Here is a 72,089-nt window from a genome sequence, read left to right on the forward strand (position 1 = left end):
TGCAGGCTGGCTCTGTGCCCTTTCGAAAAGGCGCCCGCAGCCCCCAGTGCCGGGCGGCTGCAGGCTGGCTCTGTGCCCTTTCGAAAAGGCGCCCGCAGCCCCCAGTGCCGGGCGGCTGCAGGCTGGCTCTGTGCCCTTTCGAAAAGGCGCCCGCAGCCCCCAGTGCCGGGCGGCTGCAGGCTGGCTCTGTGCCCTTTCGAAAAGGCGCCCGCAGCCCCCAGTGCCGGGCGGCTGCAGGCTGGCTCTGTGCCCTTTCGAAAAGGCGCCCGCAGCCCCCAGTGCCGGGCGGCTGCAGGCTGGCTCTGTGCCCTTTCGAAAAGGCGCCCGCAGCCCCCAGTGCCGGGCGGCTGCAGGCTGGCTCTGTGCCCTTTCGAAAAGGCGCCCGCAGCCCCCAGTGCCGGGCGGCTGCAGGCTGGCTCTGTGCCCTTTCGAAAAGGCGCCCGCAGCCCCCAGTGCCGGGCGGCTGCAGGCTGGCTCTGTGCCCTTTCGAAAAGGCGCCCGCAGCCCCCAGTGCCGGGCGGCTGCAGGCTGGCTCTGTGCCCTTTCGAAAAGGCGCCCGCAGCCCCCAGTGCCGGGCGGCTGCAGGCTGGCTCTGTGCCCTTTCGAAAAGGCGCCCGCAGCCCCCAGTGCCGGGCGGCTGCAGGCTGGCTCTGTGCCCTTTCGAAAAGGCGCCCGCAGCCCCCAGTGCCGGGCGGCTGCAGGCTGGCTCTGTGCCCTTTCGAAAAGGCGCCCGCAGCCCCCAGTGCCGGGCGGCTGCAGGCTGGCTCTTGACTTTCGAGAAGGCGCCCGCAGCCCCCCGGCCGGGCAGCTGCAGGCTGGCTCTGCCCTTTGGAAAGGCGCCCACAGCCCCCAGTGCCGGGCGGCTGCAGGCTGGCTCTGCCCTTTCGAAAAGGCGCCCGCAGCCCCCCGGCCGGGCTGCTTCAGGCTGGCTCTGCCTTTTCGAAAGCCTTTTAAAAAGGCGCCCGCAGCACCCCGGCCAGGCTGCTGCAGGCTGGCTCTGCCTTTTCGAAAGCCTTTTAAAAAGGCTCCCGCAGCACCCCGGCCGGGCTGCTGCAGGCTGGCTCTGCCCTTTCGAAAAGGCGCCCGCAGCACCCCGGCCGGGCGCTGCAGGCTGGCTCTTCCCTTTCGAAAAGGCGCCCGCAGCCCCCTGGCCGGGCGGCTGCAGGCTGGCTCTGTGCCCTTTCGAAAAGGCGCCCGCAGCCCCCAGTGCCGGGCGGCTGCAGGCTGGCTCTGCCCTTTCGAAAAGGCACCCGCAGCACCCCGGCCGGGCTGCTGCAGGCTGGCTCTGCCTTTTCGAAAAGGCACCAGCAGCACCCCGGCCGGGCTGCTGCAGGCTGGCTCTGCCTTTTCGAAAAGGCGCCGGGCTGCTGCAGGCTCGCTCTGCCTTTTGGCACCCGCAGCCCGCAGCACCCCGGCCGGGCTGCTGCAGGCTGGCTCTGCCTTTTAAAAAGGCACCCGCAGCACCCCGGACGGGCTGCTGCAGGCTGGCTCTGCCTTTTGGCACCCGCAGCACCCCACCGGCTGCTGCAGGCTACCTGCCTTTTGGCACCCGCAGTACCCCACCGGCTGCTGCAGGCTACCTGCCTTTTGGCACCCGCAGTACCCCACCGGCTGCTTTTGGCACCCGCACCCCCCTTACCTTCAGGCTATGCAGGCTGCCTGCCTTTTGGCACCCGCAGCACCCACCGGCTGCTGCAGGCTACCTGCCTTTTGGCACCCGCAGTACCCCACCGGCTGCTTTTGGCACCCGCACCCCCCTTACCTTCAGGCTAAGAGCTACTTACCTGGAACCATCCTCGCCAGGCTGTCCTGCTGAACTGACACAAGATGCATCTGGTTTAGAATTTAAACATTCTGGGCCCATTATGAGGTCATGTAGTGTTTATGATGTCATAAGGCCTGTGACATCATTATGAGGTAATGTGTTTATGATGTCATAAGCCCTGTGACATCATGTGACTTGTGATGTCATCATACATTCTACTGCTGTTTTTTTTTTTCTCTACGAGTTGCTAACATAATATATATAAGGCCAGTAAAGGCTTTTTTAACCTACCATATGGTTCACTGCCTGGCCCTAATAGCTCACAATCTAATGTACAGTACATGTCCTGATCCTGAGAGCTCACAATCTAATATACAGTACATGTCCTGATCCTGAGAGCTCACAATCTAATATACAGTACATGTCCCGATCCTGAGAGCTCACAATCTAATATACGGTACATTTCCTGATCCTGAGAGCTTAGTATCTAATATACAGTACATGTGCCAATCCTGAGAGCCTACAATCTAAAACACTGTACGTGTCCTGATGCTAAGAGCGTACAATCTAATATACAGTACGTGTCTGCAGGCTACAGTCTACCTGCCCTGGCACCCACAGCACCCCGGTTGCAGGCTACCTACCTTGGCACCCACAGCACCCCGGTTGCAGGCTACCTGCCTTGGCACCCACAGCAGCCCGGTTGCAGGCTACCTGCCTTGGCACCCACAGCACCTCGGCTGCAGGCTACCTGCCTTGGCACCCACAGCACCACAGCTGCAGGCTACTTGCCCTGGCACCCACAGCACCCCGGCGGCAGGCTACTTGCCCTGGCACCCACAGCACCCCGGCTGCAGGCTACCTGCCCTGGCACCCACAGCACCTAGGCTGCAGGCCACCTGCCCTGGCACCCACAGCACCCCGGCTGAAGGCTACCTGCCCTGGCACCCACAGCACTCCGGGTGCAGGCTACGTGCACTGGCACCCACAGCACCTAGGCTGCAGGCCACCTGCCCTGGCACCCACAGCACTCCGGGTGCAGGCTACCTCCCTGTCTACTGTACCCTGTCTGTCTACTATAGCTTTATAGGAAACCCCTGTGAGTCCGGATTCACACAGGGCGCATTTTGTTCTTTTTGGAGAGACAGAACACATGGCGCCCAGATGCGCACATTCTCCATAAAATCCGGTCAAAGATCAGTTCTTTAAAATATTTCCTTTCAAAGTTTTTTTCCTGAAAATCGCAGCAAGTAACACGTCCTACAGGTGTCTGTGCTGAGATGTGGGGGAGAAAAATGGTGCAGTACTGAACTTCACCACTTGTCCCCCGGCTACACGATGTGTGAACACGGCCTCAGCGCTGAGTGAGGAGCTACTTACCTGCACCCCTCCTCGCCAGGCTGTCCTGCTGAGTTGACACAAGAAGCTTCTGCTTTAGAACTTTCACATTCTGGTCCATTATGATGTCATGTCCTGTCTAAGATGTCATAAGCCCTGTAACATCATGTGACTCGTGATGTCATCATACATTCTACTGCTGTTTTTTTTTTCTCTACGAGTTGGTAACCTAATATATATATAAGGCCAGCAAAGGCTTTTTTAACCTACCATATGGTTCACTGCCTGGCCCTAATAGCTCACAATCTAATATACAGTACATGTCCCGATCCTGAGAGCCTACAATCTAATATACAGTACATGTCCTGATCCTGAGAGCCTACAATCTAATATACAGTACATGTCCCGATCCTGAGAGCTCACAATCTAATATACAGTATGTGTCCTGATCCTGAGAGCCTACAATCTAATATACAGTACATGTCCCGATCCTGAGAGCTCACAATCTAATATACAGTATGTGTCCTGATCCTGAGAGCTCACAATCTAATATACAGTACATGTCCTGATCCTGAGAGCTCACAATCTAATATACAGTATGTGTCCTGATCCTGAGAGCCTACAATCTAATATACAGTACGTGTCTGCAGGCTACAGGCTACCTGCCCTGGCACCCACAGCACCCCAGTTGCAGGCTACCTGCCCCGGCACCCACAGCACTACGGCTGCAGGCTACCTGCCTTGGCACCCACAGCACCCATAACTTAGTTTAAGGTGCTGTTCGGAGGTGACGGGTTCCCTTTAAAGTGGTTTTCCACTTGTGAAGGAAATTTACAATACTTCCATATATAAAAGGGGTATGCGCCATTTTATGGGTATAAATCACACAGCCGTTACTTTCTTATCCTGTCCCCCATTTCTGATGTTTCCCCACCTCACTATTTTCCAAGATGGCTGCCGCATCCCTGCTGATATATAGCTTGAGACAACATCTATCCCAGTGAATCAGGCCGGTGGTAACGTTTGGTTTTGCTGGATGCGAGATGGTGCGACGGCGGCAGAGGCGGCACATCGTTACAAAAAATATGCTACAAGAAAGGGAATTACGTTTCTCTGTTTCAAACGAGGTTAATGCGGACGTGAACAAGCTCTTACTGAACAGACACGTTTCTAAAGTTTTGCGCACATCGTGGTTTAATGGCCAAAGCTTTTTGTTGGTCGATTACATTTTTTTTTCATAATTTTTTTTTTTATTATTAGTTTTTTTTTCTATTAGGGTTAAATTGTACAAAATTATTAAACTGGGTAGGTTTACGAAGACTGGTTGTAATGATGGGCCTGCTGATGTAAGATGGGTAAAGTTTAGGTGGCATGCATCTTAATAAATTTCTCGCATGTCCAGCCGTCTTGTGCTGCAAGAGGCCACACTGCTGCGCCCTGTCCATTATTCAGAAAAGTGGTAGAGGCTGCACATACGGTAGCTGCAAAAAGTAATGTTTTGTGAAAAAACCTCACGTGCACCAAAATTTGACGTTTTTGACACCAGAGTACTAGCGTCAGTAAATCACCCCAGTATGTTTAAAAATGTCTAAATATACATAAATATTTTTGGTAATTTTACTAATTCCCCTGGCAGAAGCCACGTGGCAGAGCTGTGGATTTCGGCAGAAGCTATGCACATGTATACCTGCAGATTCAGCCCTTTTAAATGGGTAAATCTGCTTCTGGAACTCCTGACATGGATCCAGCGTGAAGTCTGGGTCAGGAAGTGACATTCTTTTTTTTATTTAGCATGTGGCTTCATGCATGGAAAAGAAATCACACGTTTAGACTGAAAGTAACGGGACGTGGATCTGTTCTGTCCGCAAAATTGGACACAAACAAACATTGCACAGCCTATGGCCGTTGTCTGATTTTCACGGTTCTCTTAAAATTGAATGGAGTATTCTCAACTGTGTTTGTTGTATGCTACGTCCTTGTCTGGTGTTCCTGCCTGTTACCATCCAGGGCGAGACAGGTTTCCCTAGGTTCCAGTGTGGAGCCGTCCTTATATACATAAATATCCAACATTTACAATAGGTGATGTCACAGCTCACCTCCTACCACCTCCCTGCACAGTCACAGAGCATGCCCACAGATCTCCCCCACAGACGTCAATAGGAGATGATCACAGCTCACCTCCTGCCTGCATAAGTCACAGAGCATATGTACAACACTCTCCTATAGAAGTCTATAAATGATGTCAGAGCTCACCTCCTGGCACAGATCACAAAGCATGTCCACACAGCAAGTCTATAAGTGATGGTCACAGCTCACCTCCTCCCCGTATAGGTCACATGACACAGCTCGGACTGGGCAAAAACATGTGTATCTGGGTAAAGAACTGGCTCAGAGATAGAAAGCAGAGGATGGTAATAAACGGTTCGTACTCTGATAGGGCCACTGTTGCTAGTGGGGGGCCACAGGTTCACTATTAGTCCCCATTCTGTTCAATATATTTATCAATGACCTGATAGAGGGACTGCACAGTAACATATCAATATTTGCAGATGACACAAAATTATACAATATAATCAATGCAATGTTTGTACGGCTACAAACAGACCTAGATAAGCTGGGGGCTTGGGTGGAAAAATGGCAAATTAAGTTCAATGTGGATAAATGTAAGGTTATGCACATGGGCAGGAGAAGCGGATGTCACCAATATACACTAAATGGGGTACAGCTGGGGAAAAGGGATTTAATAATAATCTTTATATAGCACCAACATATTCCGCAGCGCTGACAATAACAGGAGGATACAGAATGACAAAAGTACAAAAACCATGGTTACATGTAGTAATCAGTTGGAGACAGTAGGGGTGAGGGTCCTGCTCCAATGAGCTTACATGTTACAAATAAGGGGGTGATACAGAAGGTAAAGGGGCTGGAGATGTGCGTGGTATGGTGGAGTGGAGAGTGTGGGGTGCTATACACAGACAATGGTCAGACTCGAGCTGTGTGGTGGCAGAATCGGTGTGACTGCAGGGGGAGCTGATGGCAGATGGTAGGGATTGCAGTCAGTAGGACAGGCAGCATATAATCAGGTGGAGTACAGAGGGGTTTGGTTTAGGGGATGCGGTACGCCTCCCTGAAGAGGTACGTTTTTACAGCACGCCTGAAGTTTTGTGTGTCAGGAATTGCCCGGATAGTTTTGGGTAGCGCGTTGCAGAGGACAGGTGCTGCTCTGGAGAAGTCTTGGAAGCGAGAATGAGAGGTTCTAATTAAAGGGGCGCTCAGTCTGATTTTATTAGCAGAGCGGAGAGCCTGGGCTGGGTAGTGGATTGAGATGAGGGAAGCAATGTATGGCAGCTCGGTGCTGTGAAGAGCTTTATGGGTGAGGATGGCAAGTTTAAATTGAATTCTATAATTGACAGGCAGCCAGTGCAGTGACCGGCACAGGGCAGAGGCGTCCGAGTAGCGGCTGGACAGAAAGATGAGCCTGGCTGCCCCTTTTAAGATGCGTGGGGGGGTGTGGAGTGTGGCATGGGGAAGGCCGATCAGCAGAGTTGCAGTAATCGAGCCAAGAGGATGAGGGCAACAGTGAGCGTTTTTAACGTGTCCATGGTGAAAAAAGGGCGTATTATTGCGATGTTCTTGAGGTGCAGCTGACATGTTTGGGTGAGAGATTGGATGTAGGGGGTGAAGGAGAGATCAGAGTCGAATATAACCCTGAGGCAGCGGGCGTGTTGGGAGTTATGGTGCCACATACTGAGATGGAGATGTCAGGATGAGGTCGGTTAGTAGAGGGCGGAAACACCAGTAAGTCAGTTTTTGAGAGGTTCAGGCTTAGGCAGAGAGGGGACATAGTGTTAGAGACAGCGGACAGACAGTCGGTGGCGCTCTGATGATGGTTTGTCCAATGGGGGCTGTGTAGATGAAGAGGAAGGGGCCAAGGACCGAGCCCTGGGACACCCCAACAGTGAGGGGAAAAGTAGAGGAGGTAGACTCAGCGAAGGAGATGAAAAATAAAATTTTTCTCACCTTTGCATCAGGTTGTGCTTGCTTTCATCTTATGTTTGTTTCATATCCTTTTTTCAGCAGGCAATCCTTTCTACCCTATGCCACTCGATCCCAGTAGCTCTTCGTTTCATAGACAGACGTAAAATAGGAGCTTGGGTTTATGAAAGTAAAAAATCCTCTGCTTCATTGAATAGTGCTCGTTACAACAAGGCTACTACTCAGCAAAGGAGACACTAAAGAGGCGGTTAGACAGGTAGGAGGAGAACCAGGAGAGAGCAGTGTCCTTTAGGCCGATGGAGCGAAGCATACTGAGAAGGAGTTTGTGGTCAACAGTGTCAAACGCTGCGGAGAGATCGAGTAGGATCAGTAGGGAGTAGTCACCATTCAATTCTATGGGAAAAGACCTGTGGGTATTAGTTGACTGTAGACTTAACTGGAGCAGTCAATGCCAGTCAGCTGCTGGGAAAGCTAATAAAGTCTTGGGGTGCATTAGAAGAGGTATAGGGGTGAGGACGAGAACATTATTCTTCCACTATATAAGGCACTTGTCAGGCCCCACATGGAATACTGTGTACAGTTCTGGTCACTGCTGCTCAGGAAAGATGTTGCAGTGCTTGAGGGGTAAGAAGGGCAACTAAATTAATAAACAGAATGACAGGACTGGAATACCCAGAGAGGCGATCAAAACTGGGATCATTCACACTGAAAAAAAAATTGGGTGGTTAAGGCCCAATGCACACGGACGGAGTTTTGCTATGGAATTCGCCGCCACACACCGCTTGCGAGTTCTGCAGCAATGTCCGTCCGTAGCATGCAACGTAAAATGATTCTTCCAAGCACACGAGCGCAAATTCCTTTTGATTTCCGCTCACGAGGAAGAATCGCAGCATACTCTATTTTTGTGTGAGACTTGCACTGACAGTTTCCATTGCAGTCAATGCAAGCAATCCTTCCCACGGGGATTTCAAAATGTCAATTTCCAAATCGCTGTGGATCCGCGTAATTGACAGGGATTATTCTGACTGCCATTATGGAGTAGGGAAGGAATTTTTCCCCCAAATGGACTAAAATTGGCTTCTGCCTTATTGCATTTTTTTTGCCTTTCTCTGGATCAACAAGGCAGGGGTGGGGGTGGAAACAGGCTGAACTAGGTGGACGTTGTCTTCTTTCAGCCGATCATACTATGTTACTACGAGTCCTGGGAGGACACACATGCTCGGTCCCTTTCCCCACAGCCAGGTCTCTGCATAGTGATTCTCCGTTCACTGCAGGGCAGCCAGTAGAAATAGTTTTCTGCCATGGCAGTAGAGATGAGAAGACTGATTTTGCAGTGAAGTAAAAAGTCAGCTGCCAGAAGGGTAAGGAGACTGATTGTGTCCAAACCACTCATCCCAAGTGGGTTCTTGCTCAGTGAAGCACGCATGTGTAGTGAATGTACAGCGAGGTGTACGTTGCTGTCAGAACCTAAGGCTTATCTTCCAAAAAAAACAAAACATTAGACTGTTGAAATTTAACTGCTTGACCCTTATCTGTCCCAACATCTGCTGTGAGGGGGACAGTCAGGAGGCCCCATACATGCTATACATCTAATGTTTATGGCCACCTTAAAGGGCCGCTCCGGTGAAAAATACATTTTTCTATTTCTGTCCCCCACACTTTTATTGCCTATCACACTCTGGCGGTCTCTAATGTATATTGCAGTCACTTGCATGCAGTGCAGCCTCCTGTCTGATACTTATCAGGCACCATTTTAATGTTGAGATTTCTTCCTGTTCATGTTCTCTATGCGCTGCTGACATTCAAAGAAAGGTGATCTACTCAATATTAAATTTAATACACCACAAGTGCAACCGACATGAATGATGTACAGAACCAACAAACTGCACAGATCTTGGAAATACATATATTTATTTTATAATACATATAATTATGACATCTTTCATTATTACAGTGCTGGATTTCCTCCTTCTGGATGCAAAGGACGTATTGGGAGGGGATGGGGTAGCAGCATTAAACCCTTCGAAGATTTCTACTAACATTAAAACATCAAAATGTGTGTGTGACGAAGCCCACAGAGTAATGCATCTCCTGCAGACACACCTAATCTACGGAGTACCTGAGCGCCTCCTATTATGCTGATCTGAAGCGTTTTGCTTTGTGCCAACACTTATTAGTGTTATAATATACAATGTCTTACATTTGCTGAGTGGCAGATAAATCAGAATGCGAAGGAGAGTGAGGAGAAAAAGTCGGAGGGGTCTGCAGATAGATGCCGTTGACCGTGCTGCTGTAATTACATTTTTCACCACTCGGGGCAGTGGTGAGTAAGTTAAAAAGCATAAGGGCTGGAGATGTTAAGAAACAATATGACTTCCATGAACATTTGTGATTGTATTACACAACGTCAGCCATAGCTGACCCTGTGTAAAATAAGGAAACCCCTTCATACTGACATACCTGAGACGGAGACAGGCAAGACGCGCTGGGGTTCCCATATAATGGTAGTGCTGATCTTACAAGCGCACTTTGCCCACATGGGGCATTTAAGGTGCAGTGCAGCCTGGCAGTCTCTGTCCTGGACCACAGCATTATATTTACAGTAATGCGAAGATACAAGTGTTGTAGAGTTATTCTCAACATCTCGCTTTCTCATCCTTCCTCTGGTCGTCTTGTTCATTTCTTAACAGTGACCCAGAAATGGTCAAGTCTCCCTGAAGAAACCAGTTCCCTGGTGGTAGGATTACCACATTCCTCAATCTGCGAGTCCTGTACAGTTATAGCAGCTGTGCTACAAGAATGCCTTACAGAAGTCCACAAAGTGCTTCCGGAAATAAGAATTACAAGTAGGGGCACAACAAAAAATGGCCTGAGTTTGAAGAGCAGGGCTGAGCAACTCGAGACACTCCAGCTTACTGCAGGGAATCCACAAAGGCATCAAACTCCTCCATGTTTTTTTCATGCATGGCCAACTTTTCCGGCAGCGAATCCTATGGAGAGGAGACAGAGGGTGAATTTAGTGCAGTAGGCAATGACCATATATTAAAGTTTGTGTTGTGCTGGTGACAGAATTCATCTACATTGATGGAAAATGCTGAAGAAAAAGTGCACAGAAATGTGTGACCCTCTAGGCAAAAGCCAAATAAATTGAGCTTTTACCTGGAGTCAATGTAAAGTAAGCCTCCACCTCTAGTCTGCTAACAAAGTGACTCCATTTGTCAAGGGAATGACTGACTTAAAAGATAGTTAAGGGAACACTTACCACAACCATAACTGCATCGGCAAACAGCGGCAAAAGCAAGCACTGTTTTCCCGCCGCAGTTTGTGGTGCGGTCTTTACAGTATCCAAACCGTACCTGTGTCAATACACCCATAAACATCACAGAATAACCTAAAGTCACTGAATCTTCAGGGTTGTCCATCTGTCCAATAAGAAAGCAGAAGCGATGGCGAATCCAGATCAAATGTGTGATTTACGTGCTTTTTTTTTTTTTTTTTAAGTAGTTAATTTTAAAGTGGATCATCCTTCTTAAGGGCAACTCCTTCCAAACAGGTTTCTCCTATTACTTCCTCACTTGCCTTCCCATCGCAAAAAAACAAACAAAAAAGAAACATTCATTCAGTAATTTGATGGCCATAATGTGGCTGCATTTCTGCATCTTTCTTATGGCAGTAAAGCGATGTGCAGTTGGCTCACTATAAGGTTCTAGGATGATCTGAGGTCCTGTTCAGATTACGTTTGGAGCCACAAATTTCCACTTCTTTCACCTGAGCCCTTTTTGTCAGACCAGTATAAGCTGGCATACGTTTTGTGATAAAGGAACAGCGTAGATCTTTTCATTTAAAATACACCCAATAGAAGACTATAGGTGATGTATCCCATTCTATGCCTATACAGTGGGATACGTCGCAGCCTTCCATCAGAGGTTTACATCAGAGACCCTCCTGACGTAGGATCTAGACACAATGTGAACTAAACTTGAACCATAGTGGGGTGTCCTGCAGGAGTAATATGGATGCCAAGATGCAAGCACATAACAGCATTCTGAATGTGACCTAAAGGCATCATGTCCACGGCACGCGCACCTGTCTGTGTCTTCATTATTCTGTACTGCAGATGTGTGCGGACGTGCCGATGCGCAGTACAGATTTTTTTTTTTTTACTCTCCTGCGGAATCCGTGGCCCATCCGCAATGCCAATTGCAGGCAGGCTGGGGGTTGGACAGCTTCCATTGACTTTGCAGGAACCCCAATAAAATGGAGCATGCTGCGATTTCCGCTCATGTGCATGAAGAATTGTTTTTCCATAGCATGCTACGGAGGGTTATTGCTGCGGAATCCAGAGGCGGACACCCGCTCCGGATTACGCAACAGAAATCCGCCCGTGGACATGAGGCCAAAAGATATGAAAATGATCTGCCAAAAGCAAGTATATATCTGACATCTGCTGATGGATTAACACACATACTGTGTTATACTTATTTGTTGTATTGAGTAGTTGCCTATACTTTTTAGTAACCTTGTTTAAAAAAAAACTAAAAGTTTTTCAAGAAAGGACACAAGTTAGACATGTGTCTGTCCACTAGAAACCCATGGTGGCTGTGTATGCGAACAGGGCTTTACTTTTGCAGCAATTTTAATCAGTTGCTGCTGAGGTCTGCCCTATAGTATGAGCAAAACCGTATATTTAATCATGATGGAAACTGTCAGAGAACCCTCCGTGTAAAACATACACCACTGAATATTTATACCTGCGGTTACAACTAATAAAGTCTAAGAAGCATAACCTTTAAAGAGAATTTCTCACCAGGTCTTCTGCCATTGACTGGACAGCAATGTCAATAGAAAGGCTGCTCAGCTGAGGCGGGTTCTGAAACTCCCGGTAGAAGGTTCCCACATCCATAGGAAGGTCATCCTTAGAAAAAGCCGGTCGCTAGAAAATGGAATAAAGTCTCACTTTTTGTTAAGGAAAAACGTTACTAAGTTTAAAAAGTATTTGCACCTTTTTAAAACTTTTGACATGTTAGAAGTTTTAATTAGCATGGGTCCGAGTGCTGAAACTCCTACTGATCACTGAGATGAAGGAGCTGTAGCACTGTGCCCCTTCGGCTGTCTTCGTTACTTGCTGGCTCGCTCTTTTCAGCAGCAGAAGGCGTCTGACGCACAGACTTCAATAGACAGGTATGCATCAGTCTTCCACTGCAGAGAGGAGCTGACAGACAGTGAGATAGCTGAAGGGGCGCAGCACTCAGGTTAGCGCTGCAGCCTCTTTGTTTCAGCAATCAATGAGGGTCCCGGACCCACACTCATTAAAGCTTGCTCCGACATGTCAGAAGTTTTTTTAAAATGCAGTTCCTCTAAGTCATATAGTTCTACTGCTCAGGATTCAGAGTAGCTTGGCTGAAATAATAGGGTACCATATATACTTGAGTATTAGCTGACCCGAATATAAGCCGAGTCAATACATTTTAATACAAAAAAACTGGGAAAACTTATTGACTCAAGTATAAGCCGAGCTATACTTTAGTATATACTGGGTAAAAAAAAAAAAAAAAAAAAAAAACACACAACAAACTCACCTCCCAGCCAGCGTCTGTGTCTGTGCGGCAAGCTGCTTGAATTCTCCCCGCTGTCAACTGTGCTCAGCTCTGTCATCGCTTTGTAAGTAAGCGTTGTGATTGGATTGAGCACCAGCCAATCACAGCTGGAACTCGATCCAATCACAGCGCTTACTTACACAGTAAGTGCGGCAAGCTGCTTTAGAATTCTCGCTGCTGTCATCTCCCTGCTCGGCTTTGAAATCCCTCGCTGTCAGCGCCGTGTAAGTAAGCACTGTGATTGGATTGAGCACCAGCCAATCACAGCCGGCACTCGATCCAATCACAGTGCTTACTTACACAGTAAGTGCGGCAAGCTGCTTTAGAATTCTCGCTGCTGTCATCTCCCTGCTCGGCTTTGAAATCCCTCGCTGTCAGCGCCGTGTAAGTAAGCACTGTGATTGGATTGAGCACCAGCCAATCACAGCCGGCACTCGATCCAATCACAGTGCTTACTTACACAGTAAGTGCGGCAAGCTGCTTTAGAATTCTCGCTGCTGTCATCTCCCTGCTCGGCTTTGAAATCCCTCGCTGTCAGCGCCGTGTAAGTAAGCACTGTGATTGGATTGAGCACCAGCCAATCACAGCCGGCACTCGATCCAATCACAGTGCTTACTTACACAGTAAGTGCGGCAAGCTGCTTTAGAATTCTCGCTGCTGTCATCTCCCTGCTCGGCTTTGAAATCCCTCGCTGTCAGCGCCGTGTAAGTAAGCACTGTGATTGGATTGAGCACCAGCCAATCACAGCCGGCACTCGATCCAATCACAGTGCTTACTTACACAGTAAGTGCGGCAAGCTGCTTTAGAATTCTCGCTGCTGTCATCTCCCTGCTCGGCTTTGAAATCCCTCGCTGTCAGCGCCGTGTAAGTAAGCACTTTGATTTGATCGAGCGCCAGCCAATAAGTGAATGTCATTCACTGATTGGCTGTGAAAGATCGAGCTCTTGCTGTGATTGTCTGGCGCTCGATCACAGCGTTGACGGCAGGGGATGACAGAGCCGAGTAGAGAGGACAGTGGGGGAGGACAGCGGGAAGAATTCAAGCAGCTTGCCGCATCACCACCGGTAACACAGGAATTCAAGCAGCTTGGCACCACCGCCGGGGACACAGATGTCGGCTGGGAGGGGAGTATAGAGGGTTTTTTTTTTTTAAACCCTTCCCTGACTCAAGTATAAGCCGAGGGGGGCTTTTTCGGCACAAAAAAAATGTGCTGAAAAACTCGGATTATACTCAAGTATATATGGTATATGAAAATAGGTTTTCCAAATTGTGCATTGTGTTTGGTATCACAGCAGCAGACCCTCATCACTAAGCTCATACAACACAGTAAATAATTCATTAAATAAATATTTTAACGGTGTAACAGGTTAAATAGAGAGGAGCAGCACTAGGCGGTGAGGTTGACAATTGTGCCTATTTAAAGGGATCGATCAGTGGTAATAAGCAACATGGGGGTGACTTATAAATACACACATTTTATACAAAATTTGTACATTTATACATCCATACCTTGTTTTAAAAAAAATAAAATAAAATTATAATATATATATATATCTCCTCTCTTTGCTCTGCTTTACATTTTATACGATTGTGATTCCACCTATGATTGATTCTTTAAATGTGTTGTTCCTATTAAATCCTTATAATGTATTGTGTGTTTTGTATAATAAAAAATATATAGTATGTAGTTCTCACTACATTCTTTTGTGCTTAATATATGGTGGAGTGATAAGGAATACTGATTCGTTTGGCATTTCTACCAAATACTGGCCTTAGTGTATAAGAATAACACAAGGTATCCATATAACAGTATTAAATATTATTGCTGTTGGTTGACGATACGCCTAAAACATGAAAAGGTGCATTTTTTTTATATATTAGGCTGCCTGTCCACGGGTGATTGTTCATTGCGTTACCCGCAGCAATAATCCGGCGTTACTATGGAAAGCGCAGCTGTAGCATCCATGAGCGGAGAATCATAGCGATTCTCCGCTCGCAGGATCTAAATCGCAGCATGCCGCGATTCTCCGCGGTGAGTCTATCTGTCAGATAGGCTCACTGCAGAGAGCTGACAGCAGCCCCCCTACTCCCTCGCAGCGGAATATTGCCGCCAATATTCCGCAACGGCCGTGGACAGGGGGCCTTTGTCATATCTCGGATCCTCTGTGTGCACCAGCTATCAATAGACATCCCTGATCGTGTGCGCTGGCAGCATTATGCCATAAATAGCATATACACACTTTGGCGACTTCCAATCCCATATTGAAATGAGCATATTTAATTGGTAGAGTGGGCAGCACTTACAAAGTCCACCATAACAAAGTCATCCTGGGGTACTTCATTGCTTGAGCAGGAGCTCTGCAAACTGCGAGCATCTGGGGTCACCTCTTCCGGAGTCTCAGGACAAACCACCTGGAATAAAAGAAAAAAATTACCGTAAACCATGTATCATAAATCAGTGGAAAATCTGTAAGTCAATCCTTATGAGCTAGAACACTCATAGCACTAAAGTACTAGGATCAGGGGTGAGGACATACCATGTGGTCGGTGTCCTCCACATCAATCAGTCTGGGTGCAAACACAGCGAATGGTATATCTGTGCTGGCATAAGTGACCTGAGAATAGATCAGAAACAATTCATGCTTTTCACAGTGTGTATATAGCAATGGGCAGTGGTTTAACTCATTCTCTCCTAGGTCGTTGTGGCAGCTATGCATTTAATGTGAACCACTGTGACAGGAGCGGTTACTACTGCACCCAGAACTTTGAAGGACACCACTGCACATGCGCTGGCGTCTCCAATGACACACACTGCTACATGCAGTACATGGCTGGTGAGTAATGGAAATCATGGCTGGCAGAAACTGTCATGAGAAGACAGACGAGTTGGCCCCATCAACGTCTCACATAGCACCAATAACCCACTTTGGGAATTTCATCCATTGACATTTTAGCAAAAAGGAGAGACTCACACATATGTACACCAAAGAGTGTGAAGGGCGCAAACGTGTGGGAGGTGACCTACAACAATTGTGTGACTGCATTACCCTTCTAGGAACCATGAATACCAATAGGACACAATCGTTATAAATAGGAGATCTTTGTCTGTAAGGCTGCCTTCACAAGTGGCGGATTTGCAACACATTCTTTACAGTAGAAATAAATCTGCACTATTTAGTGTAAATCCGCAGCAGATCTCACCCTATTGATTTGAATTAAAGCAAAAAGGTGAAATCTTGTACAGATCTGCACCAAAACCTCTATCAAATGGTGCAGATTTTGACGTGGATATTTCTGCTCTGTAAAACCCGCAGGACATTCCTTGTGTGAACGCAGCCTTATGAGGAATTATACTCACAGTACAAGACATTTGTATTACTAGCATTTTGGCTGCAAGGAGCCCATAACAGGTTGAAGTTCTGATGCTTGATGTATGGTTTTTATTTTTAATGTTTTTTACTAGTTTTTTTAAAACATTTTATTTTATAGTTTTTGTTCATTAAACTATACTTTTCTAGAATCTAAGATTCAGGAAGCTTTGAATTAGTTTTGTTTCTTGCTTTAAACAACCTTCCGGAAGAACAAAATTCTGTCTCAGAACCAGAAGGGGGCATATTACCTACAGTTGTTTTTCTCTGTTGTCCCTCCCTCCACAGATTCCAGGTCCTGTTTTCAGTCATCCAAGATGGCTGACAATCTTTAGACTACCTAATTCCCACAGTGCATTGGTAGTGTTAGACTACCAATGCACTATACCAGCTCTGTGATTGGCCAGAACGGCTATCGTGATCAACATTAGGTAGACAGAAAATTGATCCTGCCATCTTGGACAGCCGAAAAGAGGGCCCAAAACTTGCGGATTGGAGTGCTGCCAGAGAAGAACAACTGTAGGCAATAAATCCCCTGTTCCGAAATTGCAGGGTTGCTTTAAGGTTACCACTTTCTATGTGAATAACATAGTATTAAGCCAGGGCACTTGGCTTCTGGCTTTTGCCTGATAGTCTAAGAACCAAATGAGGCCATATCCTTAAGGGGTTAATAGGATCAGCACAGATATCCACTTGGACATCCTCTAAAGCTGTGTTCACTCACCTGAGGGGAAGGTTTTTCCACAAAAGCCCCAACTTTACGGGTGAAAAGAATATGGGGAGACTTATTGGGAGAGCTCCTCCCCGCAGTGCTGCTCCCAGATGGGATGTCTGCTTCCTCACTGCACAGAAAAGCAAGGATAAATGTAAAAACTAAGTCACAGTAAGATTGGAAGGTCTATGGACTCATAGGCTGAGGACTTACCTGCTGGAGGTAGTGCCAGTTACATGTGATGGTGAAGTCAAAACCGCTCTGTCATGATCTGCTTGAGTACCATGTGCAGGTTGGGCAGTAATATTGGGCAACCCACCCTCCTTTCCTGGCACCATCATCTATTAATACAAAAAAAAAATGGGTTAACGAACAATTAGGACCTTGGAGTTACACTCTTCACTATATATAAGGAAACTTGCTGCTGGAATTCATAGTTCTGGCTGCTTACTATACCCCTGACTGACTACAGACCATTCATGCCTGCTAATGGACAAGTCACCTTGGAAATTTTTAATTCCTGCAGTTGTTGGCCCGTTACATTCCGTTTAACCTGATACAGAAATTAAGGGAGATGTCAGGGAATTTTTTTCCTTCTCTCTACACTATTGATGATCTGCCACTTGGGATACATACCGATTAGCTGATCGCCGGGCTTGCTGACAGCGCTGGAAGCAAGTAGCACTGTCAACATTGCAGCAACCCGGGTTGGTACTGCATTGAATCAATTCTGTACCTGCAGTACCAACCCCGACCACTGCAATACAGACAGCGCTATCTGCTTCCAGGGCTGTTCACACTGACAGCAGCCCAGAAAACAGCAGATGAGAAGGGATCCCGAGTGGCAGACCCCCACTGTTCAACTATTGATGACTTATCCTGAGGATAGATTATCAACAGTAAAAGTCCTGAACAACCCCTTTAAGCAAATCTGCTAATACAAGTATATTCAGGAATGGCTAGGAATGCTGTTTCCTAATACAGAGTTGAGAACACAGCTCCAAGTTGTGGAAACACACTTTAAACCTTGGATTCAAGCAGGATTCTTTGCAAGGGCTCACACTTCAAAATAAGCTGGCGCATCTTTTGGCCGCCAGAATCAATACATGATCCCCATCCAAATTTTCCTCCCATTGATCTGGATGCACTAGAGCTTAGGACAGATAAACTCTCTGTGATGCCATTATTCACGTTACCAGAACCCATGAGATTCGCCACCTCCCCATAAACGTGTTTCATTAATCCTATTCTTGTGCATTAAGCCCCTCTCCTCTTCCCGAGGAGTACCTGGTATGGAAGGGTAGCGCTCACTCCAGCAGCCAAGGCCACAGGGTAGCCCAGGTCTGAGGATGCAGCTCCAAGGACAGTTGGCTGGTAAGAAAGGCGAGAGCTGTACAGCTAGAAAGCGATGAGAGAAAGGAAGAAATAAAGAGATGGAAGAAAGGAAACGCAAGATTAATAAGCAATTATCACACTCCCTTATGCTTTGCTCAATGTGAAGCTGTATGAAGAGATTGTGGGTAGGACTTGTGATCCAACTCACGTTAAAGGAATATTAACCTTATATTTAAGTGAGTTTTCCGGTAGGTTTTTTTTTGCTTTTAAGTCATGAAGTAGGAAAAGAATGTTATCAATATAATTCATTCACTATTTCTGCTGCATCACACTATCCATGGGAACATGTATACCGAATGTACTAAAAGTACCCCAAGAGCCGTGTCTGTACTCATTAGCCAATGCAGGAAAGACAATTCTGGGTCGTTTTGCACTTTGTCTACTACAACAGAGGGGCAGATATAACAGACGTGCACATTGGCCGCTGCACTTTATTCCTGGGGAAACAATATAGCTTGGATTTTTAAAACCCCACTACAGGCAGATACTACCCTGCCCTCCAGAGCAATCATCTGTGAAGGCCACAAGTCACTGAAGCAGCTGTCAACATTTCATATAGATTTCTCCCCAAGCTATGTGATGAAGAACCGTGGTGTTTTGTAGATTCAGACTAGTGATTGCTGGCGGGGTCAGACCAAAGTCTAAAAAGTGAAGTTAGAAGATGGAGAGAAGGTAAAACTGCAAGAATTATGCAGAGTTTGACAATTGTTGCCATTTACATTTCTGTATGCATGTGTGCATAAATATGCTGAGTTAGGCCGGGTTCACACGGGGCAGAAATCCTGCAGAAATCTCACAGAATGTCCACAGTGGGACCGCATGGAGATTCTGTGAGATTTCCGCAGCGGAAAGGCAGCTTCAAAACCTACATCATTCGCATGGGTATGAAGCGGCTTGACTTCCTGTATTCTGCTGTGGGAATCTCTCCTGATAGAGAGAAGAGAGCCCGCAGTGGAAACGGTGATACAATTGACATGTTGCCGCTTTCAATTTCACACAGCATGTCAGTTTCAGCACGGCTTGGCCGCAGCGGACTGCCCACAGTGTGTGGATGAGAGTTTTGCAAATCTCGTCTACTCTGCTGCTTAAGATTGCAAGCGGAAAGTCTGCATGGAAATTCCGCCCCATGTGAACCCAGCCTTACGTTCCCAACATATCTGTGCTATAATAAAGCACAAGACTGGGTCCACATTGTATGTGATATGTTGGGAAGGTGATAACTATGTCAGAATGTTGGAAGTGGTGTATGAAGCCGGCTCAATAAGCTGACCCCACTATACGGGTAGGTGCTGGCTGTGTTGTATATTGACAATACTTGCCTGCAACAATGGTTTAAACCTCTTACGGTAAATGCTGCGATCAATAGCGACCGTGACATCTAAGCCATTAGCGGGGTGGGGAAGGGGGTGTTCCTGACTGCTTGCCCTGGATTCAACATGGAGTGCCAAGTGTTTATTTTATGTGAGCCTGGGACCTAGTGTAAGCCTCCAAGCCTACACCCTTGTCAGAGGGTATATATCATATAATAGGATAGCGCTAACAGCACAATATACTTCTATACAGAAGTACTGCAGGGTATCATGTGAGCAATCAAGCAATTATATATTCAAGTTGCCTAGTAGGACTGAAGTGCAAAAAAAAAAAAGACCTTTAAAAAAAGAAAAAGTAATATATATATATACATACACACACATACATTTATATACACACACACACACATACATACATATATATACCATATATACTCTAGTATAAGCCGACTGTTTCACCACATTTTTTATGCTGAAAAAAGCCACCTCGGCTTATACTCGAGCTAGGGTCCCGTACTCAGGCCTCATTAACATGAGAAAAAAAATCTATACTCGTCTCTCCGCCGCTTCGGTCCAGTCACTGTAATAAAGTTCTTTCTTTCTTTAAATCCCCGCCTGCTGAAAGGGCTGCGTCTGACTGGCTGAGCGTTCAGCCATTCATTGAATGAATGTGATTGGTCATAGCACTCAGCGAATTACAGCTCGGCCATTCTTTGAAAGAACTTCATTACACTGACAGGACCCAAGCGGCTAGACGAGTCTGAGCGCCGGCAGCAGCCGAGAGGTAAGTATAGAATTTTTTTTTACTACAACTAGGGATGATTTTCAGGGAAGGGCTTATATTTAAAGCCCTTCCCCGAAAATCACTGCGGGGGGCGCGGGGGGGGGGGTGCCGGCTTATACTCGAATCATTAAGTTTTCCCAGTTTTTTGTGGTAAAATTAGGTTCCTCAGCTTATATTAGGGTCGGCTTATACGGTAGATTATTTATGTATATAATATAAATATCCCGAAATACGTGTTAACCACTTCCCCCCCATTTATCATATGAAAATACGAACATACATAATTGGTATCATTGCATCCTTAAAAGTTTGAACTATTAAAATGTTGTGTTTTAGACACCAGGTAGGGGAAAAAAGGCATAATAGTAGAATTGCATTTTGTGGTCCCCTCACCTACCAGACCAAAAAAAAAAGTATTCAAAAAGTTGTACAGGTGAGCAAAAAGTTATAGGTCTGAGAATATGACACACGGAAAATGTTTCAAAAATAGTAAAACGAACAAAAAAAGGTTTTATATAAAATTTGTGTTGCTGTAATCGTAATGCCCCTCAGGACAAAATCATCATTACCTTTACACCGCACAATGGACACTGTAACAACTAAAGTCTCATGCACGGATTCAGTGCGGGAAATCTCGCACGGAATCCTCCCGTTCCCGCTGCCTGCGACCGTCAGATGCTTTCTTCTTCTATACGGCGGATGTGCAGCCGGCGTTCTGGTGCACATGCGCAGTACAGATTTCCCAGCGCCATTGCATAGGCGATGATGCAGATCCGCGACACTTCTGCAATGCTGATCGCAGAAGTGCCACAGAAGAGATGGCTACCATTGACTTCAATGGAAGCAGTCCCTACGTATCCACTCTAAAAATAGGGCATGCTGCGTTTTATTTTCGGCACGCAACGGCCGCAAATAAAACTCCCTGGTGTGCGTGGAGAGAGGAATCTCCACACACATCGATGGTCACATTTAGCAGCGGATCGCCCGTGCCTGCTGACAAGCGTGGAATCCGCTGCTCAATTTGCCCCGTGTGCATGAGGCCTAAACCCAAGTATTTATGGTGCAATTGCAATATTTATTGGACCCAACTTAAAAATGTATAAAAGTTTTTCAATATAACATATATTAAAATAGTGTTATAAATAAAATAAAAAAATACCACATGCAAAAAAAAAACAAGCCCTCATAAGCAAGTTGCGGGAAAAAGAAAATGTGTGGCTTTTGGAGAGCAGGAAGCAAAACAAGAACATAAAAGATGGCCGTGTTGAGTGGGGGCTAGCAGACAAAAAGTATTAAATATGACAGAATTTCACGAGTTATTTTTAAGTTTTCACCAAATTTTGTCAGATTTTAAAAACTAAAATGTTGAATATTGGTGTCAAAAAAATGGCCCCCAACCCCCACCGCGAATAATATGAGAGGTCAATCTTTATAAGTACTGCAGTTTACTCTCTATGCATTACAGCAATACACAGGCTCACACAGTATTGGACTCACTTGGTGAGGGAAGGTCAGTCCCATCGTCAGGACCCTGTGGGAGTCTGTAACCACAGGAGTGGCTGTCTGACACTGTGCCTTACTGAGAGTGAACACACACTACACACAATAAGCCAGAGAGAGACGGACAGAAAGAGAGAGCAGACAGGTAAGATATGGCTGCAGATACCAGGCTTCACTTTACTGAACCCTTGAACTGAATCTCCACCTGTTTAACAACGTGTCAATATTAGATCCAAAAATTCTGTGTAGATTGGATTTCTTAATGTGTCGGCGCTCCATTTATTTGACACAGAGCACAAAATCACCTGCGTGTACTTAGATTACATGTGTACCTATGTGCTATGGAAAGCGCAGTTACATGTCAAGTTTGGATTGCAGAGACCCCCAATGATCGCTACAACAAACCAGCTGAAGAAGTCATCGGAGCGCTGCCACCATTCTCTAGCTGAAGATGGGCTCATAGACTTTCTATTGAGCCAGTCTTCAGCCAGCAGAGTGACAGCACTCGGATGAGGGTTTCAGCTGCTTTGTTCTAGCGATTGTTTCTCATCATGATCAAAAAGTTTGACATGTTTCTATGACATCTCAAAAGCTTTTGGAAGTTGCAGTTAGGCAGTATTCACACAGGCAAAGCATTTTTGCAGAAAAAACACACAATCTGATTTATATTAAACTTTTCGCGTGTGGAGAAAACAAAAATCGCATCTGGTTCCAATAGTAAAAAAACAGATCGCACTCAAATGTTCTGCAATTTTTTTTTCCTCCACGCTTTCATAGTGGAAAAAAGGGCAATTCTTAAAGAAGAAGAATTGCCCCAGAAAAAAAAAAACAGAAAATGCAGCGATTTTTCAAACTCAGACAATTGGTCAAAGAGAAAAGTCACTCATGTGAATTAAACCCATTGAAATACATACGGTAGTAACATAGTAGGTTAGGCTGAAGGGAGACAGTGTCCATCTAGTTCAGCCTGTTTTCACCTCCTCCTTGTTGATCCAGAGGAAGGTAAAACACTTCGAATGAGGCAGAAGCCAATTAGCGAGTCTAGGGGAAAACATTCCTTCCCAACTCCATAATGGCAGTCAGAATAATCTCTGGATCAATGAAGAAAAAAGGGTTCTTTTTCCATCTTGAAATCTGGCAGAACTTGAACAGGGAAAAAAATATTGCCTGTGTGAATACACCCTTACTCTTTAAAAATAATGTTTTGGGGCTCCAGCAGCCACCACTAAAATGAGCTGACTGCATATTGTGTTATCATTGGGTCTAGTCTGTAATACTATGCAGTCAGCTCCCTTTAGTGGTGGCTGCAGGTAGCTTTTAAATCTATGTCTGCAGAGAATATGCAGCTCTGTGTCAGAAAAACTGAGCCCCTCCTATAATCAAGATATAAAGAATATAATCTTCAGCGGTTTTTGAAAGCTTTTTCTTTAGCTCTAACAAGGGTAGTCAAGGGTTGACATTCGCTTTGAAACCAACTTTATAAATTGAAATTATACCATCACAACCATCTGAAAGGCTTCAGTTTTCTTAAGAGATGTGGTTAATGAAATCTGCTACAGTGAGTATCTGCACATGGCAGGATGATGGGTTATGCTGTAAATGCAGCGCAAACTTACCTGTGATGGAGGGGATGTAGAAAAGGATGTGGCACAGACATCCTGGGAATCCTCCACAGATGGGTATGCAGCTCCTGGCTCCTCGGGTGCCCTGTTGGGATACATTAAAACAAAGCCCATGCAAAAGAATGATCTCAGACTATTATAGAAGTGCAAATACCATACTTATTTAGTGTGTGATACACCCAGCACTGCTATAGGATGGACACACTAAAGATCTGCTTATCTGGCCGAACTGACCAGATTGGTGGCTTCAGTAGCCACAAAGACACCTATTAAGGTCTTTTACCACAAACTAAAACAAAGCACATACCCGAGGTACAAAGTCTGCACTGAAAGGGGTAATTTTTGCTTCTTATGGGAAACTTCCTTACTTTCTCCAGATGGTATCTGATCCCATTCTTGCCGGTATATAGTTATACAGCAACTAATAGGCTAAGGCTACATGGCGACTTTGGCTGCAATGCCTGTTGTGCAGGCATTGACTGCATCCAGATGTTAGTGAATTAGGTAAACGATCGTTGACCCGATGCTTTATTGCAGAGTTAATAGCTATGGTCCAGGCTGCAGTTACGGTCCTTTTACTTCACAATATTTTTTTTTATTTAAACAAATTTTTCCTTTTAACAATTATGCAAAATTTTCCCCTTGCATACAAGTTACATGAGGAGAACCTTGCGGTCATATTCACTGTGGTAAGAGTTATGTTCTGGGGGGGGGGGTTGATGTCAGATGACCTTTCATCGATTCTCTGGAATTCCGGAACTCTTGCCATATTTCTCAGGCTGTCTTGCATGGAAGGAAAGGGTAAGGGGGGCATGGGAATGGGTGAAGGGAAGGAGGAGAAATGGAAAAGGAGGGAAAACTGGGGTGGAGGGGGCACAAACTTTGGGTCTGATCGTTTTAACCCTTTACAACTGTACAAATAACAATAAACTAAGTTGACACCCTACTTATTGCTAATTCGATTTCTTGCTTCTCTCCTCTCTCACGTATATTCTCAAAGTAAGCCCAGTTATTGCTTTCAATCACGAGTCTCTAGCCAACACGTGGGTCCTCCCCACATCCTCTAGGTCACGTCATACCCCCTGGATAGGGGGGTCCCCGGACATGGATCTCTCCATATACCATGTGGACATTTTAAAGGATTCCTCTATGGAACTCTTCACTCTATTTAGTAGGAGGTCTATAAAAGCTCTCCCATACCTCAAAGAACCTTTTCCCCTGTGACTCCCTCTGAAGGGAAGTTAGGGTCGTTTTATACGGAACAACTGCAGGTCGCATAAGCACCTGACAGTCATCCCAGCGATTATTGCTACTGTGCTTCCACGCATAATTTAGGTGAAGCATGCCAGAGATGGCTTCTGACTGATTGTCATTTGATTTTTATGCCTTCATAAACTGAACAACGAACGATAACCAAATTAATTATTCACCGTTCAGTCGCTGGCAGCGTTTACACTGCACAAGTATTGTGAACTGCGGTAGACTGAACGATAATGTTCTGTGTTAAAGGGCCCTTAGACAGAGTGTCGCCCCAGTCTAATAACCTAAATCCCATAGTTCCTGCTGTTTAGATTAGAAGGCAGTCTTTTCTATGCAAGCTTTGGAGATCCACATCAAGGCTCTCATAGATGTGCAGGGAGACTGACTGCTGGTCCACACAGCAGACGCTGTGCAAATTGGGTTGTCAGCGCGTCTGTGTGTGCGATTGTGCAGTTTTGGTGTTGTCACATGGTCCACAGCGACCAAGACGAGAACTAATAATTCTGCAATAAAGCACTGGGTAAGACAATTCCCAGAACTACCTTTTACCTAACAGTTTACAACTGGGAGTAAAAACAGGAAAAGTTCTGAGTGCTTCTTTAACCTGTCATCATGTTTGAGCCCCATAAACTATGTTATGGGGCTCAGACATGAAGGAATGCGGAGTGGCATTTGACACCGGATGCCCCACTCCTGCGCTGTGTCTCTGCCAGCAACACAGCTTAACTCTTTTCTGCCCACAGTGTGCACGCTCGACTACAGATAAATGGGAGAGTGCATGCAAACAGCAGGCTGAAAAAAGTATCACTATGCACGTGCCAACTTCAGGGGGACACAGCGCAGGAATGGGGTGCCTGGCGAGCATCAAACACCACCACTCCTTCCCTCATGTTTGAGCGCCATAACGTAGTTATCGTTAACAGATAAGACATCAGGGCCATTACTAGACATCTACCTAAATAGACTGTTATAGTAATAATATATATTCTATTGTATATGTATTTTCATATGCTTCTCACATCAGCCTATGCAGAAACGTACATCTATATAATATATATATTGGTATATCTTCCTTCTTCGTAAATAACGGCATCTAAATGGTTAATGTATCGTATGCTGGAATGTACAAGATGCTTCTGTGACTTCCACACTTCTTTCCCAGGATAAAAGCTGTTGAGAGCACTCTGAGGAGGTTTCTTTTCTTAGCAATCACGTATTTTAGTAATAACACACGCCTTAAGGCGTTAACATTTGTTAGTCATTGCAAATTAAGCCAATCACGAGTTGTTATGACTTCAGGGGCATGTATTTCTATTGCTACGTCATTTCGGATAGTGATGCTATTAATAAACCAGAAGCTTACTGATGTTGACAAACATCGTGTCAGTGTCAATTACTTTGCATGCATGCACTTCTCATTGTAACCAATTTGGAACAGTACAGTGAAGTCAGAGGAATATGATTTACTGTATTTTCTTTTACAAGTCAAGTAAATAGGGGAGATCTACAGATCCTGAATTTAGAAAATGCCCATTTCCACGAACTGTGAATCTACATGTACCAGCAGAGATGGTGTCTTGACTTCCACAAGAGATGAGAAAGGTTAAAACGAGTTACAGCATATGTCCTATCAGTTGTACATTTACAAGATGTGTGTAATCTGAGTAGATTCTGAGCTGATGTCCTCTGTGACTCTAGACGGTATGTGTGCATGCTGCCTGTCTCCTCACCTGTAGTTGCAGGGATGCATGTGTGAGGTACTGGGGAAAGGTCGGTCAACAAAATGATCAATAATAATCCCCATGATGGGCTGGGTCCTTTCATACTGCCTGAAATGCAACAAACACATTGATGTTATTGAGCTGCTGGGCCTAGTTGTCCTATAGACGCTTACTGCCATCTATCTTTTAGCTAAATTTATCCTTGGGTGTAGGGGTATTGGCATACAAACCTAGTATAATGGAAGTGTATGATAAGGCACTGAACTAGTCTAGAAGTGTGCATTGTGAATAATGACGTACACGTTATTTTATCGGGAGTCTACCGTATAACTGCATACCTGTGGCGACTTGGCTTACCGAGTAGACATGAAAGCCAGATTGGTTCTATAGGCGCAGGTCAATGTTAGGGTTCCAATGGGGGTCCCTACGGTCCCGACACGTACTGCTTGGAAACCTGCAAAAAAGAAACAGCAATGAGGACTGATAGTGACAACTACACCAAGGACTAGAGTGATCTGTACATACACTGACAAAGTCACATGAAATAGCAATAGAATTAAAATGCGTACTGCCCTAGGGCTTTAGGTCACGGACTGCCAACCATATGCAGCGAGATTTGCACAGCAGATTACTATAGGAGTAAAAAGGAGCTTGTATGTAACATTCTTTAAGGGTTTATCCAGAATGGTTTCATAAGATGCTCATTACTAAGAACGCTACACGAATAAACTACACATAATCCACCACAGTTCACTTCAATAATGCAGTTTTTGTGACAAATTGCAGCATGCCTTACGCCGTTTGCCTAACTCCAACTAAAGTGTATAGGAGTTAAGGACATGGCATAGCTCAGTGCGCTACACTGTTTGCGTAACTTCAGGATTACGGATACAGTATAGCATGCTGAGCTACACTATTTTCGTACCACACATTTACTTCAATGAGAATTACAGAAACACTGAAAGGCTGCTGCCTCAGCTGTTTCTGCGAGATGGTAGGGAAACCATTGGAGGCTTTCTGATCTCAGCTAGGAAGTGCTAAGATGAGACAACCCCCTTAACCCTTTTCAATCCACTGTCTGACGTCTTCCTACATTCTGATTGAAGCCTGTGCAGCTCTAATGTTGTAAGACTTCTGGCAGGGTATTCTTACTGTACATTGCCGGCAACTCTGTTATTCGGGGGCTCTTCGGCATGCCACATACTGTAGTACTGGCTCTAGCCAGCAGATGGAGCCATTGTATAATGACAAAAAGAGATAAGCCCCCTAGGAAACCCAGAATCCAAAATTGGATTGCAAAGGGTTAAAATCCTCAGCATATCTATTGCTTTTTTATTTTTTAAAGGAACGATTATTGGGCATTTTATATGGCACAAGATAAAAGAGATAATTCGAATATTTCACAGTATCAAATCTTTTTCAATCCTTTGCAATTGAGGATACCCACTTATTTTGAATTTAACAATGGACTTCTCAACAAGAAAAATAAAACAAAGACAGAACTTTTAACCAATAGCACGACCACCAATATAGATAGATACGAGAAGAAGAAGAAAAAAGACCTGTAGAGCTCTCAAAAGGAGACAAATCAGTCTGATGTATTCAATGCAGTATTAGGGCAATCAACCCATTGGCCCATATCTTAGTAAATTTGGAGGGGCAACCTCAATCCATGTACATCAACTTGTATAGGGAGATACCACCATTAACCTCGTGTAACCAGTTAGCTCTAGTAGTTTTTTTAGGATGTTTCTAGTTAAGCAATATGAATTTTTTAGCATAAAAAAACAGCAATTTGTAAAGAATGCGTGTTGCAACGTCAACCGGTATGTCCTCCACAAGGCCAAAGAGGCACATTTTAAGATGTTATATACGTGGAGCTTCTAGGTGCGTTTCCAAAAACTCAAGGATATTCCGCCAGTAGGTCTGTAGGACATGACAATCCCAGAACATGTGCATCATTGTGCCCATACTCATCAGACATCTAGGACAATCTGCACTAAGGGACAGGCCCATAGTATACAGCTGGGACAGAGTATAGCAGTTTCTATGAAGGAACTTAATTTGTATTAGTCTGTCCCTAGCACTAACCAAGGGAGGACTAAAGCCAGCCAAGAGGCCACTCCAGTCATCCGAGTCCAGTTCTGGTATATCTGAGCCCCATTTCTCAAGAGGTTTCTCCTTCCAGTATATCAATTTCAGCAGCGGATTTGCAGTGCAGCTTCCACCTCTTCAAATGAGGGGGTGAAATCGGCACCAAAATGTTGTAGATTTTAAACTGCAGATATTCAAATGTGGAGAATCTGCAGCAAATCCGCTATGTGTGGATGTAGCCTTAAAGAGTAACTGCACTTTTGAAAAACATAATCTGTCATAGCAATAGGTCAGAAGTTTTGATATGGATGCTGAGACCCCCACCGACCGCTAAAATGAAAGGGGCAGAAAATGCTTTAACAAGTCAAGAATTTTACCTTCTACTGAGGTCTCAGACTACAATGAAGCACCAAGAATATATAAAAGCAAAATAATAATTTATCACATAAAACTGGCTACCTAGAAATTAGTTTAAAGGAGCACTCCAAGCAAAACTGATACACTGCATTATGCCTATTGCAGGTCTTGTGGGAGCTGAGCATGAAACACAGATTTTCTTAAGGCCCTTTTACACACAACGATTATCGCTCAAAATTCGTCCAAGCGGCTAAAAATGAGCGATAATCATTACATGTAAAGGCGAACATCATGCAGTTTTCATTTGAATGATGTCCGCATTTGAATGCATTTTGCTCATCTTTCAAAAGACTGCAAGATGTTCTCCCAGCGGCATGTTTACACGAGCCTCGAGGAGAACAATGGAATGTTTGCACAGCTGGGCGTGTACCTTTACATGCAAATGAAGATGATAAAGTGTTAATGACCATTAACACTATGTAAATAGATCGCTAAACCTTTCAGTCATTTGAAAGATTATATTTGCATGTAAAAGGGCCTTTATAAAATGCTCCCTTTGGGTATTACACAGTACAAGTTTGCCCAGAGTAGTCCTTTAAAAGGATTCTGTCATCATGCTGCTTGAATCACGGACAGCATGAACCCAGGACAGTGACGCCTATTGGCCCGTGGGTATTTTATTCTGAAAAGTTGTAGTGTTTCAGAATAAAACCACCAAGGTGCAACAGGCATCACTATCCTGGGTTCATGCTGCCCGTGATTCAAGCAGCATGAATCTGATGAAAGAATCAAGTGCATTAACTTCACTGCAAATGAATAAGGCCTATATGATTTAGTCCTATCGTGAGTTAGAGGTTCACACAGTTGCATAGTATTTTATAGATTACCTTCTTTAAGTCCCAAGAGCTGGACATCGCCAAAATAAATCCTAAAAGAAAAAAAGAAAGTTAAAAATATCACATACTTGGAGTTAAGAAAAGCACATAGTGACATCATGTGGATAGACTGGGTGATTCCATTAGCTAAAAATGGGAAAGTCTATCAGAGTAGACGTCACCAGTGATCGTCCGAGCATGGAGAAACAAAGATGGCCGAACAACATCCCTGACTACCTAATGCACATTGTGCATAATATGCACTGGTAGTCTAAGACACTACATGCTGCTCTAACTCGTCAGCACTATTCATGTGGACAGCAGTGATTAATCAACGCAGTTGTACAGTATTAGGGCAGACACCCACTGGCGTTTTTTTCTCCACTGCGCTGCGAGAGTAAGAGAAAACTCTCGCAGCGCAGTGTGAGAAAAAAAAAACAGAATCACGCCGGGACATCGCCAGTCTTATCAATGGGGGCAGCGGCAGCAGCGCTAGCCCCATTGAAAAGACATGGAGAATACCGCGGACTTCTGCCACAGCTGTTACAGCTGTGGCAGAAGTGCAGCATGCTATCCCATTGCGATATCCCGGTCTTATTTCGGCGTCTTTCTTGCGCTGCGAGAGTTTTCACGTGCTCTCGCAGTGCAAGAAAGAAAATATCGCCAGTGAGTGTTAGCCCTTAGACTTATAATGTAAACTACTGCCTAGTGTGCATCAGGCAGTCAGAGAAGCTGATGTGGCCATCTTTGTTTTTCCTGGCCTGAAGGGTCACTTGAACTTTGCTGCAGTGTCAATCAGCTGAGACGTGTAGGAAATGCTGTGCAGACTAAATACATCACAGCAGCTGCACAAATCACCACAGTAATTTGTTATGATGTATCAGTCCATGCTGTTCCCCTCACTAAGCATTGGATTTTCCACTAAGGTGTCCATACACTCTGTGGAAGATCTGCTGTAAGCACATGCATATGATCATAATTACCAGGCTGCATTTGGACTTGCTATTGTCAGTTACTGGTCATCCACATTTTGTTACAGTGGATCATCTGCATCATGTAAGGGCACTCTTAGGCTATGGTCAGGATAAAGGGAATTAGCACTAAATTCAGCAGCAGAAAACCATTTGTAGATTCATACCAATCTGCAACTGAAAATCCACACCAATTAGTGAAGAGGTAGAATTTGCACTGAAATTCACCTGCTAAAATTGACATGCTGTGGATTTAAATTCCACATCACATGATGATTTTCACATTTATTAAATGTGGACTTTTTCTGCAGCACGTGGATGAGATTTTGAAAACCTCATCTACATTGCTGCTACTGTAAATGCTGCGTATTTTCCAGGCAGAAAATTTGGATGAAAAATCTGCAGCAAATCCATCCTGTGTGAACATGGCCTTAGGCCGATTTCACACATCGCTTACCAGCTGGGGAAGTTTTCTGCACTATGTACAGCACAAGATTTGTGAATGGTGTTTTAATAAACCTTATTCACCAACAACAGAAAAATTCCACTGCGAATTTGAGTCATGTTGAAGGTTTTCAAATCCACAGCATGATCTGTTTGTGTGGAAAATTCATTGCAAATTCTGTGGCCAAATCCACAACACAATCATGACCAAATTCCATTGCAGATTTTGGTGCAGAAATACAGCAGGATTTGTCCACTGTATGTGCAAGCAGCTGTGATTAGGTTAGAAGTATGACAGATGGGTAAAGCAGGATTTTGAATGGAGCTTTATATGTGAATGGAGAAAACATTGAATACAGAAAAAAAAAGTAGCAAAACATCATATTAACAAAATGGGTCAGCTTTTTGTGCCAACGTACAGACCTGTATAGAATCACGTATTCATGTCCTTGCTTCCTGGACAACCTGTAGGCTGGCGTTACACGGGTGACAGCAAGTAATGACTTCAGTAGTAACGACAGCCGATTATATACAGTATACGAGACTTTGATGTCCCGGTCACATCTATGATCCAGGAAAAAAAAAAAAATTTAAGACTTACAGATGACCTTCCAGAAAGACATGACTATAGCTAATGCTGGATGTATCCTATGGGAAATGTCATACTCAAAAAAAAATTCTGACTAAGGGTGACTACCCCCTACAGTTTTTTTTCACTGCGAAATTCGCAGGGTTTTTTTTTTTTGCAGGGGTCTATGGGACTTGTAATGTTAAAATCGCGATCGCGCAAAAAAAAACTGTAGTGGGTAGTCACCCTTATTGAAATATAAGCCCTTCCCCAAAAATCATTCGAAACGTGTGTAAAAATAAAACACACACACACACACACACACACACACACACCGCTGTCTGGGTCCAGCGGGTCATGACGCGTGGCACCCCGGCTCTGTACTGAAGATCTTTCAGCCGACAGGAATTTAAAAATCCCAGCCGGCTGAAAGCGCTTTGTTTGATTGGCTGAGAGATTAGCCAATGACAGGCAGCGCTCAACCATTCATTGAATGACAGCTGAGCACTGCCTGTGATTGGTCACAGCACTCGGTCAATTCATTGAATTCTATGTCGGCCCCCAACAGCGGCAGACAGGTGAATTAATATATTTTTATCACACACTAGGGAGGATTTTTAGGGTACCATTTGGAGGAGTATATATATGTTTTTTTATTTTTTACACAAGCTAGGGATGCTTTTCAGGGAAGGGCTTATATTTCAAGCCCATCCCCCAAAATCACTGTTGGGATTGCCTGCATCCCATTGCATCATATCTCTTAAACTATACTAAATATTTTTAAAAACATTACGCTTCCAAGTTTAGAAAAAAAAAATCATAGAATTTAAATTGCTAATATAAAAAAGTTACGTTTTTTAACCTGTAAATAACGAAAAAATGTGCCACTTTAGTGGTTAATGTTTTTTTTTGTCTACAATACTTTTTCTACTGATTAATTTCCTAATACATCTTCATAGGGTTTTTTGAGCAACTGTTTCCCAATAGAGCGCTAGACATCCCCTGCATAGACAAGGAGTTAAATGATAACATTCTGGATCAATAGAAACACAAAAAAATATATATAAATCACACTAACTTTTCATTCATTTCCAGACACCAGATTTCAAGCTCCATTGAGTCTCCCTGCAAAAGAAAAGCCGTTAATACTTTTACAGAAAAAGAAAGTAATCTCTGCACCTGCATTGTATTGAGCATTTGCTGCAACTGTATTCAGTCTAGTCAATCCTCTGTGAGCTAATCAGTCTGGACTTCCGGCTGATACATTTTTACTTGCCCTGACACATTGTGAGAAGCCCTCAGGACAGAAGATGTCCAACATAGGTACACCCCTTAAATGCAAAGAATCAATTTTCAGTTTTATTAATTTTTGCTCGAATGAAAGTCATCACTTGTGTCAGATACTTGCTATATCCCTACCTCCGAGGTCTTCAGGGAGATCTCCACACACATGGAGCGTCCCACTGCTGGCAGCTGTCCTGAAAGAGCTTTCTTGGCTTCTTGAGTCACCTCGGGGATGTCTTTTATCGCCAAATTAAACTGCAAAAGACATAGCAGTTAATGGACATACACCTATAAAATATGCATGTGACAAGACTGTAAAATCACTTACCCAATCTGAACCTGTCGGAGAGGAAGACGAACGAGTACAAATCTTGTCTCCAAGCCGAGCTTGTACGATGACTTGGACTGCCTGTTAAAGGAAGGTATTTCTAATGAAGGTTACGTACACTGAATGTAATAATTCTCTATTATACCTTACAAACATAATTATTAAGACGTTTCAGTCATAGTAAGGTTATGTCCAAGATATGATGAGATCTGCCAAACAAACATTATGTACTAGTTATGTGGCACAAACTTGCACCACTACAGCACCATAAAATCTGCAACAAAATGGCCATGTTATTGTCAGATATAGGATCTTATATCAGTACGTGTGGAATAATAGAACATATTTCTTACCTTCAACGCAAAAAATTTGACAAACTTGTCCAAGTCCTTCCGGTCCTGTGGGCTAAGGTCGGAGTCCATTGTGTCTGTAGAGCTGAACAAACAGGAATGAATTCAATGAGAACTGCAATTACGACTCTGGCCACTACACTGGGGTCGGAGCAGCGGCTTTTGCTATCACCCTGTCGTATCTTCACTCCGACAGCAAGCACTGCCTGGAAAACCCCTTTAATACTACGTCAGAAAAAAAAGGTGAGCGCTCTAAGGAAAGATATCGTATTAAGTTTCTTTGAACACAATAGTCCGTGCATCATGGTCCCTTTAGTATGAAGTCTACCACTGGCAACTTTGCTGAATTTGAGTCATATAAACAAGTCACCCTCCAACAAGAGATTCTTAGCAACCTAATCCAATGCAAACGTATTTTATATTGGTTACTGAGAAAGAGAAAAAACAAAACGGTCATGTAGAATAAACTTAAAGGGAATCAGTCAACTTTTCACAACCCTCTCACACAGCAGAATAAGATTGCGACAGTCAGGCCAATTACAGCGATATGTCTGCCGAGCGGTTCTTTGCAAGGGTTTGGGATAAAATTAGACTTTTTGCACTTACTATAAAAAGTCTCTCATCACGTTCACTGAGGGAAACCATTGAAGACCGTGGGTATATATTTAGGAAGTTGCAGGATGAGGGAGAACTGTGGAAATATATAGGGAAGCTTGTCCATGGAATTAGGAGGGCATCCACCGCTCAAGTCTGGGACGTACCGTATCGAAGGCAAGGCCCAGAAATTCCAGATGCCAAGATGGGAAGGGGGAGTACTTAGGGTGGTTCATAATCCGCCAGAACGGGATCAGAGTGTCCAGGTTGATGTGGAGATTCTCTAGAGGGGCTGAATGGGAAGGCCCCTTTACTAGGATATCGTCAAGATAGGGGAGAGCCACAATCCCCTTGCAGTGGAAAATGGCCATCACCGATGCCAGGATTTTTGTAAACACCCAGGGAGCCATGACCAACCCAAACTGGAGAGCCACAAACTGGTAGTGTTCCGATCGAACGGCGAAGCAGAGAAAATGCTGATGCGCTTAGCAGATGGGTGCATGAAGTTATGCGTCCTTGAAGTCGATGGACGACAGGAATTCCCTTCAATCCACAGATGTAATGACAGACTTTATCGGCTTTATGTAGAAATGCCAGACTTATACATGCATTCAGTTTTTTCAAATCTAAATCCAGCCGAATGGATCCATGCTTCTTGAGTACCACAGAACGATTGGAATAAAACCCCATGAAATGCTCAGCCAGGGGAACTGGAATGATGACACTGTGGGCGAAGAGATGGTATAGCAGCATCTGATCCAAAGCATTGATCCGTGAAGGAGATGGCGGAAGTTTGAACCTGAGGAAACGGTCCAAAGGTCAGTTGGTTCCTACGACAAAGCCTGAGCTGTGGAGTACGACGGCCTAGAACACTTTCTAGGTCTTCCACGGGAGGGATTATTGGTGGATGAATCAACTCCATCAGACATGCTGAGGCGGCTGACGGGAAGACTTGTTAGGCATATCAATGCTTGTCTTGGATGCTTTAAGTAAGATCCAGGCTAGCCCGTGACAGAGAATGCACCTATTCCAGGTTGGGGTCAGACAGGGTTGGGGTGGACCAGTAGACGGATCACTGGCAGCCTGTCTTGATGGAAGGCAGTTACCGCAGAGCGGTTCAAAGTGTTCGAATGAAAATTTGGTGTTATATTGAGAGCATGTGAAGTACGTGGTTCTGACAATAGTCTGCCTGGAGCCTTCTGTCCTAGGGTCAGAAATTGCGATAGTCCTGATACTAGAGGTGCTGCAGAGGAGGCAAAGCTCACCACGTCCAGAGCAGGTGGCCAAGTAAAGCCGAGTGAAAACCACACATGCAGTACCACCGCTGAACAAGAATGGATTAGGCTTGGAAGAAAGGACGCGGAGGTGGGCACTGCACATGGGGAGTGAGGGAATGAATAGGAATGGTGCCCTGACTGGAGGGAAAGGTAGTCCCACCCCAGTCCCAGGCAAATGTGATTAGCTGAGAGGGTGCCTCTCGGTCCACCCCAGCACAGAAACCCTCCTGATTGGCTACAAGGTACTTGCTCGCCCTCGCCTTTGGGAGAGGCTGCTCTAGGCCTCAGATGACTGCCTGGATTACTAAAGCCTGTGGACCGTGCCTCCTTGTCTTTTGAGGGTAGGGCATATATCAGGGTGCTTGACTCCACACTGTTAGCCACCCTAGGTGGGGTAACAGGGAGAGTATAGTGCCAACCCTGTATTTCCACTCCAGAAAGGAAACATCAGTTGAAGACTGGCAAAGGAACAGGTCTGCGTCCTAAAGAAATTAAACTAACTTGGTGCCTACAGGAGGGGTATAGCTGGTAGGAGGAGCTAACACTCTTGCTTAGTGTCTACCTCCTACTAGCAAGCAGCTATACCCACAGTCTTCAGCTGTGTCTCCCAATGATATGGACAAGAAACTTAAGATTTTGTTATTAGCAGCCACACATAGCAGGACTACAGGAAGTAGTCCTCAATATTCATGAGCTGCAGCTCGACCACCAACTGCACCCTTCAAGTCCATAGTTGACTGCTCTCTGCCTATAACTGTACATAGACAGCTGTCAATCATTTGTGGGAGGGTGGGATGGGTGTGGCTAGCCGGCAGCTCATGAATATTAAGGACTAGTTCTCTGTGTGGCTGCTGCTAATAAAATGCAAGTTTCCCCAAAACTACTGCACATGTATATGGCAGACATACCACCAATCAGTGTGGCAGGCACTACCTCCAGCTACTCTTCGTGTCAGCTTTAAAAAAATGAGATTCCCTTTAATTATCCTGGGCACACTTTATTTTAACAGCTTCTTGCCATGCACTAGTCCCCCTTTTTTTTGCTAACGTGTACATACATACTAGCTACGGATATTGATCTTTTAATGAGAGTTAATGATAATCTATGAATCTGAATGTAGAGGACGTGTGCATTTGGGTCCCTTAGGCCCTTACGTCCACTTGGACGCACAGATTCCACTGTTGAATCCCGCAGCGGAATCCAGCTGTGTCCAGATCCAGCGCGGGCCTCCTCCGAGGCGGTCGGATCTTCTTTAGCACGGCAGATGCGTCCGAATGCTCCGGTGGCGTGTCGGATGCATGAGCAGTGCAGTTTTTTTAAATCTCCTGCTCTCCCACGGATCGTGTTGCGGATCAGACAGCTTCCATTGACTTCAATGGAAGCCATCACGCGGGATCCGTAAAAAAAAAAAAAACGGCGTATGCTGTGATTTCTTCCCACGTGTGTGATCCGCACGCCAGGGGAAAAAAAAACAAAGAAAAACACATTTGCATTCTTTAAATTGCCTTGCGGATGCTAATGCATCCCTAAGGGCATCTAGAAGTGCGTATCTCCCGCAGATTTCATAATTAAAATCCGCCCATGGACATTGGGCCTTAAGATTAAAGTTTCATACACATGACTGTATTCTGTATCTTATGACCCAAACCCAGAATCTACCCACTGAGTTTATCAATGAGCCTATAATTGATATAATTCACGACTGGTACATTTCTGTATAGAAATTAGACATCTGACCCCGGAGTGCAGCATAAAATCGCGTGATAAGATTTCCATGTGAATCCATATTAGTTGGGAAAATCTAGTGATCTGAACTAGTCATCGGCACTAGACTAGCTGGGGCCAGGACTTCACGGCCAACTTTATGCTGTTTTCTCATGTAATGACCTATTGGGAGTATATAGAGAATGGCGCGATTGAAGAAAAACATCCAGTGAAAGTGAATTCTGTGGATAAACAGTTCGTCATCAAAAGGGGTCAGAGGATGTCAAGAATCATTCTGACAAACAGGCACTCAACAGTCAAGCAAGTTGCATCTGAATACAACACTGGTGCTACAACGTATGCATCCAATTTCACAACCTGGCACAGATGGGCAATAAAAGTAGACGAAAGGCCATTCAGTGCCACTGCTAAGAGAAACAGAAAGGAGAGATCCTGGTGGGCGAAAAGAGTTGGAAAACATCGCCTGGTCAACTAATGCAGATTTCTGCTGCATCATGCTGAGCGGCCGCCCATGTATACAACTTCGTGGTGACTGAACTTTATTTTTAGGATCTCTAAGCAGACCCAGATGATTAAGTTAGTAAAAAAAAAAAAAAAAAAAATTTTTAAATTGCAGGTGGTCAAGTTAGAATGAGGATAAGCAGAATACATTTGGGAGGTCTGTGGTCACCAATTAAGGCTAAGTGACGCCTCAGGGTGGCTGGATGTGCAGGAACTAGGACAATACACAGTGGGACTGATAAAACAACGGCTCTCGGGCAGCTGCTTTCCTTCCGAGGGGGATGTAGGATGCCATGCATAGCTTTTTGAAGCCAACTGTGCCAAGCTCAGCAGTTTCAGCCAGTACCTCCCTGGGGCACAACACAATCTAAATATTCAGTTATATAAGCTCAAAGTAATCTTCCCGAAGGCACCTGAGATATTAATTAATCCTTATGAGTTTCCTGCACGCGCATCACCTAAAACCTCACTTATTTCAGGAGGCCCTATACACGGCCATTACAGGAGATCAGGATAGTAATGTTTGCATTAGTCTTCTTGTTAAATATATCTTTTTGAGTCTTCAAAATTTTGGGGAAACCAGCCCCCCCATATGGATGTGAGCTACAATGCTGTTCTTCCTGCGTCACAGCAGTGAAGACTGACACACAGGCAGAGCAATAGAAAGGATCAGAGGGAATGCAATGCAGCATGTGGCTAGAATCTTGTCCAAGGTGATGAAAAGCCTTCCAGCAGCACTACAGGCGCTGGTATGGCAGCACTACGGGCGCTGGTAGGGCAGCTGTAGCGGGTGGCACATTTGGAAATTTTTGCTTCTGACAATTGCACCAGAGGCCACATTTCACCAGAGGCAGACAATTTCCTAGGCAGTATTAGAGTTAGGGAGACACACAAATTGACAGAGGGAATGTTATAGGAGATGCTCCCTGGGAAAAGGGATATGCAAATTAAGTCCCATCCTAGAGGAAGAAAGCTTGCTCTCTAGTGCCACCTACTGTAACTTTGTAAAGCTAACGTCAAACCTTCAATGGAATATCCATATGCCATCCATTTTTCTTCAGAAATGCAGAATAGCCCGTTTTTTTTTGCGGACATGAAAAGTGGATAACAGATGAAGGTGAAAAAAAAAATTATAAATAAAACATGAACAGCATTCGGAACTGAACATAGAAGGAAAAGCGCCCTTTTTTCGACGGATGATTTTTTTAAATGCAAGCGTGCACCAAGCCCAAGGAAAAGACGCCCATCTGCGGAAGTCGTTCAGGGTTCTCTCCCCTCATTAGATCCAAGATACCATGTGTGAAACCATCAGGTACACGTCATATGTTTGTAAACCTGTCCTGTTTGCACTGAACTACATGAAATAGTGTTTGTTTTTACTCTTGCTTTGGAAACCACTCTCACCCACCCGAATGGCACAAACAATTGCCTTTTAACTTGACGAAGAAAAAAAATCCTAACTGTATCCATACTGTTACAGGAAATGTGACCTTCATCGTTCCCAGGCACCCTGACCTCGTAAGATTAGGAAGTGCCTTCTACACTCTATCATTTTTGTTTTGTCCTCCGCACGCATCACAGAAAACATTTGCAGGTCTTTTTATAAAAAATTAAATCAACAACGAGGTGACATTTCTGGAACCGTTTTTGGCCAATGTTTGATTGTACATGTAAAGCAAACCTGACTTCATTAACACAGGAATGTTGAAAGCATCACCAGATAACTAAACTGCACTGGAACGGACGTCTGCAGATAGGTGAGCGGAGCTTAATCATTCTGCAGCAAGTGCAATGGACTAACATTTGCAATGAGAGAAGGAGGATGGGGGTGGGGGCCAAGTTTTGGGAATTAGCTCTGCCCCCATCCAGCCTCCCCTCATTGAAAATAGTGCAGATGGCGGAGAGGAGGCAGAGAGGGGGCGGGAGCTCAGAGAACTGCTCCCGACTCTTCTAGCCTCCTCCCCCTGCAGACAGAGACGCCGTATATCAGCCGGCGTGAATACCCTGCCGATATATGGTCGCCTGAAACAGCCCTAAGGGTGCATTCACACGAACGTAAATCGGCTCGGTTTTCACCAGGAACTGAGCTCCCGCCCGCTCTCTGCCTCCTCTCCGCCCCTCTGCACTATTTGCAATGAAAGGAGGCAGAATGGGGTGGGGCTAAGTTCTGAGAATTAGCCCCACCCCATCCCGCCTCTCCCCATTGCAAATAGTGCAGAGGGGCGGAGAGGAGGCAGAGAGCGGGCGGGAGCTCAGTTCCTGCTCCTGGCTCTCCCCCTTCCTGCAGATGAGGACGACGTATATCGGCTCGGCGTGAAAACCGAGCCGATATACATTCGTGTGAATCCAGCCTAAAGGCGTAAAAACAAAAACAAAAAAAAAAAAAAATCAACATAACACCAAATCCAAAAGAGTTGGGAAACAATCTAAAATGTAAATAAATGTGAAGAATAAAAAGAATGCACTTATTTGGAAATCTCATAAATCATATTTTATTCACACTAGAACACATCGGAAATTGAAAGACATTTTTCCATTGCATCTGAAAAAAGTTGGGACAGGGGTTAACAAAAGGCTGGAAAAAAGTAAGTGATACTAATGAAAAACAGCTGGAGGATCAAATATTTGCCAAGTCACATGACTGTATAAAAAGAGTATGTTAGAGAGGCAGAGTCTCTCAGAAGCAAAGATTGTCCAAGGTTCGGCAATCTGAAAACCTGAACAATTTCAGAAAAATGTTCCTCAATGTAAAACTACTAAGCCTTTGAAAATCCCACCAACTATAATACAGAATATCAAAACTTTCAGAGAAACTGGAGAAATTCATGTGCACAGGGCCGACGGATGTGGATGCTCAAGATCTACAGACCCTCAGGCAGCACTACATTAAAAACAGGCATGATTGTGTAAAACAAGTCACTGCATGGGCTCAGGAATACTTCCAGAAATCACCATCAGCCCCTCGGTGATGCAATGCTGATGGTTGACATGGCAAACCTTGGCTAAGTTCACCGAGCAACCCACAAATGCAAGTCCAGCGGACTGGAGAGCAGAGGGACAATCCAAGCTTGTTAGCAGCGCACAGTTCACTGGCCTGCATCTCTGGTGGTACGAGGTTGCATTAGTACCTATGGCAGGGGCAGCTTACACATCTTGAGAGGCACTATCGATGCCAAGCAGTATATATCGGTAGCAGTTTTAGAACATACATGCCCATCCACACATCTATTTCAGGGAAGATCTTCCATATTTCAGCAAAACAATGCTAAACCACATACTGCATCCATCACACCAACATGGCTTCACAGAAGAGTCCGGGTGCTGAACCGGCCACCGGAAGTCCAGACTTTCCACCAATAAAAAATATTTGGCGCGTTATAAAATGATAAATCCAGCACAGATGACCCGGGACAGGTAGGCCTCCTGCGCACAGGCAGATTTGCATTGCAAAATCAAGAGCGGGATTCAGCAGCAAATCCAGCCCACAGCATGCTGTGAGAAAACGTGATTTCATGCCCATGAGCGGAAATAGATTGCGATTTTCTGCTCGTGGGGAAGAAATAGCAGCATGCTGTGATTCTGTGCGGACTAGGCACGGCCGGGTTATATTGAAGCCATAGTAACATGAGATTTCCAAATTGTTGCATGCTTTATCTACATTTTACACAGCATCCCTACCTTTTGGGAATTTGGGTTGTATACACATACCGTTGTATCACGATGGTGCTGACCCATAGAATGAAGTTAACATGTTGTTTTTACCACACATTTTTACCCACCAACCCCCCCCCCTCCCCCCAAAAAAATAACTTAAAGCATTTGCTTTTTTCCATTAAACCTCCCTTGAAATGATTTAAAAAAGGAGTTCCTATACATTACAGAATACTTCTACAGCTATGTCGACAGAAGCTTCGGACAGAGCGGTAGAAGCGCTTCAGAAGCTGTTTTAGCACGTTTCCATTTAAAGGGGTATTCCGAGCTTTCTAACTAATCACCTATCCTCTGAATAGGTCATCATTAGTTGATGAATAAGGGTCCGCAGTACAGGACACCCCCCACCAGCTGATTGTCTGGCCCGCTGTTAGTGCAGGGGCCCGGATGTCGTTATCAGTGGTCACAGGAGGAAGTCGAAGTGCCGCGCTGCTCTTCCACTTCCTGGTCTTGACGTCACGTACTGTATGGTGGCAGTCGTGGTTTAAGTGCTATTTCCCATTTGGTGGCTGTGCTGGCCTTGTGGCATTTGTTACAAAGCCCTGAGATGGAACACCCGGAATAGGGTTCTAAATGCAATGAGCAAGTAGTCTGTTAGGGTGCGTTGTGAGACACGTAAAAAAAACTCCCAAGTTGAGGCGCTCGCATCCCAAGGTACCACTGTATTTCGGTTAAACACTGATCGTTCAAGGAATAAAAAAAAAAAAAAAAAAAGGGTTTTGACTGACTGCCAGAGTGAGCAAGCAAACTGCACAACATGCTGATCATGTGAACAGAACAGGTTGATAAAAGCAGGTGTAGTGTAATGATGTATACTTATACACGGTGTGTGTCAGGCAGTCAGAGAAGCTGGGGCGGCCATCTTTGTTTTTCCAGGACTGGGGGGGGGGGGGGGGGCCTTTAGAGGGGTATTCAGGGATATTATTTATATTGATGGCCTATTCTCAGGCAGTGTTATTTACTATGCTGTGCAATTCCATTTAGGAGGTCCGTCACACCTGCCAAAAACAGCATGTTGATGGAAGCCCCAAACTGAACCAGATCACTGCCATTAGTAAAACAGATACCGCTTACTTGTCCGTTTTGTTTCTGTTCTATTTGGAGTACAGAATAATTTAGTCAACTACACTTTTCTATACTCCAAATATAACAGAAAGGAACTGAATCTTGTAAAACGGACGACTAAGCGGTATCTTTTTCTTGAATGACAGTGAATGGTTCTGTCCGGGGTTCCATCACAGCGCCGTTTTCGCCAGAAGTGACGGACCTACCCAACAGAATCACACGGTAGCATCAATATCGGCTCAGTGGGGAACCGGCGATCAGGTGATTGAGAGTGTTGCGCACTGATTTGAGCTCTGCGGCCCCCTCGACTCTACCAAGTACGGGGCCCTACATTATATAGTGGCTATGTCTGGTATACGGTAGCAGTTCCATCCCATTCATTTGAATAGGACTGAGCTACAGAAAGGCCATGTGACCAATGAACACAATGTCACCGGCCAAGGAAGAAGCCGCAGCACTCACCTGAGAATTACAGCCCGTTCACACAGCTGATCGCTGCTGTTGCCAGGATTCGGACACCCAGCGATTGATATTGATGACCGACCCTAAGGACAAGTGATCCGTACTTACATCCCAGAGAAACCTTTTAATGAGAGGTTTTCCAACGCACTGATACAAGGAAGCTACACCAAACGTCTTCACCCACACTGTGTGAACAGAGGCCTAGCTGCTGGTTTCCGTAACCCTTAGGCCGGCTTCCCATGATCGGGTCGGATCCCGCCTTGTCATCGATCACGCGTAGTATGGATTTGCCCCCCAATATTTGTATCTCTTGCGCTGTCGTTTAGCGATGACTCGGTACCCACCGCCTATATGCAATGCAATGTTAATTGTGTATGGACTGCAGGACGGATGGCCTCCATTGACATCAATGAGTCCGAAGCAAAATAGAGCACACTGCGATCTTTCCTCCTGTCCTGAACAAACAGACGGCTGAACCGCTTCTCCGACTACCAGATGCTCACTGTGTATTAGTATGCATCATTAGTCTCAGGCTGGCTTCACACGGTTGTAAGCGTATTTACGCTTGCATTTGCACCGCGTATTTGTGCGATGCACGCTGCGTTTTTGTACGCGTGTATTTTATTGTATTTGCGCACGCATGCCCTGCGCATTTGTACATACAAAAGCAATAAAGCAAGCATGCGCCCACTGATTTCAGTGGACAATTAAGTTTAATATGTGCTATTTTCGTGCGCAACACGCTGCGTTTTTTTCTTGCACAACCTAAAAAAAAAAAAAATGCACACGTCCAAACCCATTGAAACCAATGCATACTACTCACCGCGCACGCACATTGCGCACGCATAATACATTCGTGTGAAAATAGCATGTATTAAGCTAATTACTAGAGATAAGCGAGCATACTCGTTTCTAGTAATTACTCGATCGAGCACTGCGATTTTCGAGTACTTAAGTACTCGGGTGAAAAAATTCGGGGGGAGGCGTAGCGGAGTGGGGGAGGGTAGCAGCGGGGAACAGGGGGGAGCCCTCTCTCTCTCCCTCTCCCCCCCACTCACCCACGGCGCCCCCCGAATCTTTTCGCCCGAGTACGGAAGTACTCGAAAATCGCGGCGCTCGGGCGAAAAAGGGGCGTGGCCGAGTACGTTCGCTCATCTCTACTAATTACGTTTAATTGCCCATTGAAGTCAACGGGAGAATGCTTGTTTTTTTGCGAATACACAGGACATGCGTGCGCCAAAAAATACAGTAAAATATGCCCCTTGCGCAAATGTGCACATAAATACGCTTACGCCTAAGTGAAGCCGGCCTAGGACACTACATGCTGCTCACAGATAACATCAATGATCGATTACAGCAGGTGAGGAGTCTTAGACCAACGATGCCTACCTCCTCAAAAAGCCTGAAAAATCATTTTGCCTCCTCAAAAATTCTGGAAAATCATGCTATGTCTTATTTTCATGGAAGCAGGGTACTAATATAAAGTGTGCATCACATAAGAGAAGTGCAGCCGCCATCTTTTTTTCTCCATGCGGAGGGTCGCTTTAATAATTTAAAGTAACCCTCCAGTTTTGGGATATAATCCTGTCCTGGGATTGGTGGAGCGGGCTTTCATTACCCACTGTTGAACCACCAATCAGGGAGGTCGGGATCCCATAATGGCCGCAGCCATCTTCTAGCAACAATTACAAAGCACTGCTCTCTGATTGGCCAACACTGATCAAGTGAGTGGCTTTGGCCAATCAGGGAACAGGCATAGTGAACTAGTAGTCCAAAACGGTCCCAAAATCGGAGGGTTACATTAAAGGGCTTCTCCTAGACTTTTACTACCGATGACCTATCCTCATGGTCCGCCACTCGGGATCTCCGCCGATCAGCTGATTGCCAGGTCCGCGGACAGAGCTGGATGCGAATAGCGCCGTCTGTATTGCAGTGGCCCAGGTTGGTAATTACAGGAATGGCTTTCATTACCTTGTACGTTTAGCACTGTCCACGGCGCTGGCGGTCAGTGGAGATCCAGAGCGGCAGCCCCTGCCAATCAACGATGTGTCCCCAATAACCTGAAAGGGGGACTCCAGGACGTGATTTTATGTAGTTTGGACAACTTTGTCGCTACAGAAGCGCGGACGCAGCGATATCAGGAGGCGGCGCGTCCAGCTGGTCCTCAAGCCCCTTCAGACAGCACTGGAGACACAGTCTTACTTCATGGAGGCCCTGTTATGTACTATTATGGGTCAGCCCCTTCTATATCCCTCCTGTATAATAACACATTGACGCTTTCCTCGGGTAATTCATGGTCGTCCTCGTTAACACATCCGCTCATAATACTGGGGCTCAGCACCCACCTCTTCTCATTCCAGAGCTATAATGTCTCCTCCGGCTGCTCCAGTCCTCGTCCTCACGATGTCACCACCCCCGTGCGCCGTCTCGGCCCCGCTCTCCCTCACGTCCCCGGTACAGCGCTCACCGCCGCCATTACTGTTTGTGTTTTGCTGTCTGTCTGAGGAGAAAACTCATTTGACATTTCACACCCACACATTCCACACGCATACAAATATTCCCCTCTATTCCAAACCACCCCACGGCCCAGCAGGACATTCCCGGCGTCTCCTACAGTCTATGTGGGGGAATCTGTATTTTTCCGAGGCTGCGCCGTGTTTGAGTTGTGTGGAATCTGCAGCTCCCGTTCAGAAGGCTGACTGTGGGGACTGCGCTGCTCGCTCCGGTCGGTGCAGGTAAATAGCTTGAGTCTGGGGGTCACGTGATTGCGGGGAGTGATGAGCTCTGGGCATGGCTATGGCTGCCCACCTGCCCCCAACATGGTGCACTGGGTTTATATCAGTAATGGGGTATATAGCCCCTTCAGCAGACCCCAAAATATAAAGGGTTGTCTTATGAAGACCAATCTAGTCCATGCGTCTTACTACACTCCATATATGAGCCGCTCTGTATGGGTCAATTCACACCTGCGTTGGCGCTCAGTTCGCGGTTTCCGTCTCTTGGCTCCATTTTTGGAGCAGAGAAATGGAAACAAAACAAAATTAAACGTTTTCCCTTCCGTTAGGTTTTTCTGGGGTTTTGTACAGAAAAATAACGCTGCCGACTGCGCTATTTTTTTCATTCCAAAAAAACGTAACCTTTCTGTTTGCTTTCCGTTTTTTTTCAACACCATTGAAATCAATGTGAAAAATAACGGAAGTGTTTAATTCCGTTTTACTTCCGTTTCTCGAATAAATAAAAAAAGGGGGACGGAAAAACCGAAATAAGAGCGAACGCAGGTCTAACTTCACCCTATGCGTGTCTCCTGTTTTTACGGATTTAGACTGACCTTGTATTAGGCCAGGAGCTTAAGCGCAATTGCGCACGCCTTTGTGCAATTTTGCACTTTGATCAAGGCTTTTTTGCTCGCCTATCGGCGTACCTAACGCCCTTTTTCTGCCCGCAGAGCATGTTGTTTGGCGCGCGGGACATAAACACACAGATCGAAATGTCTAATTCGTTTAATTAGTTCCAGATGTGTTCTACTTCCTGCGCAATTACACCGTGTATCACGCATTTCTTTGCATATCACACATACATTTGCGCACTCCCCATTGACTTCTACGGGGACCTTTGGTGCGCAAATACGCAGAAGGATAAAACATGTTCGGTCTTTTTTTTTTTTGTGTGACCAAAATACGGAAATGTGAGCGAAGCCATTCACATCAATGGGTTCTATCCTCTCCGTATTGCGCGGGCGCAAATTCATCAGTGTGACAGCGGTCTCAGGGCTCGTTCACGCCTAGTTTGCTATCTCTGTTCGAATTTGCTCAGGCCGTTCCGCCTTTGGAGCAGACGATCGGAATTAAAACGTAAATGCTAGAGATGAGCGAACCTACTCGTTTCGAGTAATTACTCGATCGAGCACTGCGATTTTCAAGTACTTCCGTACTTGGGTGAAAAGATTCGGGGGGGCGGGGGGAGGCGTGGCGGAGCGGGGGGTAGCAGCGGGGAACAGGGGGGAGCCCTCTCTCTCTCCCTCTCAACCCCCCACTCACCCACGGCTGCCCCCAAAGATTTTCACCCGAGTACAGAAGTACTCGAAAATAGCGGCGTTCGGGCGAAAAAAGGGCGTGGCCGAGTAGGCTCGCTCATCTCTACTAAATACGCCTTTCTGTTTTTCTTCCCCAAATTTTTAAAGCGTTTGAAAAAAAAAAACGTAATGCTTTCCATTTGATCGCGTTCCGCTACGGTTTTGCTTTTTTAAACGTAACAAGTAGCACTGTAGACGGCGCTATTTGTTTAAAAAACGGAACCGTAGCGAAACGAGATCAAACAGAAAGCATTCCTTATTTATGTATGTATTTATTATAAACTCTGGCATCAATGGAGGAAAAAAATGAGAACGCAGCTTTATGACACCCACGCTTTTCAAGGGTTTTTCATTCAACATGTTCTTAAAGGGGTTGTCCCGAGGCAGCAAGTGGGTCTATACACTTCTGTATGGCCATAATAATGCACTTTGTAATGTACATTGTGCATTAATTATGAGCCATACAGAAGTTATAAAAAGTTTTTTACTTACCTGCTCCGTTGCTAGCGTCCTCGTTCCCATGGAGCCGACTAATTTTTGGCCTCCGATGGCCAAATTAGCCGCGCTTGCGCAGTCCGGGTCTTCAGCAGTCTTCTATGGAGCCGCTCGTGCCAGAGAGCGGCTCCGTGTAGCTCCGCCCCGTCACGTGCCGATTCCAGCCAATCAGGAGGCTGGAATCGGCAGTGGACCGCACAGAAGAGCTGCGGTCCACGAAGACGGAGGATCCCGGCGGCCATCTTCAGCGGTAAGTATTGAAGTCACCGGACCGCCGGGATTCAGGTAAGCGCTGTGCGGGTGGTTTTTTTAACCCCTGCATCGGGGTTGTCTCGCGCCGAACGGGGGGGGGGGTTTAAAAAAAAAAAAACCCGTTTCGGCGCGGGACATCTCCTTTAAGCATTTTTCGTGAGAAAATCGCAAGCAGCAGCAATGTTTTTGCAAGAAAACTCAGCGCTGGCGCTCAGAGATCGCATGAGCAAAACTGCGATAATGCCGCGATTTTCTCACGATATCGCGTTCGCTCATGTGAAACAAGTTTAAGGCCATTCAAACACACAGTGACGGCAAAATGCCGTGATTTTACCGACATTTTTGGATACAGGTTACTGCGTCCGAATGAGGTTTTCAACAAACCTCATCATTGTGATTAAAAAGTGCAAAAACGAAGCAAAATAGAGCAGACAGCGCTCGAAAATGACGGCGCTAGAAAGCACATGTCTGCGAGGCCCTGTTGAAATCAATGGGAGCGCTATACCGCGATTACCACGGCATCTTAAACTTTAAGGCTGGGTTCCCACACGGCGTATTCCCGGCGGAAATGTCACCAGTTTGGCCGCAGCGAAAAACCAAAGGTTTCCGCCAGGAAAGCGCTGCTTCAAAACCCGCGACACTATGCCGCGGGTTTTGGAGTGGCTTTGCGGCACGCTTTTCCGTTGCGGCCGGCGCTCCCATAGAGGAGAGCGCAGCTGCAACGGAAAAAAAAAGAATGGACATGCTGCGGCCGGCGAATCTGTGCCGCAACGCCAGCTTTTACCGCGACAGATTCGCTGTCCTGTGTGGACGAGATTTCTGAGAGATCTCGTCCACATGGCCGGCTAACCCCGGGATTAGCAGCCGCAGGCCGATTTGCTGCGGTAAAATCCCGGACATGTGTGATAGAAGCCTATGGCGCGATATGTGTTGCGTGACATAAAGCGACAGTAAAGTCATGTGACCAAAAAATCTGTGCAACTTGCGCAACTGTTTCAGAGCTGCAATTTGACTGTTAAACCACTGGCATGTTCCTTGTAACTCAGGCCTCTTTCACACGGGCGACAGTGATATTGCCGCGATAAAATCGCAGTTGTGTACTGCGCGATATCGCTGCGTTTTCTCATGGGGATATTGCGATTTTGTGGTGCTCTTTTGCCGGGATTTTCAATGCGATGGCTGCAATTGGTTCATCCAGTGCTGCAGTGATTGGCTGACCTGCGGTGCGCGAGATCCAAACAGAGACAGCGCTGGCTTAAGACTACAAACAAGTGTCGCGGAACTGCCGGAGGAGAAGTGCGACGAGCGGACAGCGCCTGTTAGGTAATGTATTGGAAGCAGAACGTGACAACTTGCCATTATATGATCTGAACATATCCTGTTATTGTCTCTTAGGTTTCTCACGATGGGATCTGCCTGCGCGTTGCTTGATGTTGCGTCATAACATGTCGCAGTGCGGCGCCCACCTCGCTCCATGTGGACGTGGTAGAGTAGCAGATGAAGACGAGAGTCCATCCTTCCTGTCTGGAGCTGCTGCATTATGAAGGTAAATGCACACATAGTGGAAATGTTGCAGATTTTCTGTACACATTTCTACATAGAAAATCTGCAGCGGAATACACAGCACGCAAGTGGATGAGATTATAACATATGTCTCCCCCCCCCCCACCCACACCATACAAATGTTCTAAACATTTAAATCTGCAGCATTTCAATTTATATTACATATTTGTTGCAGATTTTTCCCATTTTCATCAATGGGGAAAGTCAAAATCCGCAATAGAATTCTTCACACTTTGCCGGAGATTACCCATTACCCATCTCTTTCACACGCTGCAGAGAAAATCTACACCATTAGGGCTTATTCACATGGACGTATATCAGCCGGGTTTTTCATGCCTGGTCGATATACGTTGCCCCTCTCTGCAAGGGGAGGAGGCGGGATGGGGTGGGAGCTAGTGTGCTGAGCTCCCGCCCCCTCTCCGCCACTCACCACTATTTGCAATAGAAGGGTTGGGATGGGGCGGAGCTTAGCTTCGCCCTGTCCCTCCTCTCCCATTGCAAACAGTGGCAAGGTGCGGGAGCTCAGCACACTATCTCCCGCCCTGTCCCGCCTCCTCCCCTTGCAGAGAGGGGCAGCGTATATCGGTCGGGTGTGACTCTCTGCGCGGCCGGTGACCCCCGCGTACCTGTCCGTAGTCTTTTAATCTGTGTTGCAGATATGCCGGCTGGTGTACATGCGCAGTACAGATTATCATGGGCCATCGTTAGGTGATGACACGGATCCCGCGAGTCAGGCGGCTTCCATTGACTTCAATGGAATCAGCACAGAATCGTAGCATGCTGCAATTTCTCCTCCGCAAGCGGAAAAATTGCAATTGATTTCCACTCGCGTAGAGGAAATCGCATTTTGCCATCGCTTACTATGGGCGATATTTGCTGAGGAATCCGGAGGTGGATGCCCGCTCCGGATTCTACAATGCAAATCTACCTGTGTGCAGGCGGCCTGTATTGATCTCTGCTGCGGATTTTAAATCCACAGCATGTTAATTTACGCTGTAGAATTTCACCGCTGATTTCAAGTGAGGGGGTGAAATCTGCTGCAAATCTGCACAATTTGAGGCGCATTTGCTGCAGAAAATCCGTACAGAATCCTCAACTTATTCTGAGGGTTCACAAGCGGCATATTTGTTGTGGATTTTACGCAGCTGATAAAAAATCAATAGCAAACCTGCAGCAAAGATTTTGATATGGAAATTGGTGCAAATCTGCAACTGAGCGGCGTCAAAATCCACATGGAATGATGCTAATTAGAGATGAGCGAGCGTACTCGGAAAAGCACTACTCGCTCGAGTAATTTGCTTTATCCGAGTATCGCTGTGCTCATCCCTGAAGATTCGGGTGCCGGCACGGAGCGGGGAGCTGCAGGGGAGAGTGGGGAGGAACGGAGGGGAGATCTTTTTCTCCCTCTCTCCCGCCTGCTCTCCCCTGCTCCCCGCTGCGACTCACCTGTCAGCCGCAGCGGCACCCGAATCTTCAGGGACGAGCACAGTGATACTCGGATAAAGCAAATTACTCGAGCGAGTAGTGCTTTTCCGAGTACGCTCGCTCATCTCTAATGCTAATGTGCTGCAGATACTTTAAGCTGTGGAAAACCCCCAGCAAATCCGCCATGTGCGATGCCCTTTAAGGTTCAGTGGTCTTATTCTGCATCCGTTCAGAGTGGAATCCAATTTGAAAATTAGCATGCTGCAAATTATAAAATATTTGCAACCTTGTCATTACTTTGCATGGATTTTCTCGAGCATGCAAATAGGGCAAAGTTGTTGTGAATGCTGGGATCTAAGTCTAACTCATAAAGTAACCCATGTGAGAATATGGCCCACAAAGTATATCATACAGTATTAAAGGGGTATACTGGATATGTAACCCCATGCAGTGTTCATTGCCAGAAGTGTTAAAGAAGGGTTCACTCCCATTGCAATCAATGAGAACTTTTTCTTCTATTGCATTTTTGGTTACAACCCCATTTGGGGTTGAAATCAGCTGATCATTGTTGGTCCTGAGAGGTGGACCCTGCCAATTAATATTGATGACCTATCCGGCATGTTTATGTTGGACAGCACATAGACCCACTATAGCTGTCCGGCTTTTTTTCACATGGACCAATGGTTCTCGTAAAAAACTCATTACGTGTCCTATTCTTGTCCATTAAGATATGCAAATACATGTCAATATGCAGGCAGCCTGTATAGGACAAGTGTGCGCCCGGCCTAAGGGCTTATTCAGATGTCCGTATATTGGTTGGGTTTTCACGCCCGGCAGATATACGGTGTCCCTCTCTGCAGGGAGAGGAGGCTGGAAGAGCCAGGAGCAGTGCTCTGAGCTGCCGCCCCCTCTCCACCCTCTCTACCCTCTCTCCGCCCCTCAACACTATTTGCACTGGAAGGGGCGGGGCTAAGTTCCAGGAACTTAGCTCCGCCTTCGCCCCCTCTTATTGGCAATAGTGGTGAGGGGCAGAGAGGGGGCGGGAGCTCAGTGCACTGCTCCCGGATCTTCCAACCTCCTCCTCCTGCAGAGAGGGATACCGTATTTCGGGCAAGCGTGAAAACCCGGCCGATATACGAACGTCTGAATAAGCCCTAAGGTCGCTATTACACAGCAGTGTTTCTTCCCTGCAAACACAGGAGGAGCTATGTTGATTGTCACTTGAACATCTCAGTTCAGTGACTATGAGGACTTATATCTGACAGCTCTAACGAAGTGTGAATGCTACAATATATACACTATATGATCCTATATGTCATTACAACTATAGGAATAATATACTCCTATACTAACATTTGCAATAACATATACACTATATAAGGTCGCATGCACACAGGCGAGTCGGATTCCGCATGCGGAATCCGGTCTTGGTGGCAGTGGTGTTTGCGCGTACCTGCTTTCTGAATCTTGAATTTGTACTGCAGATGGTCCGCACAGCTCGCCGTCGGACATGCGTAGTAAAAATTGTTTTTAAACTTCTGCTTTTTCCGTGGAGTCTATGGCCCGTCCGGAATGTCAATTGTGGATGAGCAGTGGATCGGACAGCTTCCATTGACTTCAATGTAAGCCCACCATGCGGGAACTGCAGTAAAATGGAGCATGCTGCGATTTTTCATCCGCGAGCAGAAACCACATTTGGTTTCCGCTCGTGTGCATGAAGAATCATTTTTCTATAGCATGCTATGGAGGGCTATTGCTGCAGAATCCGGAGGCGGACGCTCGCTCGAGATTCTGCAGCAAAATCCGCCTGTGTGCATGAGGCCTAAGGCTGGGTTCCCATATGTCTGGTGATCCGGTTTAGTTTCCTTTCCAGCATCACACAGAAACGCTGCAGAGAAACTGATGCCAGAACGGATCCCACTGTTTTCTATGGGATCGTTTCTTTCATCTGGTGATGAGGTGGGACTGATGTCTCTCTGTGGCAGAGAGAATAATTCAGCATATAGTGTTTTTCTGTCTGGCTACTTCTATGGATGCCAAGCGGATGCACAAAGATGCCATCAGTAGTGTCCTGCTAAGGCGTAAAACACCTGGCTGGATGCAACTGATATGTGAACCCAGCCAAACACTATATACAACAGTATACTGCTAGTGGTATATGGTATAGCACTGTATACAATATTCTACTACCATACAACACTAATATGCAATATATACACTTTATAGCGCTATATACTATGTACAACTACTCGTACAGTAGTTTACATTATACAGTAATACTATAAAACAAGAATATACAAACGATGTAACATCATATACTATGTACAGCTATGTATTAGTATATACGGTACTATACAGTATTTGCAGTACTATAAAATAATAGGCAATTATACACTTTTTACCACTATGTACAACTATATATTAGTACTATAAAGTAGTTTACAGCATGCATGATACTAACAAAACAATGTATACTATATATGAAGGGAACCTGTCACGGGGTTCCTGCTGCCTGACAGGCGCCCATATTATAGGGATGTATGATTTATTCTGAAATGCTACACTATTTCAGAAAACACATGTGGCTGGGGGCCGCTGTCGGATGTCACTATTACTACCGGCCACCTCTGTGGTATGTCACTATTATACTGGGGGCTGCTGTGGAATGTCACTATTTATACTGGGGGCCGCAGTGGAATGTCACTATTTATACTGGGGGCCGCAGTGGAATGTCACTATTTATACTGGGGGCCGCAGTGGAATGTCACTATTTATACTGGGGGCCGCAGTGGGATGTCACTATACTGGGGGCCGCAGTGGAATGTCACTATTTATACTGGGGGCCGCAGTGGAATGTCACTATTTATACTGGGGGCCGCAGTGGAATGTCACTATTTATACTGGGGGCCGCAGTGGGATGTCACTATACTGGGGGCCGCAGTGGGATGTCACTATTTATACTGGGGGCCGCAGTGGGATGTCACTATTTATACTGCGGGCTGCTTTGGGATGTCACTATTTTTACTGAGGGCCGCTTTGGGATGTCACTATTTTTACTAGGGGCCACTGTGGGATGTCACTATTACCCCGGGGGCCACTCTGAGGGGTCACTATTACCGCTGGGGCTACTTTGGGGGGGTCACTATTATCGCTGTGGCCGCTCGGGGAGGGGGGGTCACTATTATCGCGGGGGCCGCTCTGCGGGGTCACTATTATCGCGGGGGCCGCTCTGCGGGGTCACTATTACCACTGGGGCCACTCTGGGGGGTCAATATTATCGCTTGGGTCGCTCTAGGGGGTCAATATTACCGCTGGGGTATGTTTACATGAGGCGGAAATGGGCAGGGCTGTTTCAAAATAGATTGTGAGCATATTTTGACTGCTTTTTGGATGCAGAAATACTATAGAGTTTGCCACAGAAATTTCCGCTGAGGACATTCTGCAGTATTTCCGTATCCAAAAAGCAATCAAAACCTGCACGCTGTCTATTTTGAAGCGGCCCTTTGCTTTTTAGAACAACAGGGGTAAAATTATACGTTGTGATAAGCCCCGCCCCCGGCGTGTTGGCACTTTGTGATAAATAAGTGGGTTTTGGGTTGCAGTTTGGGCACTCAGTCTCTAAAAGGTTCGCCATCACTGCCCTAGCTAAACTACAGCAATACTCACCTAGCTGAGTCCCTCACACTGGTCTCCAGCGCTGCGGCAGGCTGCCGCATCCTCAGCATTGACACAGCACTCTCTTTCTGGTGACGGGCTTTGACTACCCCGCCTCTAGCAAACGAGTCCTGTGATTGGATCACGAACGCCACTGGCTCAGCTAATCAGAGCCGGCGCGCAATAATTCAGTGAATTACATCACTGAATTGCTTGTAATCGGTTCATCGACCGCCAGCTCTGATTGGGTGAGCCAACGGCACTCGTGATCCAATCACAGCACTCATTTGCTGGAGGCGGGGTATTCAAAGCCCCATAACCAGAAAGAGAGTGCTGTGTCAACACTTGGAACACGGCAGCCTGACACAGCGCCAGTGACCAGCGCGAGGCACTCAGATGCCGCGGGCCAGGTGAGTATACGATCCCCCGAAAATAAGACACTGTGCCTCCTCTGGGGCAAAAATTTATATAAGACGGTGTCTTATTTTCGGGGAAATACAGTAACTATATTTTCTGTCTTCTCTTGTTTTCAGATAACCTCCCTGTGATGTATTCCAAGAAACCCGTAACATCTGAAGAATAGTGTTTGTAGCTTCACCAATGGCTATTCCTATAACTATCCTTGATTGTGACCTACTGCTATACGGCCGAGGACACCGCACTCTTGACCGGTGTCGCCTGGACGACGTTTCTGATGAGTATTTGGTTTCTACATACGGCTTTCCCCGGCCATTTATCGACTACCTGGTTGAACTTTTGGGTGCCAGCTTATCCCGGCCAACTCAGCGATCCCGAGCAATCAGCCCCGAGACTCAGATCATGGCGGCTCTCGGATTTTACACCTCTGGCTCATTCCAGACACGTATGGGAGATACGATTGGGATCAGCCAAGCTTCCATGAGTCGATGTGTGACCAATGTCACCGACGCTCTGGTGGAGAGAGCCTCACAGTTCATTTGTTTTCCACAGGAGGACACATCGGTACAGAAGTTGAAGGATGACTTTTACAGCTTGGCTGGGGTCCCGGGAGTGCTGGGGGTAGTAGACTGCATGCATGTAACCATTAAGGCCCCTAATGCAGAAGACTTGTCCTTTGTAAACAGGAAAGGCTTGCACTCTTTAAACTGCCTTCTTGTGTGCGACACTCAAGGGGCTATTCTATGGGCCGAAACCCACCGACCAGGCAGCACGCAAGATAATATGGTCCTCCTCCAGTCCAACCTTTCTGGTCTGTTTGAGACAAGAATGCACAAAGACGGCTGGATGTTGGGTATGTCCTTATTTACCGGAAGCCTGAAACGACTGTTAGGAAGGGTTTCAATATGTGTCTGCTTCTGATTGAGCTGCTATACCAGAAACAGTTGCTATGAAATGTACGGCACTGTGCCTGGTATGCAGTAAAGTCATTACGGTGCTTACGTGAGTGCCAAGGCCTCTTCAATCCCAAGTAGTGTACCCCACAGATCTAATATTGATCTATCCTGAGCATAGGTTGTCACTATCCACTAGGAAAAGCCTGTGAACTATTTAGCTAGCCATTATATATATACACACACCGCGTTTCCCTGAAAATAAGCCACTGCCTTATATTAAGTTTTGCCCCAAAAGAAGCACATTGTCTTATTTTTGGGGGATGTTTTATACCTATTTAGCCGCCAGCGTCTTGGTCCCTCGCGCTGGTCTCCCCAACGCTGCGAGAGGCTGCAGTGTAGTCCTCCGCGCTGGCAGAGGATTCTCTTCTTGGTAACGGAGCTTTGAATTCCCCGCCTCCAGCAAGCGAGCGCTGTGATTGGATCGGGCGCCAGCCAATCAGAGCCAGCGCTCTATGAACCAATCACAGCCATTCAGTGGCTGGTGCTCAATCCAGTCACAGCCCTCCTTTGCTGGAGGCGGGGTATTCAAAGCCCTGTTACCAAGAAGAGAATCCTCTGTCAGCACGGAGGACACAGCAACTTGCTGCTGCGCCAGGGAGACCAGCGCGAGGGACCAAGACGCCAGCGGCTAGGTGAGTATAAGACATCCCCCAAAACCTATATTTCAAGCCCCTCCTTCTCCCCCTGAAAATCAAGGTAGGGCTTACTATCGGGTTGGGGCTTATTTTCAGGGAAATGTGGTCTGTGTGTGTATGTATATGTGTGTGTGTATATATATATATATATATATATATATATATATATATATATATATATAATATATTATTGTATAACTTAGCATATATTAAAACTATAAAACTGCACTTGGCGGAATATGTTCTACGTTACGGAGGCCAAAAGCTTATCCCTGGGGGCCTATGAATGCTTTTCACATATATGCCGGAAGCTTTCCCGGAGCATATGGTAAGTGGACAAATGTTTGCAGTGGTATGTTAACTTTACTATGAGCACATTTACTTATGATGATTGGAATAGAGCCACTTCCAGACAGGACTCTTCTTTTGTTTCTCCAAGAGTTGGACTAGCCCCAGGCTCTTGAGCTCCAGCCAGAACAGGGTCCATTCCCAGGTCCAGCAGAATTTACAGTGCAATTTTATAATAGATATGGATGTGTTCCGTATAGTTTGGTTGTAGTAGCTTAGTCTTAGGACTACGTTGAGCCCACCGGAAATTAATATCTAACTTTACAATACCACCCAACCGTATACTTGCCACTACTTCTCTGACCGGCGCTTGTAATTACAGCAGCAGCTATCAATGAAATCAATGAAGCGCTGGATACTTCTACTCCGACCCTTGTGTTTCCCAGCGCTGATAGCAGGCGGACCCCAGCCGATCAACTATTAATGACCTATCCGGAGGATCCCTTTAACGTTGCATCATAGCACTTTGCATCGGTACCTTTCTCACTTTGACAGTAACCAAACATCATTTACATCTGGCACCACACATTGGCCGGCATAGCACTCCTCGGGTACTCCAGGGTGGCAGCAGCAAAGCACAGGTAATCACAGGCCTTTTCCAGGTATGCCGATCTGGCAAGAATTTGGCAACTATCTACGAATGACAGCTGGGCGCTCGGAGCGGGGAACAGCTGCATGCAGAGAACAAGCGGCACCCCGCTTATTCTCTGCATCCTCCGGAGAGCGAGGTGATTGCTCAACGTTTGAGCGATCACCTTGCGCTGTGAATGGCACAACGATTATCACTCAAAAGTCATCTTTTGAGCGATAATCGTTGTGTCTAAATGCGCCTTTAGTTGTGTTGAAGATCATAAGATACTCATACTTCGCACACCATACATGCACTATATGGGGACATTACACGTCTGACAACATTTCGGTACATAATACATGCGCAGAAGCCTTCACAAAAATGTACACTTCTCGCGGCTTTCTTCTGCTAAACTATTCTGTCCGCACTTTGGGAACCAACTATCAGAGCTCCTCGATGGTACACAGGAGCCTAGTCTGGTATATTGCTAACCATGACTGTATCACTGTGTCCTATGTAACTTGAGGTTGGGAAGCGTATCATCTCTTAAGCAGAGCACCTAGAAGGTGAGTGAGGAGACTTATAAAGCCATTCATGCTCCTCTGGGAAATATGCAAATAAGGAAGATGGAACAATACCTCTGTAGCGCCACCTATTGCATAGCAACATTCCTGCAAGTCAATGTTAGACTCTTTAAAAAAGTTTTTATAACAATGATTAAGAATTGAAAACCAAAAGCCAGAAAACCATACACAGACAGCTGTTTCGGGGTTTTCGCCTTCATCAGTGTGCAGTAGGTTTATGGCTTGGCTGAGTGTGTGAAGAGACTTAAAACATGCAATACTTCTAACAATCAGACCTTACTTGAACTATACACCAGGTGCCTTGCTGCAGCATAACAATCACAATCAACATATCACATTGCATCATCCTACTAATTAACTTCTAGTAACTCGCTTTAATTTCTATGCAAGGCCTTGCACTAACTATGGTGCCACATTAAACCCCTCTCGCTAGCATTAACTCTTTAGGATACTCCCATGAGATCCAAGACCCCAAACCTGGCCAGAGACTTCAAACCTAACAGTTCTGGGGGGGAAAAAGTGCACTTACAACAGTCCTCGGAAGGACATTTGCCACACTGCGTTCGCCCCTTTCTAGGCTTGCGCAGACCTTTTCGACACTTCCGCCTCTGTTCAGGAAGCAGCAGGGAAGGAGACTCCCTCTTGTCCCACACCCAGTCTGCCGAAGGGGTCCGGCGACTCCTCATCCTCAATATCTACCTCTTCGAGCTGGTTGCTTCTCTTCAGTGCTCATAGTGCTTCTCTTGCCTCTCCCCTACCCCCGGTTGCATTACTAGCCCATGGCTTGGGCTTCGTCACAGCGGTCAGAGTGCCTGGTCTCTCCTCTTCTTGGCCACTCTACTTATAGGAGGACTTAGTGCGGCCAGAACAGGGCTGCTGTCAGAGTGGCTTGGCCGCTCTTATTTGTGTTGAGGGAGCATGGAGCACTCCCTTCACCTTCTTACACATCCATCTGCGGGCCCGTTCGGGACCCCGGAAGGCAACGGTTGGGAAGGAATGGCAATCTCATGTAAAATGTCCAGCAAATGTAGGAAATAATTGTCCTAACATTCTTCTGCCATCTTGTGTTTTGTCTTTGTTAGCGGACAGCGCTTTCCATCTCCGGCCTTGGCTAATGACCTCCGTACAAATCCCTGAGAGTCCTCAAGAGTACAGATACAATATGGCGCACTCTGCCACTCATAACGTCATGGAGCGCACCCAGCAAGCACTTCGCCATCGTTTTCGATGCCTGGACGGATCGCGTGCCACTTTGCAGTATTCGCCTGAGAAATCTGCCCAGATCATTTTGGCCTGCTGCATACTACACAATATCGCTCTTCAGCACGGACTGGATATTTGGTTGGATCCCGGACCTTCTTCCATGGAGACCGAAGAGGACTGTAATAACATGGAGGCCATGGAAACAGAAGCTTATCGCATGAGACAAGAACTGATCCAAAATCATTTCAGCTAATGTCAGAGAGAAGTTTAAAAATACAGTTCTGCACTCTGCTCATGTGTTAATATTGATATGAACGGTTATTTGAATCCACAATACGCATTAAAGGCGTTGTCCATTTGTGAACTACTGATGGCCTATCTGTAGCATAGGTTAGCAATAGTAGATCAGTTGAGGCCCACTGCCCAAGATCCTAGCTGACCAGCTGGTCGCAGGGCTGGTGTGCTCATGCATTATGCTGATTTCTAACAGGAAGCGGACAGCTCTGTTTCCACTGCAGTGGCCAGGCTTGGTATTGCAGGCACAGTTTCCATTCACTTCAATGTGAACTTTGCCTGTAATAGCAAACCTGGCCACTGCAGTGGGAACGGAGCTCAGTGAATAACCATATTGGCCCAGAGAACAGTTGATTGGCGGGGGTCCTAGGCAGCAGCTGATTTACTATTGATGGCCTAACCTGAGTATGAGCCATTAGTAGTTCACAATTTACTAACTCCTGTTAAGGGGAAGCTGGTGTATTTCCTTGCCTAAAATAAATACTGCCAGTTCTTGAAATGCTGACATCTATTTGCCTCTTCTTGCACCCAATATATTGGTTGAATTAGGGGCTATTCCATCAAGGACAGACTGATGCATCCATCTTGTTGATCTAGAGCAGAGGTTTTCAAACTTTTTTGCCCTGTAGGCCACTCGCCAAATTTTTTTTCTTTTCCGTGGACCCCCTGCCTTCCTAATATTGAATTTTTCCTAATTTATTAAAGTCAAATGGATTTTTCCAAGCTGACACAGTGCTGCTCACTTAGATGTTTTTTTTGTAGAGTGGACAATTCTTAAATACATAACTTAATTATAATTTAATTAAATATTAAATTGAAGGACTTCCGCACAAGACACAGAGGGAGCAGGACGTGTCTCACAGAGCTCCTGCCGGCACCATCTCCCAGAGCCACCGGGACCCTCTAGTGACCGAAAAAAAGCAGCTGCGGGGAGCAGGACTCACCCCCGCTTGCTAAGCGGAAGACCCCCACATCCGAGGGACATTCGGAAGGGCCCCGGCGAACCACCCGACCCGCGGAGAAAAGAGAAGGGCCGGGACGCGGCCGGGAAGAACAAAGACCCTCAGCCCAAAAGCCACCGGACCCTTACCTGTCAGGAGGGTCTCCGGTGAGGCGCGCAGACCCGCCGACTTCTTCCCGGAGCGCGGCGGGAACACTCGTGAAGCCGCGGCCTAGGCCGCACCCGAGACCGCGGCCTAGATTTCCGGCCGCGATTACCGCCACCGCCGCCGACCGGGCCGCAGGAAAGGTGAGGGCTTTGGGGAGCAGTGGAAGGGCACGGGAGCCCCCCCGAGGGTAGCGGGTCACGCCGGGAGGCCGCCAGAGAGTCGGGACCGGGCGGCGGCAGGGACCGCGACCCCGCCACCCAGCAGAGAAGGCCCCCACTCAGCGTCGGGCAGGAAGTGAAGCCTCCGGAGGTGTCCGGACGGCCAGGGAGACACCCCCGCAGCGGCGATCCCGCAGGAGAACGGCCGGAACATTGCGGCCTAGCGGCGCCTGAAGCCGCGGCCTAAATTAGCGGCCGTGACGTCAGCGACAAGCCCCGCCCACTTCAAGCGTCAGGGGGAGGAGCTGAACAGACGCTACAGCAAGGGAGAACCCTAAACACCTGCACAGCTATAGTAAAAAGAGGCCCAGAAAGAAAAAAAAAAAAAAAAAGAAACCAAGAATACAGGGGACGCAGACTCCCCAAACAAAGAAGATAAGTAAATAAACAAAACCGCAGGAAATCACAGCCCTTTCACGGAAACCCATTCCAAGCACAAATAACGCCCACATAAAACAAAAGGGAAAAAAAAAAAAAAAAAAAAACACCGGGAAAGTGGGAAAAAAGGAAAACGAGACAGAACTAATAAAGAAAAAAAATAAAAAGCCAGGACCTGAAATAAGGACACTAGACAAAAAAAAAAAGACATGAAGAAATAGACCCAGGTCAAAAAGCCACATCCACAACAAAAATAAACCGCAACAAAACACCAACAATCTGGATACAGGAAATAACTTCTAATACAACAAACTCGCACAAAACACCTGACACCGAGAAGTCATTAAAGAAAAATGGACAAATATCTAAACGAAAGAAGCGCAGGCACCCCAGCACGAGCAACACGCCAGTCAGACACAGACAAAACAACTACAGGAGGAAAACAAAAAAATAGACCCGTTAAAAACATCAAGGAAAAAGAAAGTAAGACCGCGCATCAATCTGCATCCTCTCAAAAAAATACTCCACCACGTGCTGCGGTCTCACCAAACCCTGACCACGAAGCAATGGACACTTCTTCTACACAAACCAACGAACAACCTACGAATAACAGTGCGGAAATGACGCAGGCGACACTGGTGGCACAAGAGGTCTCAAAAATGCTTCTCCCCCTATTTGACAACAGACTTGAAGCGCTGCACAAATCCATAAACTCAGCAATGTCACAAATAACAGACAACACCCAAAGGCTGACAGAATTAGAAACAAAAAACCAGAACGTAGAACAGACCATCACAACGCTAGAAACCGCGCTACAAAGAAGCCAGACAGAAACTGAAATGCTCCGGGAAAAAGTCGACGATCTGGAGAATAGACACCGTCGTAATAACCTTCGCTTCGTGGGAATACCGGAGACAGTGTCTAACAGTCAGCTTATAACCTACCTAACCACGGAACTACCACAAGCGCTCCAGATCGATATACCCAATGACCCCCTAACAATAGAAAGAGCCCACAGAATCGGCACACCAGGGGATGGGCGTAACAGAAGCAGACCTCGCCCAGTGATCGCAAAATATATGCACTGGGCAACAAAAGAAACAATCCTGCAAGCCTACAGACGACAAGGAGAATTGATAATACAAGGGGCAAAGATCCTGCTGTTTCAAGACTTCTCGGTGGCGGTGTCACAGAAGCGCAAACTGTTCACCCCGATCTGCCAAATCTTACATGAACGAAACACGCGCTTCCAACTGCTGTACCCAGCAAAACTCCGGATACAAGACGGCAACAAGTCTTTAGTATTTAACACCCCGGAAGAAGCAAGAAGACATCTACATATGGAAGAAAATGAAGAACAGGGTTGAAACAGCTAGGAAAAAGGAACTGTTATGTTGATTCCCACAACAACCCTGATCCAAACACCGTGGATGTGGCACTTGCCACGTGAAAGGCGAATTTAATGTTGAATGTTTATGTGTTTATTATTAAGCTTCACATGTTTCTTATGATGTTTTTTTTCTTGACCCACTTGACTTTTAGAAATAGGACCAATAGGAAGATCGGAGGACCCCGCAGGCACGGCACGACCAGCACCCAGTCGCATCCACGGCTCGCTGGGACCGAGGGATGCGACAACGATAAAGAGGCAAAAGTAACGGTAACTACAACCAACACAAACATACCAACATGCCTATAGACACAGAAACAACAGACTATCAAACACCCACCACGATACAAGCACTATCCTGGAATGTAGATGGACTAAACACGCCAATCAAACGAAAAAAAGTACTTGCACACCTGAAACGATATAAACCCGACATAGTGTTTCTACAAGAAACACACTGGAAAAAGGAGGGAAGGGGCGAGCTGAGAGCACCATGGATAGAAGCATGCTATACGGCCTCACACACATCGGCGTCACGAGGAGTAGCCACCCTGATCAGGAAAAACATACCACACACAATACTACAAAATATAGCCGATCCGCAGGGCAGATACCTGATAACAAGAATAAGCCTGGACGAGCAAAATTATGCCTTGGTGAACATCTACGCTCCCAACACAAATCAATCAACATTCTACACCACATTAATAGAGCAGCTACAACCATATCTAAATGACAGAATAATTATGGGAGGAGATTTCAATAGTACACAAGACGAAACACTGGACAGAACAGGGCCATCCACCCAAACACTATCAACCACACATGCATTACTAACACTAAAAGAACAACTCAATGTATGCGATCCATGGCGTCTCATGAACCTCACCAATAAGGAATATACATGCTGCTCTAACACCTATCGCTCATTCTCCCGAATAGACTTCTTTTTAATCTCAAACAACATCTTTCAATATCACCACCAATCGGTAATACATCCAATATCCCTTAGTGATCATGCGCCAATAGCAATGAGATTGCAACTGATTGCACCGCGAAGACTAACCAAAATATGGCGCTTCCCCTCATACCTATGGGAGTCAGAAGATTTCAGAACATACATAAAAATTAACTGGAACAATTATGCAGATGACAATGGGGCACACATAGACAATATAAACCTATTTTGGCAAGCCTCAAAGGCAGTAATGAGGGGACACGTCATAAGTTACTTATCCCACAGAAGGAAAAAATTCCAAACCGAATTCGATACACTACATCACTCCCTTCTGACAGCACAAAAGGAACACATGAACTCACGAAACGATAACTCGTACCAAACTTTCACCACAGCAAAACACTTACTAAACATATTTGTGCATACCCACGCGCACTGGCAAACCCAATTAACAAAAAACAAATTTTACAGATGGGGAAACAAGACAGGACGTCTGCTAGCCAACCTGACAAAAGAAAGACAACCACATAAACCGATACTGACTTTAAGACACAACAATGGAGACAACCTCACAACGCGACAGGACGAGATAGCCCAAATACTACAAGAATATTACGAGGACCTATACAGAGCAGAGCCAACAGACATACAAGACATAAACAACTTCCTAGACTCCGTGAACTTACCAAAACTAACTGAAGAACAAAAATCCTTACTAGACGCTGACATACAAGAAGAAGAAGTACGGGAGGCAATAGCGAAGGCACCAGGGGGAAAAACACCGGGCCCCGACGGATTCACGACAGAATACTACAAAATATTAATAACAGACATTGTGCCAATACTGACTCAACTCTACAACACAATATACACAAACGACACACAAACAGAAGATTTTGGAAACTCCAGAACGATCTTGCTCCCCAAACCAAACAAGGACACAACAGACCCAAAGTCCTACAGGCCAATAGCGCTACTAAACTGCGACTACAAATTCCTATCCAAGATACTAGCAGACAGACTTCAGCAAATTCTCCCATCCATACTAGACCCGGCACAGAAAGGCTTTACACAAGGGCGAAGTGCCATAAAAAACATCAGAGCCGCCATAGCGGCGACGGTCGCAGCACAAAACCCTGAAAGCCAAACCACGATGCTGCTGAGTCTGGACGCAGAAAAAGCTTTTGATAAAATGGCTTGGCCATTCTTAAATATATTGCTAGAAAGACGGGGCTTCGGACAGACATTTATGACCTACATAGACACAACACACACAAACGCTACCACGACCCTCACAATTAATGGACTCAATACCCCCAGAATAGATTTATTTAGAGGGGCTAGACAGGGCTGCCCGCTCTCTCCGCTATTATTTAATCTATCGATAGACCCATTACTCAGACACTTAGCACAGACACCGCTCTTCACAGGAGCAAACTGCGGAAACATAAAAATAAAGACAGAAGCATTTGCAGACGATCTGCTCTTGGTGGTAAACAACCCCAGGGAAACATTAACACCTTTAATACAAAATATCGAGAAAATTGGCAAACTCTCGGGATATACTATAAACCTAGACAAAACAGAAGCCCTACTCCTCAGAGGACCGGCCAAACCCCCATGGGCGACGAAATATCCATTTAAATGGGAAAAACACGCCATAAAATATTTGGGAATACAAATCACAAGAAACCCCTCCAAACTATATAACACGAACATAGAGCCCCACATTAAAAAGCTAGAGACAACCCTGAACACGTGGAAAAACTTCACGATCTCTTTTCTGGGGAGGGCGAGCCTCATAAAAATGATAGAATTCCCACGTCTATTATATATATTACACTCACTACCCATACTGCTAAAGTTAAAAGACGTAAAGAAAATAAACTATCTATATAGAAAATTCATTTGGGGAGGTAAAAGACCGCGTATTGCATTCAAAACATTGAACAAACACAGAGAAAAAGGAGGAATCAACCTACCCAACATCCGAGACTATAACTTAGCAGCACAGGCGCGAATCATACATGACTGGATTCACTCCAAGTCATATTTCACAAACAAATCTCTTGAGCAGGAAATGGCCGGCCCAATAAGACTCCAGAATATACTCCATAGCCCATATACAGAACTCTCAGGAAAAATCAGAAAGAACCCCCTGCTGTTAACGGCCTGGAAGTCATGGAACAAGCTACGTAAAGACAGTCAAGCCTCATCACAAGTATCAGTACACCTCTCACTAATAAACAACCCCAACTTTCAGAACGGTAACCCTCACAATATCTTCGTCGAGTGGGAGGCTCAGGGAATAGACTCAATAGAAAAACTACTACACATAAGGGAACGACGTATAATGACATACGATGAAATGAAACAAAAATACCCTGAACTCCAAATTCCGCTGTTCTCATACCTACAAGTCAGGCATTATATCACGGAACTTATACCAAAACTCCAAGAATTTGACTGGACGCAGACAGGACACACATGGATAACTAAAAAAGCAGGGCCACGGGGCATGATCTCCAAGCTGTATAGGGCGATAAGAAACATGAGAGAGCAAGATGATATAGACCTGGGGATTGGAAAATGGGCCCTGGATAACCCAGACTTCACCCCAACACTGATAATGCAATCATTGACCTCAGCACACAGATACCTACTATCGGCAAGGTTTCTGGAGATGAGGCTACAGATTGCCCACAGGTCATACATAACCCCAAGTAGAGGATTCCATATAGGAATTTATGCCACTTCAAAATGCTTCAAATGTCAGGCACCTCATGCAAACCTATATCACAGCTTGTGGACATGCCCCGTAATACAGGCTTTCTGGACACGAATAAGCGAATATACAAGGGCACACCTGACGAACTTCTGCCCACAAGAGCCAACATGGGCAATATTTGGGTACCTAGACCCTGAAACATATCGGTGCTCAAGAGGCGTTAGGAAATTACTACATTTCATAGCAGCGGCAGGTCTAAAAGCCATCCTACAAACATGGATCCAACCAACAGGGCCCCCGTTCAGGCTGTTCCTGGACAAACTAGCGTTCCTGTTCCAGATGGACTGGGCGGAGACATCACTTTTCAAGGAAAAGATGGCACAAGCCTTTTTTGAAACCTGGGGGAGTTTTATTCAATTACTACCACAAAGGGTAAAAGACAAACTAAGAGACTGCTTTTATTACACTTGCTGGTTCCAGGAACAAATGATAACAGGGGACATACCCATCTAGGGTGATACATCCAGGTCGTGCCGTAGCCATGTGGGGACTCCACGATTTTGAAGATCTTCAAGATACGGGTCAGTAGACCAAAAAAAACATCTGTAGTCATAATGGGTCAAAAGTTTGAAGTTTGAATTACTGTATGTAAAATATTTGTTTTAATGTTTTGTTTGTTATGTTTAATATAAATAATATAAAAAAGGCAGGTTATGACAGCACATCCATGCAAAAAAAAAAAAAAAAGATATCCAACAAATTTACTGTAATGCCAAGTGTTTGTCATGACTTGTTCAATAAAGACAAAGTTAAAAAAAAAAAAAATATTAAATTGAAAATAAGGAAGATGGAACAATACCTCTGCAGCACCACCTATTGGATAGCAGCATTCCTTCAAATCAATGCTTGATCCTTTATACAGGTCTGTAGAGCAATGATTGGGAATTGAAAATCAATCCAGAATCCATACACAGACAGCTGTTTCGGGATTTTTGCCCCTCATCAGTGTGCAGTAGGTTTCTGGCTTGGCTAATGAGAGGCCTATGATGTGGATCGGGAGGGATAATATCACTCCCCCAGGGAGAGCACCAAAAAGGTGAGTGAGGAACTTATAATGCCATCCATGCTCCTCTAGGTAATATACTAATAAGGAAGATGGAACAATACCTCTGCAGCACCACCTTATGGATGGCAGCATTCCTTCAAATCAATGCTTGACCCTTTATACAGTTCTGTAGAGCAATGATTGGGAATTGAAAACCAAGCCAGAATCCATATACAGACAGCTGTTTCAGGGGGGGGGGGGTTGCCCCTCATCAGTGTGCAGTAGGATTCTTGCTTGGCTACGGAGAAGCCTGTGACGTGAGTCACCAAGAAGGTGAGTAAGGAGACTTATAGGGCCAGCAATGCTTTTTAAAAGAAAGACACCTGTACACTTTTTATTCAGATCTTTATTGAAAAGACAGAAAATGCAAGTAAATATTTGGATTTGGACGAACCAAAATCAGAACCAGGTAAAATTTTTACATAAAATGACTCCACAAATAATGCTGTTATTGGAGGGACGAGCCGGACGCTCTGATAGCAATTGGTCAATACTTGGCTTCACATTAGTGGTATAGTCTCAGATCTCCACCTCCAGTGATTTGCAGTTGATTTCTTTTTTTTCGTAAGATGATTGGCGCCGCGCTAAAACCGCTTTCCACGAAGCATGAAGATGGAAAAGCTATCAGATCCTTTCTTGCGTTAGTCCATAATGCAGGATACGTCACAGGTTCGCGCGATGCGTCGCTGCCGGTATGAACTCTTGTAAGAACCTGCCCATGAACATAGCGCACCACAACGCAGACGGGTATAGTTCGCGCAAAACCTCTTGGGGTCTGGTGGATCACGTGGAAACGATGCGCAGTAGAAACTTTATAGGTAAATTAGCTCCTGCGCAGGTCTGTTGTGTCGCCAGAGACCAAGAAGTTTTGCGCTATTTCTACATAAACCATTTTTTGACATATCAAAAAAGTCAGTAATGTCTATGTCTGTTATAATATTATGTACACAATCTGTTGGAGGTGGATTATGTCATTTATAGGACGCCTAAATGTTGGTGATGACCTGCCTACATGCAGTCCGCTCATGTGGACCCCCATTTACATCTCGTGCACCCTACATTTTTTTTCTTGCTGACATGGACCCCCAGCAAGTCAAAATCGACCTCTGGGGTCAATATAGACCACGTTGGGATCCTCTGATCTAGAGGATACAGGTGCTTTACCTAACTAATCTATTTCTAAGCAGGCAGCAGTGACGCCAGTAGTACAACACGTGACTGATTCGCTGCGGCGGTCACATGGGGGGAGTTCACCCCCAGCGGAGTGCAAGCCAAAACTCCACAGCAATGTACAGTACAATGTAAGTGATGGAGGTTTTAAAAAACCCATTCAAGTACAGCATTAAAATCTCTAGGTGGGAGATAGTCGTTCTGTAGACTTTCAAATCCGTATTTGGTGCAGAAATGGCGCAGATTTTCACTGCCAACGTATTCATTGTAATGTAATGAGAGAATTCCAGGAGAAAATCTACACCAAAATCGGAATTCATGGATTTGCGGCAGATTTAATCTGCAATGTGTGATCTAGCTTTGTTATCAAAGACAGATGACTGCGGTGGACTGGGGAATGGGATGTGAGCACTTCTGTTTTTTACCTCTTACACAAATGGCTGCTGTTTTTATTTTTATTTTTTGTTAAATCAGATTCAGCCGTATTCAGGCCGCGATTCCATCTGTGAGCCCGGCCGGGACCCAGCGTACCTTATTTTGCTGCATTGTGGATGACTGCGGCAGCTCACCGTCAGTCATGCACAGTACTTTATGTTAATTGCATACAGGCTGCAGGTCAGACGGCCTCCATTGACTTCAACGGAGGCCGTCCGCACGGAATCCACAGAAAAATAGAGCATGCTGCGATTTTTCATCAGCTCGCGGAAAAAAATTTGTTTCTGCGAGTGAAAAAGCGTAAGTACATGCTTTTCAATGCGCGCATTTTGCAGCAGAACCTTTGAGCAGACGCCGATTGCGGATTCCGCAATGGGAATACCTATGAACCCAACCTAAGCCTAGATGCAATCCAATCCATGTGTCCCTGAATGCCGCCCGTGTATCTGTAGTGACAACAAGTGCAAAAGTCCGGTTGAAAATCACAGAGCGTGTATCCGTATCCCTCTAGTGGAAAAAAATCAGGCCGCAGGATGTGACAGTTTGCAATGACATGACATGTGAATATCACACTATTGACTGTTTTTAGGCTACCCGAATGACTTGAATGGGTGGCGCTCTGTGCGACACACGAGCATCACGCTCCGCACGGACGCAGGGTGACGTTCACACTACTGCAGTTGTTAACACTATGCACTGTAGAACAGTGAGCGCCACACCTGGAATATGTAAGCCAGTATGTAAAGCCTGTGCAACACAAGAGTACCACGCTCAGCAAGGATAACTTACTGCTGAAAATAGTAGCACATCACGCTATGCTGAACAGTAGCCCCACTCTAGGGAGAAAAAAGCCTGGCCCTAACCTAGCAGGGGGGTAAAGGGTCCCTGTCTAAAAGTGGAGTCATTGCCTCGATAAAGGCGGCCCCACTGTCTTCTTCCAGGGCCCTGATTGTCCCTATAGGAGACCTTAGAGAGATGAAGCGATACAGCAAAGCAATACAAAAATGAAAAGAGAAATACAACTGAATAGGAAACTGCAGCACTTATCTGGATAAGTAGCAATAAACCCAGCACAGAGGAACACCACTTTCCAACTACTCCTCTATAGAACTGAATAAGCAGCAGTGAATAAATGGAGCGGTAAGAATATAAAATTCTCCACATCGGAGGATTGGCAGAGCAACTAGAGAACCCCCCCCAATCTTCTCCCAGGAATGACTAATCCACAGCATGCATCCATGCAGCACAGAGAGACAGCAACCAGCAGTCTCTGCAAATGGTGCATTAACCCATGTCCTGCATAACAAGGCAACAGGTCTTGGCCTGCGTCGAGGCCACAACCCACAAGCCGCGACATCTAGCATCACTTCAGGGAAGTAGCAATCCTCCGCTGCGGCTCTTAGCAATGACAGAGGATTGTGAAGTGTTTGCTATGGTTTTCAATGGATGAACATTGCATTGCACTTGCGTGCGCCTAGTAGGCGGTTCGATGCTGCCGCCAGTCCCATTGAAAATAATCGGTGATGCAATGGCACACCCAAAGATAGGACATGGTGCGACTTTTATCCACGCCACAATGCGGGGAAAAGAAATTGCTCATGTGCATGGCCGCATTCAAAAGAATGGGGCTCAAATCTTGCGCGATTTTCTCGGCCTGTGTGAAAGCGCCTTATAGTAAGGTACTCTACAACGGTGCTGCTGTTATATGTATTTCTATGTTCGTGGAACACAATTTTAATGCCCCTCATTTCTTTAACACACACAGCTGAAGGATGCGTACTCCCACCCTTTTACGTATCCTTGTGCCCCTGGTACAGTATGTAGCATAATTTACCAGGGCATCAAAAAATCTCTAGTAAGGCTACATTCACACGAATGAGCGTGATATGAGACGAAAAAACTAGTTCCAATATTGCGCTTGCCAACGTGCAATTTTTACGTAGATGTGAGCCCTTTTTTTAACCCATTAAGGACCAAACACAGTAAATTTACGGTGCTTGGTCCTTGGCTTTAAATCCAGCTGGTAGTAAAAATACTGCAGGATTTAAAGCTTCTGCAATCAATCAGACGTAGGTTGGGTTGTTAGCTGTTAGTCACCGCTGATAACCCGGAGAAGAAGGCATGAGGAGCTTTTAACCCTTTCTGCATTCTCCTTTCCTGAGTACACAGCGCTCAATGAGCGCTATATACTAAAAAGTGAAAGTGGAAGTATAACTTCCACTATGGGTGCCTAGGGGTCACGTGACCACTGGGATCCCCTGCCACAGCAGAGCTGTAGGGTCGTATATGTTTCCCTATAACTGGGGCTCTTATGGATGCTCCAGCCACGGTGGGACAGTGTCAAATAAAAAAAACAAAACACGTGAATGTCCCCCAGAGATCTTGTATGACGTCATGAGGGACATAGATGGTAAAAAACATAATTACAGAATAAAACAACAATATATACATAAAAAAGAAAATAGCCCAAAGCCGATTCCAACCAAAACAGTCGCCCTGTAATATGCGCCCTGTAATCCAAAACCATACATATCATATATCAAAACGTCCGAAATAAAATGAGGAAATTGTTCCCATACTTTATTTTTGTGTAAATATACTAATTAAAAAATAACTATAAATGTTAAAAAATTCATTATTTTTAGCTTTTTACCCCAATAAAACTAAAAAAAACAGGGAAAAAAAGTCTGTGAAAAAGATACTTTAAAAATCGCCCTATTTGTCACGGGGAAAAAAATGCGGCAAAAATAATTGGCAGCTGAAAGAAATAAAATAGGGCAGTTAAACCACCACATGGGTAAAATCCCTAAAAAGTGTCTGGTCCTTAAGGGGTTAATTCAAAAACACCTCACATCACATTGCTTCGGTGAAATGCTGATCCTCTTATGTGCGTTTCAGGTGTGATAGAGAATCGTAAATGTTCCCCCTTGATTTCAATGGGAATCCTCGCATACACATCGCAACAAGCTCCCCTTGTTCCCCCCTGCTACCCCCCGCTCCACCCTGCCGGCCCCCGGCACCCTCCGAATCTTTTCGCCCGAGTAGGCAGTTACTCAAAAAAAGCGTTCGCTCATCTCTAATTGCAATAAATGCGAGAGTCTTGCGATATATTTAAGGCCCAATGTCCACGGGTACGCACGGATTCCACTGCT

At 45.7% G+C, this 72,089-nt stretch overlaps 2 protein-coding genes across 6 annotated transcripts; one reads left to right on the forward strand and one right to left on the reverse strand.

Annotated features, from left to right (window-relative positions):
* Positions 1-8,994: 8,994 nt before the first annotated feature.
* Positions 8,995-45,484, reverse strand: ATG13 (autophagy related 13). Of its 4 annotated transcripts, XM_066583389.1 has the most exons (18): positions 45,323-45,484; positions 33,646-33,727; positions 33,293-33,373; positions 33,100-33,219; positions 32,759-32,805; positions 31,536-31,676; positions 29,710-29,750; positions 26,729-26,825; positions 26,381-26,479; positions 23,385-23,475; positions 21,766-21,864; positions 18,067-18,177; positions 16,993-17,120; positions 16,792-16,909; positions 15,237-15,314; positions 15,004-15,111; positions 11,910-12,035; positions 8,995-10,092 (listed from the first exon to the last, which is right to left on the reverse strand). In XM_066583389.1, exons 2-18 carry the CDS (start codon positions 33,712-33,714, stop codon positions 10,015-10,017), a joined length of 1,632 nt encoding a protein of 543 aa, XP_066439486.1. In that variant the 5' UTR covers positions 33,715-33,727; positions 45,323-45,484; the 3' UTR covers positions 8,995-10,014. The 4 variants fall into 4 exon arrangements, with proteins under 4 accessions (XP_066439486.1, XP_066439487.1, XP_066439488.1 ...); XM_066583390.1 differs by lacking the exon at positions 26,381-26,479; XM_066583391.1 differs by lacking the exons at positions 18,067-18,177; positions 21,766-21,864.
* Positions 45,485-45,653: 169 nt separating this feature from the next.
* HARBI1 (harbinger transposase derived 1) lies at positions 45,654-59,945 on the forward strand. Of its 2 annotated transcripts, none has more exons than XM_066583387.1 (4): positions 45,654-45,712; positions 49,192-49,342; positions 54,972-55,708; positions 59,032-59,945. In XM_066583387.1, exons 3-4 carry the CDS (start codon positions 55,039-55,041, stop codon positions 59,403-59,405), a joined length of 1,044 nt encoding a protein of 347 aa, XP_066439484.1. In that variant the 5' UTR covers positions 45,654-45,712; positions 49,192-49,342; positions 54,972-55,038; the 3' UTR covers positions 59,406-59,945. The 2 variants fall into 2 exon arrangements, with proteins under 2 accessions (XP_066439484.1, XP_066439485.1); XM_066583388.1 differs by lacking the exon at positions 45,654-45,712 and adding an exon at positions 49,036-49,119.
* The last annotated feature ends 12,144 nt before the right edge of the window (positions 59,946-72,089 follow it).

The sequence above is a fragment of the Eleutherodactylus coqui genome, chromosome 11 (assembly GCF_035609145.1).
Source record: "Eleutherodactylus coqui strain aEleCoq1 chromosome 11, aEleCoq1.hap1, whole genome shotgun sequence".
Classification (NCBI taxonomy): domain Eukaryota; kingdom Metazoa; phylum Chordata; class Amphibia; order Anura; family Eleutherodactylidae; genus Eleutherodactylus; species Eleutherodactylus coqui.

Coding starts and splice junctions, on each gene's coding strand:
- ATG13 (XM_066583389.1), bottom strand. CDS start 33,714: ATGGACTCCGACCTTAGCCCACAGGACCGGAAGGACTTGGACAAGTTT. Junction 33,374..33,645: donor TCAAATTTTTTGCGTTGAAG/GTAAGAAATATG, acceptor TTCCTTTAACAG/GCAGTCCAAGTCATCGTACA. Junction 12,036..15,003: donor ACTTTGTTATGGTGGACTTT/GTAAGTGCTGCC, acceptor TCCATTTTCTAG/CGACCGGCTTTTTCTAAGGA.
- HARBI1 (XM_066583387.1), top strand. CDS start 55,039: ATGGCTATTCCTATAACTATCCTTGATTGTGACCTACTGCTATACGGC. Junction 55,709..59,031: donor CAAAGACGGCTGGATGTTGG/GTATGTCCTTAT, acceptor TGTCTTTGTTAG/CGGACAGCGCTTTCCATCTC.